The 72,089-nt window shown below is 41.8% G+C and overlaps 1 protein-coding gene and 1 non-coding gene across 2 annotated transcripts; both read right to left on the reverse strand.

The window, feature by feature from the left end:
• Positions 1-3,609: 3,609 nt before the first annotated feature.
• On the reverse strand, positions 3,610-22,904 carry LOC131254716 (protein CHLORORESPIRATORY REDUCTION 6, chloroplastic). Its single transcript, XM_058255427.1, has 4 exons — positions 22,541-22,904; positions 7,977-8,108; positions 7,350-7,570; positions 3,610-4,248 (listed from the first exon to the last, which is right to left on the reverse strand). The coding sequence occupies exons 1-4, from the start codon at positions 22,782-22,784 to the stop codon at positions 4,027-4,029; spliced, it is 819 nt and encodes a 272-aa protein (XP_058111410.1). The 5' UTR covers positions 22,785-22,904; the 3' UTR covers positions 3,610-4,026.
• A 14,609-nt stretch (positions 22,905-37,513) lies between these two features.
• LOC131257066 (small nucleolar RNA R71) lies at positions 37,514-37,620 on the reverse strand. The gene has a single exon (XR_009177088.1). It is a non-coding gene; the product is annotated as a small nucleolar RNA R71 (small nucleolar RNA).
• Positions 37,621-72,089: the final 34,469 nt, after the last annotated feature.

A 72,089-nucleotide genomic window follows, 5' to 3' on the forward strand; every position in this document is an offset into this window, starting at 1 on the left:
GTTCTCTTATTAGGAGAGAGTGTGATAATTCAATACACTTCACTCCGACCACATTTAAGATATATTAGAGTTTACTTCTAACAGAATTTCTCTAAGATAGAGACATATAATATATGTATGAGAATTTTGGTTTGAGACACTTTTCTTTCTCTTCTAAGCCCTAGTCCTAATGAGATAATTTCTTTACTAGAAATTTTAGCTTACTAAGTCTAGAGATCCCACAGTGGATTATAGTGTTTTCTTCGTTTATGTAAATTGAGAATCAACATCTCTAGTGGACGCTCTTCTTTCGTCTCTATACTCATTTTGTAGTTACATATTCAAAGTAATTTCGTTTATGAAAATTTTAAATTTACATATTTTTTTACATTTGCACATTTACCTCTCTCTCTCTCTCTCTCTCTCTCTCTCTCTATAGTTCTATTTAAACATCGTTCTTTTTTGGATATCTATGGATAATATCAAAACTGACCACCCTTACACAAATGACTCCTCGACGGTTATGTAGAAGGATTAAATGATCTTTTGTTTGTATTTGAATTCCTATAATTATTGTGTAACATCTCTATATGTATACTTCATGTATTTGTTTTTATGTGAAGGAAGCTAACGAAGCCTCTCATCTCACGGTGATGAGATCGAAGAATTGTTCATATTATTTTTGTAATGTTTTCATTGTATCAAAAGGAATGGTCAACCTATGATTCCTATTTCATCCAATTCATCTTAATTGAACATGCCATGGGGAAAACATTGTTTGGCTAGCATTTGAAAAATAGCTTTGACTTCTACTTAAGAACAACTTTCAGCTTCTAAGGCTTACTTCTTCTGCATATATTCATTGGACAACTGTTGGGCCCACATGATGGAGTCCAAGTATGGGCCACACCTTTGATCCATAATCATAGGTAAGCCCATAAGATGATTTGTCTAGTCTTTATCACTGATTGGTTAGACTGGGCCAACATTGACAATCAATGGTCCTGTAGGAACAATGTTGAAGTTGAATGGTTTGATTGAAACGATAGTAAAGAAAAATAGTATATTACATGTATATAAAAGATGAATAGTTGAATTAGTCTAAATTAGAAATCAATGACCCAATTAGACCGATATTGGAGATGAACGGTCCTATTGTGTTGAAATTGGAGATGAATGGTACGATTTGGTCCATATTGAAAGTTAATGGCCCAATTGGACTGTTTTTTAAGATAAATGGTCTAATTCAAAAGATACTAAAGATGAATAATTTGATTACACCCATACCAAAGGCAAATGATCTAATTTATCCGAAATAAAGATCAACATTTCCATTGAACTGATATTGAAGATAATTGTCTGATTTTGTTGAAATCGAATATGAATGGTCAAAATGGACCGATATTGAAAAAGAACTACGTGATTGGAAGATAGTCAAATTTGAATGGTCTGATTCGAATGAAAATAAAGATGGATAGTTAAATTGGATTTGTAAAAAAATTAATAATTATTGGTATGATTTGGCAGATATTGATGATCAACGGTCTGATTGTGTAGATATTGAAGATGAATTATCTAATTGGATCGAGTTAGATATGAATGGCCTAATTAGGTTGATGTTGATGATCAACAATCTAGTATTGAAAATGAACAGTTTGATTTGATCCATTCGTGTTCATCTTCAGTATTAAACTGTTGATAATAAATATCAGCCCAATTAAACCATTGATTATTGGACCGATTGGCTCATTCTCTAATTTCGGCCTCAGCATATCATTAGATCCAATCTAATTGTTAATCTTCAATATTGACCCTAATGGATTGTTGCTCTTCAATATCAATCGTTCTAATTTCATCTACAATTTTAGCCCAATCAAACAGTTCTTCTTTGATATTGATCATATCAAACTGTTGATCTTTAATATCATCCGAAGAGAACCGTTCTTTGATATTGAGCATATCAGACTATTAATCTTTAATATCCGCCGAGTAGAACCGTTCATCTTCAATATTGATCGAATCAAATAGTTGATATTCAATTTTACCATTCATCTCTGATGTTGGTCCAATCGGACCATTAATCTTTAGTATCACTTGAATTGGACCATTCGTCTTCGATGCTGGTCCAACCTGTCTATTGATTTTTAATCTTAAGCCCAATTGGACCATTTATATTTAATTTCAGCATAAATGGACCATATATATTAAATATCAGTCCAATTAGACGGTTGATTTTCAATATTCGCCTAATCAGTCCATTCATCTCTAATTTCATCACAATTGGGCTGTTCATCTTCAATATCGATCTAACTGGACCGTTGATATTCAGTTTTCAACTAATCGAATAGTTTATCTTTGATATTGGACAAATCAAAGCATTCATCTTAGTTAGGCTGTTCAGTTTCACATTGATCGGATTGAACAATTCATCTCCAATTTCATCATCAATGGATCGTTCATCTTCCATATCAATCTAATTGAACTGTTAAATTCATTTTGAACTAATTATATTGTTCATCTTTAATATCGTTCAAAGTAGACAGTTCATCTTTACCATCATTCAAATCAGACCATTAAACTTCCACGTTGATCTAACTAGGCTATTGATTTTCAATATCGGCATTGTCTAACAATCCATCTCCACTTAACTGCTGGCGTTACCAAAAGTACCCTTAGCCTTTGGATATGGTTTACCATCCAATGATCTAAATGCTTTATATGATGGGCCTCACTTTATATGGTGGATATTAATAAGTAAAATCTACTAACCCTTTGGTAATTTGGCTCTTTAGGCTTGAATATTGATGGCCATCATAACCAGATGATAATATTCGATCTAAGATTTTCTTTTAAGCGTCTCTAATCTAAGAAAAGAATGGTTTGGGTCATTGGAAATAATCCAAATCCAACGACGGATCATATTATAATATGTCCAAATGCATTCTAGCAAACCTCTGTTGCAAATTGTACACTACCTTTGTATGGATAAAAAATCAAAAAATAAAAAATCTAGAATAACTTCACACCTAGAAAACTTTTAGGCAGCCTCATCAGAGTATATTTCATCAGATCAATGGTTTGGATCACCTTAAAATAGCCCCACATGTATGGAATCTTGCATGTCAGAGAACTGTATGGTTGATCTTGCAATGGTTATGGACAAGCACATATCATATAAAAAAGTTGAAGAAAAACATTCTGAAATAATAGTGTTATGATCCTTGATTTGAGGACATGGACAGTGTATACTCATTCTTTCAATTTGCATAAGTGAGGCCATAGGTTCAGTGATGCAGAGCATTGGCCTGTTCGCCCTGCCATGGACAGACCATGCCCAAAAATCCCCTTCATGGGAAATTCCTAACCTTTCATTTTTTTATTTTTTTTTTCCCCTATGAATAGATGTACGTGAGAAATACAACAATGGTCTACATTCAACTGGAAAAAGGCCAAGATTGGTGGCTAGGTTCGTTCAATCTGAGATTATTTTGAGACAACAGTGGGGTACATTAGACGCATGATCTGAGATTCTGAATAGTTGAACATGTGAGCCATGCTTGTACAAACAGAAATGCAGAGTATACTGGTCATGCTCCTCCATACTTAAATGCCAAAACCAACTCAATAATCTCTACCTCATCGACTGCAGTCTTTTGCTTGTATGAATTTTATAACTTCATGTGACAATGTCGAAGAAACCAGATCCTAACATTACTGGGCTACTTCGAAATTACCTTGATCTCCGAACAACTATGAAATACAGTAATAAGAAACTTGATACTCTCACTGTGATCTGAATTAAATATAAGTTCATGTGGTCGCATATAGATGAAATGGAAATTAGATTCTTTCATGATCCAATTATCCTTGTTGGAGAAAATGTGTTTGATGACTACCTCCTGTTTCAGTGGGCCGCATGTCGCTTTCATGGAGCTTCTGGTGGACGTGAAATATGAACCCATGATCATATTAGGTCACACTCGACAGCTTAGATGAAGTTTGATGTTACACTTGCACTCTCATGCATGGGCCCCATGTATCAGAGTTCTATGAATCATTAATTTGTGGAGGAAGAAGAGGGTTTCCATCAATCAAATCGAAGAGTTCATCTCCTACACCGAACCCAAGCATCCTAGCCATGTCGCTCGTCTTTAGCCTAGGCTTTGGAATCTTGTGTTGCCTCAACCAAGAGTACACGATAAAAACCTTCTTCATGGCAAATAACTCCAAGGCCTCAGGATTGAACACAATGCCCAATCTCACACTCATCTGCAAAATAATTCAGCATCCGAAGGAAAGAATGGTTACTGAAGTGTATACAAAATATCCCAGTGCAAAGATGATGAACTGAAATAGCACACAGTCATTTTAATGCCTGTTTCGATGCACCAAAAAATGGGGTTGCAAGCCTGCTTTTTCTAGCGACTCACAAAAATCAATCTGGTTGGTTTTTCCCAAGTGGGCATCTCAGTGGGAGAGGAGATGGGGGTGCCCAAAGTGCAACCAAATGCACAGCAGCAATTGCCAAATGGATAAAAAAGGCATTTAGGCCTCAAACACCTTTTGGAGGGTGCATCCAAATGGGCCCTTGATCAAGTTGAATTTCGCTAGTATAATGAGGAACTCACCATCAAATTGCAAATTTTCCCTTTTCAAACTCCAACTTGAAGTAATGTATAACAATATGAATTTTGATGTTAGGATGGACAAGGGAGTTGAATTGCGAGCAATCAATTTAATCAAGAGGAACGGAAAAAACCAATAATGTTTCCCGATATTCATTACAGGAGAAATGTGGTAATATGACTTCCAAGTCCAGTTTGAAAGTTAAATGATTGCAATTTGGAGCCAGACAGCCAGTACCATGAACACTAAGGTAATTACAATTTGGTCTGCTCCACTTTATTGGGCTAGTTATTGCAAATCAATTCAATAGGGCATCCAAACACACCCAATGGGAACTATAGCTTGGCTATTTTCACTTTACTAGGTTAATCATTCAATTCCATAAGGCTATTACAGTTTGGTTAGCTCTATTATTAGACTAATTATTGCAATTCAATTCAATAGTGCATCCAAACACATCCTAAGGAGCAGAACTATAGCTTTTCTATTTCCACTATACTATGCTAATCCTTGCAATTCAATTTGATATTGCGTCCAAACACACCCTACAACTGTGTTTGGATTTACAATTAGCCTAGAATGAGAGAATTAAGCTACAACAAAGTGAAATTTCTAAGTTATGATAATCCAAACTACTGCATATGTTGCATTTGGATGCATGAGTGAACTGAATTGTGGACATCCAGTTTAATCTCAAAGATAATGATGTTTCCCAGTATTCTTAATGCAGAAAGTAGCCCTCAAATAGAAGCTGCATTTCTTTCGAGCCCAGCGTGAAAACAGTGGAATTGCCATTTGGGGCCATATCCTCTATTTGAATGCTAGGGAAATCACAATTTATTATCTCCACTCTATGATTGAGATGGTTTGGCCATGTGTTATGAAAACCAAAAACAGTGTAAGGGAACTTTTAACCAGGATTTTGTTAACCTATCCACCTGTTTCCAATATTGGGGGCCACATGCTGAGTGGACCAGATTTATTGTTGGGAAAGCATGTACAAGGTTGGACTAACCTGATGGATGGATTGGATATTCCAACTATCCGCCATGCTAGCAGGCGTGGTGTGTACATGAGCTTTATTGGACACGCTCACCTAGCAAAGCTCTGTAGGAATTTTCACTAACCAAAGATAACGGATTTTGGTGAAACATGACACTCCAAAAGCTGACCCCACATATCTGGGATGACAATGATGACGATGAATTTACCAAAAGAGGTAGGTACAGTAGGGAACAATTTCTGAAAATTCTATCCATCCATCCATAAAGAGGAAAGGAGAGAGGGACGAGCACATGCATTTCCTTCATTGTGACAATTGAGAAAAAATGAGGCGGACAACTTCTGGGTGCACGTTAATCATTGAAATGGTATTTGGCACCACGAGCAGAAGTCAATAGAGGAATGCAGCAGCCAAAAGTGACTTCTTTGAATCCTGATTGGGCATCAGGCGTAACGAGCAGAAGTCGATAGAGGAATGTGGTAGCCAAGATCTAGTCCTTTCAAATCCAGATGGGGAATTGGTTCAATCTGATCTTAGAACTTTTGTTTGAGGAAACCCACCAGACATGTATGGTTCGCAATTCGATTTGATAGTTCATAAATTGAAGTACAATTGTTAGTCTAATAAAGTGGAGATAAGTAGGTTGCACTTTCTTTCCTTAGGCCCTGTTTGGTGGACACCTAAAAATGAGTTCATCTCGTTCTAGTTAACAGTGATAATGTATTAGAGATCTTGATCTCTAATACATAACGAGTTCACGCTATCATTAATTATGACATAGAGATCAAGATCAGAGATTAAGTGCTGTTAACTAAAATCAGATGAACTCATATTTAGGCATCTGCAAAACAGGGCCTTAGTATTCATATTGAGGGTCTGGACTAACGATCCCATTACTTCCAAATTGCCATTATGAATACAAGTAAACATCATTAGTTTTTTTTTTTTTGTCACTTGATTCAACTGAATTTTTGTGATTCAATTCCCTTGTGCATCCAAATGAAGCCTTAGAGTGAATAACCAGACCCAAATCATGACTACATTCATTTTAAATTGGCATTCAGTCAGATACAGTTGCAATAATATTGAGATGCAATTGGCATTTCTGATTGGAAAAAGCATCATGAACGTTCACTACCACTATGCTGTAACTCTATTAAATTCAATTAAGTATCCAAATGACGGCCAAGTGCTGAGAATCATTAGATGGTCTTAATCAAGTTGAGCATCCTCAAAAATATCAATGCAACCTTTGCTAATCCGACAAACACCTCTGCATTCAACTATACTTTCCTATAGGGCTGTCATGGCCGGTCTTGGGCCATGCAAATTCAAAATTTTGAATATGGCTAACTTGACAGGCTGGCCCAACCAGTTCAGAATTTGGCCCCAACAAACCAGTCCTGGCCATACCTACACAACCCAGCAAGTGATTGGAAAATCCAAGCCATGCTGCAGGTGGGCCCCTATCTCTAGATGACCTGGAACAATATCAGGCTGGTCAACTCATCAATGGACAGTTTAGAAAGTGCCAAATATTTAATGCTTCTGAGTAACCCCCCTGACTGGTGAACCATCCTGATTTTAATTCTAGGTGCACTACATTGTGGTGCAAACCTAACACATACATTAGATGTCCCAAGCAAGTTTGGTATGCATGGTGAGGTCTAGCGGCATGCGTGAACTGTGGACAAGTGCTTTTTGGTCTTAGTAAAATTAATATGCATGCAACTAATACTACCTGATGAGGAACTAGCATTGCTGCATAGCGAGCGAGCTCTCCAGCTCTCCAATCCAACACCACAGGCAACCATGGATAAGAAGCATCGAGCCTCACAAACCATAATCTTATATCGGGGAATTCGGATAGTTCACAAAGATCATATTGATCTTCTCTTTCATAGTTTATGGTGAAGCCTATTGTCCGTTCCAGAAGCTCTTTTGGTTTGATTATGGAGCCATCTGCACACACTTATGGAAGTCATGAAATGGTGGCAGTATATACATAAGGGAGGGTTCAAACATCAGCTAGACTATGTGCCATACATGCATGCCAATCCAGACTGTCCAATTCGTGGGCTCGATTGTAAATGGTTACATGATGATCCTAATGTTCTATGGGTGCCTACCAATTGGATGATTAAAAAGAAAATGGTTAGTGGACCAAACCCAATGGCCGATATCGAATGGTTAAGCCTGCTCCATCAACAATGGCACTCACAAATTGGATGGTCTGGATTGATGTAGATATATGCCATGAGTACAGGCACCACAATTCAAGAAATTATGGAAAACAAACATAGCCCTTCAGACAACATATACAGAAGAATTTAGTTCTGTATCTGACGCTTGATAAACAAAGACTTGCCTTCTGGAAGTGAGCTATTTCCAATTGCTGCATGAACTGGCAATAGGTCAAGACGCCGAATTACATCGTTGTTGATTACAACTTCGAAACGCCCCTCTGTTGGTGGCATTGGAGGGGCAACTTTGGCAGCATCTATCAATCAAGGGATATCGAAATTAATGGAGTGCAAGTCGACTGAGAGACATCTGAAAATAGAAGATCCAACCAACCAAAGCTCTATTACTGTTGTTAGAAAACACCAAATGAAATCCAAGCTCTGCTGACTAATCATAACTAGAAGAGATACTTGTTGAATGTTCTTAAGACTTGAATAGTTCATTTTCGTGGCACAGATTTGGTAAACGTTTGGAGGCACGATTTGCTTGGAAAGTAAGTTGTTTGTGACTAAATCTAGGCCCAAATTTGTGAGTTTAAAGGGTTTAGTTTTTTTAATTTTAAATCGATTTTCTAAACAGTGGCTATAATAAATTTGGACGGATTGCAGATCTCATTTGATTTGCTCCATGAGGAGCATATGATGAAAGCCAGAGAGTTCCAAAACTATGATTGAACAATCTTATCCCTTGGATCAGCAACCTTTTAATAGATGGGTGTAAAAAAGCACAACAACGGCTCATATTCAACAGAGGAGAATGAAGATCCGATATTTGGAATCTTCTCATCATTGATGGTTTCAGGGCATGATCTGTTGGATCAATGTCCATGAGGCCCTCTTGATCCTAACCATTCATGGCAGTCCTGGCAGTGACCAGGGTTATCCCCACAATGGTCTGCTAATCCAAATGTTTAAACTCATTTTTAACCTATTATTAATATTATAAACAATATATTTATCTTATGAAATCTGTTCAAAATCAATGTCAATGTGAATCAGTGACTCCAAAGGATGAGGTGGGCGTTTCTCTTTGGGGTATTGAAGATTTGACTATTAGGATGATGGATTGGATTTCTATAAAAGGGGATTAGCAATCCCATTACACACACAAAACAAAAAGAGCAAGAAAACAAAAGAAAAATCCTAGAAAATCCCAATAGTCTGGAAGAGCATATCACCAAAGGGATTCCCAGTCTCAAAACACTTCACTCCTCATCTACTGGATGCTGATCATTGGTCATGATCTCTGTTTGTTTCATGATCCATTCATGGTGGTGCTTGAAATCAACTGTATGGATCACAAAACCATGCCCCCACTTATAGAAATGAAAGGCCCATCATATCTTGGAGCATAAGCATCATGTGCCAACTCTTTAAATTGTTACCCTCTAGATTAAAATTCCAGGTGAGTACTTGGTTGGAAGTTCCCTTCAGGCTTTTGATTTGCAAAAGTGGATCCCATTTTTCAACAATACAAACCATTGATATTATAGGCCCCATCATGAATGGCTCAAACACCAAAAATCTTGCAGATGGAGAGAATTCTAATATTTAATTGACAGCCACATAAATAGATGGTTAAAATGAAAATACAGATATAGTTCACATTTAACAAAGAAAATGCCAGAAATTATATAGCTAGATCTTTAAATATGGGAAGTTTACGTGCATGGCCATCCACAATAAGGCCCATCATGTCAATGGTTTGGATCATTGAAAAATGCAACCCAGTAACAGAAAAAATCTTGGCCAAGCATTCAATACTAACTCATATTCAAGTTGCCTTTACATTTTTTTTTTTCTGGATGTCTAGATTGATTTTTCTTAGATCTTCGATCCCTCTCCATTTTCTGTTTTGAATCACTTGATCTATATCATGGGTCATTTGTGAATTGCGAACTGGATCGCTTTTTGTACCAACTTGGAAGTTGTTTACTCCACTGTTGGTCAAGTTGTAATTTAAATTTATGTTTAGAATGCAGATATTTGTATTTGATTTATGCAACAGCAGCCACATCATAGAATACTATGCATGCAAGATCAATAACATTTACATTTCATTAATGATATCAATACACACCCACAACCACACATGCACACATTCACGAGCATGTATCATAAGTGAACCACCTGTTTATAAGGGCGGTTTGGTCCGCTTACCCATTTTGACCTAGAAATCTGCTTCATTTAGAACAAAAGAATAAAGAAAATTAATGGCTAATATGCTGTTAGCCTAGTGGTTGAAATGTTTGTTTGTTTATATATATATATATATATATATATATATATATATATATGTAGAAATAGTGGTTTTGAGCTTTGATGGATGTAGTTGTATACTTTTTACCAGAAAATTATCCTCATAACGACTGGGTTTTAAGGTGATACCACCCTTTTTGGTACTTGGGAATATTTTGAAGAAAGTAGTGTACCATATAACCTTCGTCTAGATTTAATGATGGTAGCGCAGAAAAGAGCAAATTTCTTTTCAAGAGGTTTGTTAGCAAGGCTCAGCTGCTAGGCACTTGCCCAAATCTCCATCTAGAAGCTCATATGGTACAAGTTGGTCGTAAGCAATTCAAACTCCATGCACAGCTATGAAAAGGCACAGATGACTGCAAAAACTGAGTCAAAACAGATAAGTGGTCTGGTGATCCACTATCCAACCACTACAGGAAGGAGAGTTGATCTTCACTCATTATACTTGGATGGTGAGCAAAGGGGGGATTAGTCTTGACCTATGCCGGAATTTATCATGCTCTCTTTGTCATCTACTCTTCTCTCATACTTTTTCTCTCCCTTGGGGTTGGGGTTTCCACCTTCAATAGGGCTAGGTGAGTGCTTGAGTGGGGGGTAGGCTATGATTAGGAATCTTTCCTATTAGTGCACTTATTTGTACACCTCGTTTGTCAATTACGTGAGTCCATGTGTCAGGGAGTCGGTTGAGCCGTTGGAAGTTGAAGACCGAAGACACAAGAGGACAATGAGCATCAAAGAGAGAAGAAAATGAGGTGCCTTGGTGACCCTAACCTTGACCCAGAACAACCTAGACCTCTAAATAATCATGGCTTAATAGGTAAACCTTTTGTTGATCAGCCATAGCCTTAGAAACCTAAATGGGAACACGATTAGATAGGCTATTAGAGGTGCAAAGCTGATATGAAATTGTAAGTCCAAACCAGCAGTTTTCGAGTGATTCTCGATCCCATCGACAGGCTGTTGATTAGTCTCGATGGAATCGAAGATCCGCTCAATGGGATCGATTAAGAAATCCAAATTTGTCCAGCAAGCATTGATTTATTTGTCTGGGTTTCTCGATGGGATCGTCAACCTGCTCGATCCTATCGAGATGCCTGTCGATCCTATTGAAGACTGCCTCGATCCCATCAACAGAGCCGCCACCACCCCCCCCCCCCCCCCCGGCTTTTTTTATCTGTGGAGCTCGATATCTTTAAAAGGGGCATTCGGATCTTGGGCATGATGATGGTTTTTTGTGCAATAGAAGCCTAAGTGATTACATGTTCAAATTCTTCATCCTAAGCCTCTAAACCAATGAGTTTCAAGTTATCTTCCTTGATATTATCACTCTAATGAAGATTCCTCTACCTTAAAGATGAACTTGAACTCTACTATTTTCTAAAGATTAGAACCAAACTTATAGTTAAATCCTTGCCTAAATCCTATAGAACACCCATTTAGGTGAATCTCCTATGAAATCAACTATCCCATTAGTTGTAGAAGATTCCATCATCCTCCATTCCCTTGGTCACGTCATTGACACAAAATATACAAGGCGAACGATTGTAGAAACTAAAGCATCGGCATCAACGATCGAGGGATCAGCTGATGAGTGGATTCAAGCAAGGAAGAGCTTTGAAGAAGCAACTTAAGCAGGGCGTTGCAAAGGGGCTCAATCCACAGGTAAGTTGTCAAGTATGAGTCCATATACTATTTGCTTGTGTAGGATTGAGTGTAAGAGTTTGTGACCTAAACTCGATAGGTTCTTGTGTAGGAGTTAGGCTCTTATGTAGGGCTGAATACACCCGATACGAATGTGTACGTGTTAGTCTCCATAGAAGCCTCCAGCGGGAGTAAACGTAGGTCCTTGGACTAGAACCGAAGTTTTTGGTTAGCGGATAGAAAATCAATTAAGTCTTTGAGGGAGCCTCCGATAGGAGTGTACGTTAGGTTCTTGTGTAGGACCTAGCTCTTTGTGTATGTCTGTAAAGGTTTGGGGTGAACCTGTTGAAAACCTTTGATAGTGAAATTTGGTACAGTCTAGGAGAGAGTGCATCCTCCAGGAGTGGAGTAGAAAAACCGAACCACTATGCATGCTTGTGTTTGAGATTATCATTTGAGCACATTTTCTAATTGTGCTGATGGATTTAATTTGTTGAATTATATGTATGCATGATTAGATAAATGTTAGAAATTGAATAGTTAGCACATCCCACACACACGTGTACACTATCTTATTTATAAACTAGTTGCTTGATTGACATATCTCTTGTAGTCTATGTGATTGAACTCAATTAGCTTAGAAGCCTTAGTGTTAATTTTCTTTTATTATTTAAGATTGGTAGATTAGTTTAATTAAGGCAATTAGTGTTTTAATTGGCAAAATGTTTAAGTGGTCCTATTCACCCCTTCTCTCTAGGACAAAGTCATTCATTCTCTAGATACGCCAAGTTCTGCGCATAACATATGGTAAAGTATTCCTCCCACATTTAATTTCAATTAGTGTCAAAGTGGGTAACTCTTGAAGGGCTTAACTGCCTTGAGTTAATCCAAGGAGCTTGAGAATGATGTCTACCCAAGAGGGTTGTGCCGTCACACAACCGCCTTATTTTGACGGGTCTTAACTACGCCTATTGGAATGCTAGGATGAGGGTCTTTCTAAAATCTCTTGACCTTATGGTTTTGACAATTATCGAACAAGGATGGACTATGCCCATAGAACAAGTCGTGATTGATGGTAAAACCATTAGTACTCCTAAAGATTAATCCAAATGGAGTGCAGATAAAAGAGCTCAGTATATTTATGATGTTAAAGCTCTCAATGCTATTTACTGTGCGATATTCCCCAATTATTCAAACCTATTTGTACTTGTGAAACGGGAAAGGAGCATGGAACACATTGGAAGCCACCTACGAGGGAACTTGCATGGTAAAAAGTTCGAATCTTCAACTCTTGATGACTAAATTTGAAAATATAAGAATGAAAGAGTCTGAAACTTTAATTGAGATCTATTCTAAATTGAACGATATTTTCAACTCCATGTTAGGCTTAGGAGAGAAAATTTTGGATAGCAATATATATAGGAAAATACTTAGGTCCCTGCTAGAAAGATTTAGCTCCAAAGTCACATTTATTAAGAGTGTAGAAACATAGACGGCATGAAAGTAAAAGAATTCTTTTGTTCCCTACAAACTTATGAACTACATTTTAAGCCCTCCTCTAGAAAGAAGAAACTAGCCGTCCTTAAAACATTACATAACCATAAGATTGTTGAATTAGAAAGTGATAGTGATGATGAGGAGGACGAGGAATTGAAAAGAAAATTTAAGAAATTCCTCAAATTGAATAAAAGGAAGAGTTGTGGCAAAGACAAATCGGTTGAGAGGCAAAAAAGTAAATTAGTTAAACAACCTAAACAAGTCTAATGTTACAACTAAGGGTTATGGACATGTTGCCTCCTAATGCACTAGCAAAATAAGATTTAAAGGTAAAGCTATGATGACAAGATGGGATGATACGGAGGAGTCCAAATCTAATTCAGGAGACGCCTTTAGTGATGAAGACCTTAGTAACTTACGTGAAGGGCCTCCACCACCATTTTCCTCCCTAGAGAATTGTGAGACCATAACACCTTACATAGGTGGACCTAAGAAGGTCTTTATGGGTGTAATTAGAAAATTAGAGGAGTTTAGCATTCGTGTGCGTAATTGGTAAATCTAAGGACTTGAGCCTCATTAGTGAGCACCATAGGTAAATTCGATATTTAGCCTCATTTTTTATAGTTTAGCTTTAAAGTTGTTTAATTTTAAGTATCACATGTTCGTTACTAGACTATCATTGGTCATTTCTATTTTGATTGATATATCTCTTTAAATTATCATAATAAACCTGCTAGATGTATTTAATATTGACATGCACCCTTTAATCCCTTGCTAGTATGTACTTATAGTAATATTTATCACTTATAGAGTTTCTTTCTATTTTATAGTTTTATTGGTATATTCATGGAATTAACACTTTGTCAAATACTGACAAAAAAGGAGGAGAAAGATCAAGTCTCACTAAAATAAGTTAAATTCTATTTTACAAGATTTGTTTGTTGTTGCAGGAATTAATGAAGATAGGAGGAGCAAATATGGGGGAGCATTGCAGTTTTGCATGTCTTGTTTGTATCGAGATGTAAATCATATGTAATTAGACATGTAATATTTTTGTTGTTTTGGCTTGTCATTGGTATGTACCATAACAAGGTCTAGGTTAAGTTTTTGTCATGTGATTGACAAATGAGAAGATTGTTAGTGCACTTTGTTTGTTAATCACTTGGGTCCATGTGTCAGGGAGTCGGTTGAGCCCTTGGAAGCTGAAGACTAAAGACACAAGAGGACATGGAGCATCAAGGAGAGAAGAACAAGTAAATGGGGTGACTTGGTGATCCTGACCTTGACCCAAAACAACCTAAATCTATAGATGATCATGGCTTAATAGGTAAACTTTTTTGTTGATCAACTATAGCCTTAAAAACCTCAATTGGAACATGATTACATAGGGCTATTGGTGGTGCAAAGCCGATGTGAAATTGTATGCCCAAAACAACACTTTTCGAGTGATTCTCGATCCTATTGATGGGTTGTTGATGGGTCTTGATGGAATAAAAAAACCACTCGATGAGATTGATTAGAAAATCCAAATCTATCTAGCAAGCATTGAACTATTTGTCTGGGCTTCTCAATGGGATTGACAACTTGTTCGATCCTATCGAAGGGTCCGTCGATCCCATCAAAGACTGCTTTGATCCCATTAATAGAGCCATTTTTTGACCGTTTTTTCACCATTGAAGCTCAATCTCTTTAAAAGAGGCATTTGGTTCTTAGGCATAATTATGTGTTTTTGGTGCAATAGAAGCCTAAGTGATTCTATGTTCATATCCATCATCCTAAGCCTTTAAAACAATTAGTTCTAAGTCATATTCCTTGAAATTATCATCCTAATGAGGATTCCAACCTACACCATAAAGACGAACTTGAAATCCACCAATTTCTAGAGATTAGACCCAAACTTACAGTCAAATCCTTATATAAATCTTGAAGAACACCCATCTAGGTGAATCCCATGGGAATTCAACCATCCCATTAGTTGTAAGAGATTCATTGAAGAGTGAATTCAAGCATGGGAGATCTTTAAAGAAGCAACTCAAGAAAGGCGCTACAAAGAGGCTCAATCCATAAGTTGTCAAGTGTGAATCCATACACTTTTTCCTTGTGTAGAATTAAGTGTAAGAGTTTGTGACCTAAACTCGATCAGTTCTTGTATAGGACTTAGGCTCTTGTGCAGGGCCGAATACACCGAACATTGGCATGTACATTTTAGTCTCCGTGGGAGCCTCCAGCGGGAGTAAGCGTAGGTCATTAGAATAGGACCGAGGTCGTTGGTTAGTCAATAGAAAACCTAATAAGTCTCACAGGGAGCCTCCGACAGGAGTGTACGTTAGGTTCTTGTGTAGGTCTATAAAGGTTTGGAGCGGACCTGCTGAAAACCTCCGATAGTGAAATCCGGTACATTCTAGGAGAGAGTGCGTCCACTGGGAGTAGAGTAAGAAAACATGTAACGTCTCGGAAAAATCCTTACAAAGACCTGACTATCACCTCAGGCAGAAATCACTCAGGACCAAATCCTTTAGAAATTAGACGAGAATTAGCTAGTGCTACGCTAGAGTACCTGTAAAATTAGCACTACCCACTTTATATATGATCTGCAAGACTCAAGACGTGCAAAATCATTGGCACTAGATTACCCTAAAATCTTGGATCAATCTCTAAACCCGGTTGCTCTCGGGAGCACCTTGAGACTCCGTATCGGACCTGGACCGCGCGTCGAAAGTCCGATTACTGTAAAACCATACGGTTAGGACTGCATTCCTGGACTTGACAACTACCTCGGAAATCAAGTCCTAACGGTACCCAGAAACGCACAACTTGAGCCCGGAGCGAAGTGTGTGAGAAACGCGAATACCTTTAGAAAGTGAACTGAAACTTAAGTGAATTGAGTCGTTTCACTTGCAGGCCAAATCTAAGGATTCAGACCATCGAAATCTGACCCAATTACACTCTCGGATCAGGAAAAATTTCCAACACATGTCAGTACACTTGTGGCCCTGATCGAACACCGGTGACCGTTGAACTGAAACGGGTCCACCACGGTCGATCTGAAAATCCGATCGGACCAAAAACTTAACTCAACCTAGATCCAATGTCTGGGAGCTTAACGCCGACCGCATGTAGAAAAGGGGCCTTTAGAAGTGCTCCGATGGTTCGTTTCAGATGCTATTTGGCTGTAACCTAAGTATACCTTGGCCCTGGGGCCATTTCCATCAATCATGGGCCTATGGAAGGGTCTTAAACCCTCTCTCTCTCTCTCTCATTCCATACGAATTTGGAAAACCCTAAGAGAGAGAAGAGAGAGAAGAGAAGGAAAGAGAGAGAGAGTCGGCGTTTCTTCCTGGGATTCAATCCCGCCGCTCCACGTGCTTAACCACCACATCTGTATCGCTATATCGGCGATTTTGTCACCTTTTTGGGTAAGTAAACCTAACCCTAATCTGTTTTAGGGTTTCAAATAGAGTGAATGATGAAATAGCTAACCTAATTCATACTGTAGGTTGCCATTCTGCTGTTAACAAAGACTTAGTGTCTAAACTGAACTCCTTATCCGTTTACCGGCGTAAAGTGTGGACTATAAACGTGTAGGTTATGGTTTTCAAGGCTTTCAATGCCGGTTAATGATTTATAATTGACGTGGGCGTCATTTCACATGCTAAATGCGATGCTTGATTCGCTTTATAGTTATATATGAACTATGTTGAATATATCGTATTTCACGCGTTTGTTGAAATGTTTGAATGCGTATGGAATTTGGATTTGCACTTGCCATGATTATTAACCCTAAATATATGCTCGTTGTGTAAGTGGCAACTCCTTTGCAAAAAGGGCTGCCAGGATATACGTTATAACTAGTCTAATACGCGTATGCTGAAATGTGTAGTCTAAGTGTTTAACAAAATGTCTGAATGAGAAAATGCTCATTTTAAGGTATGATATAAGGGCGTTGAGACAAGACTCTCAATCCCCTTATCCATACTTATGGTTTCCTTTATGTAACCTATCTTAGTATTATGTGATTCGTGATGAAATGCCTGTGTGTGTTAACATGTACACTATGTATTTGTTAAAAATATTTCAAATAAGATCTTTATGAGGATTGACTGTCACATGCTGTTTCTTGACTATCACATGTGAAATAAATTGTTTGGAGTGTGTTTGAGACTATGGTATAGTCCAAGCAATCGGTAATAGGTCCTGGATTGGTGGCTGAGATTGTTTCGACACACCGGACGTGTTCGATGAATCCGAGTCGTACGCTGCTAGTCGACAGTGGTTAGGCCACGCGGAGTGCTTACGCACTCCATGTCGATTGGCTCGACGTACGCTCGTACTAGTTAGGCTCGTCAAGTAACCCGATTGACCTGATGTATGTTCACCATGTATGGACGCTATTGTTGAACCTAAGGTACCAAACTGACCAGTGAAAACCCCGTTAACCTTGATACCTCGATCTACTAAGACTCATGAGCCGGACATGGTGCTATGGGACACCGTGGTCGAGCTGTCGGCCTACGCTGGGGCGACGAGCCTCCCCGTAGTGACCAGTGAGCAACGCCGCCTCATGAGCCGAATACGATGGTATGGGACACTGACGACCCTAGAATGGATCATTGTTTAGGAATTGATATAAGGGAGGTACCTTAGCTTCTCAATCCTGCTGTATGAAAAGGTCTAATAAGAACTCGGTAATCATGTTCATGCACCGCATTGCATGTGCCTTTGGCGTTGGAGTTAAGCACAGTGGAAGGGATGCATGCCGCGACCGTGAAATGAAGTTCGCAGAGAGAGTGCAGGCGAGGGCATACATCATTAATGCATAACATCCTTACACTAACCAGAGTACTCAGGAATGCTTGTTGTATTGCCTTATTATTACTGCTTGATTGAATTGATAACATGTTAACCTTTGCTTTATAGTTCCACTGAGTTAATCACTCACTCCCACGTTCCGGAACGGTGTTGTACACACCAACCAGACTCTGTCTTAGCTGCAGGTGGTAGCGATGCCTACGAGGTGGAGCCAGACTTCGAGGATGATGAGGAGGCATTCTCCTACATGCAGCTATCGGGCGGGTTCATGTGAGCCATCTCCTAATCGCCAGGGCTACAAGGACACTGACTAGATGCCCTTACACTGTTATTCTGTATTTTTGAGCACATATGTATATTCATTTTGTACATTTTAGGAGTATACATGTATATAGTTAACCTGGTAACATGATCACACTTCGGAGACATACTACAGTTCATATATCTTATACATGTATTACAGTCTTCCGCTTGCAAAACTCACTTGTCTCTGGAGTATGATATGTTGTTTTGGTATAATCTCATTCATGTTTAATGCACTAATACGGACAACATTTAATCATCATTATCTATGTTGCATAAGTGATGTGTTGAAACTCGGGAGTTGGGCCTATGCTCGACTCCCGATTTTCAGGACGTTACAAAACCGAACCACTATACATTCTTGTGTTTTGGATTATTATTTGCACACATTTTCTAATTATACTTGTGGATTTAATTTGTTGAATTATATGTATACATGATTAGATGAATACTAAGAATTGAATAGTTAGCACATCCTACACACACATGTCCATTATCTTGTTTATAGACTAGTTACTTTATTGACATATTTCTTGTAGTCTATGTGATTGGACCAACTTGGGTTGGAAGCATGGTGTGCCAAAACGGTTACGTAACGGCCGATACGTAACAGTAACGGTGGGAACTGTTACACGTTTCGGGGTCGTATCGGCCGTTACCCGAGCGTAATGGCTGTTACGGGCCCGTAACAGGCCCGTATCGGCCGAATAACGGTAACTTTTTTTTTTCATTTTAAGCTCTATTTTTGTTGTTTTTTTGAAACCTCTTGCTTCCAAACTGTTTCTCACTCCTTCTACTACTCATTTCGACCAACCTTGGCTAGGTATTTGAGATAAAAATACATTATATTACGGATTTTCTTGAATCAAAGCTCGGTGGGCCATTTTTCAGAAATTCATCAAAAATAGGTATTTATACTTTTTTTAATATGTTTTGCTATTTTAATCATGCCAAATGATGTGTTCATCATAGTAGAACATGTTCATGTGCATTTTACAGATTTGGGGTGCTATTTAATAATTTTTTTATATTTTTTTCTATTTACGCATGAATTTTGGCCCCTTTTTTTAAAATTCGAGAAATCAATTTTTAATGGTTGTTTTACTGTTTTAATCATGCCATTTGATGTGTTAATTATTGTAGAACATGTTAATGTGCATTTTACAGATTTGGGGTGCCATTTTATTTTATTTTTTTCATATTTTTTTCTATTTACGCATTTATTTTGGCCCTTTTTTTGAAAATTCGAAAAATCATTTTTTAATGATTCTTTTGCTGTTTTAATGATGTCATATGATGTGTTAATCATAGTAGAACATGTTAATGTGCATTTTACAGATTTGGAGTGCCATTTTATATTTTTTTTTATATTTTTTTCTATTTACACATTTATTTCGGCCCTTTTTTTGAAAATTCGAAAAATCATTTTTTAATGATTCTTTTGCTGTTTTAATGATGCCATATGATGTGTTAATCATAGTAAAATATTTTAATGTGCATTTTACATATTTGGGGTGCCATTTTATATATTTTTTTAATATTTTTTTCTATTTACGCATTTATTTCGGCCCTTTTTTTGAAAATTCGAAAAATCATTATTTAATGATTCTTTTGCTGTTTTAATGATGCCATATGATATGTTAATCATAGTAGAACATGTTAACGTACATTTTACATATTTGGGGTGCCATTTTATATTTTTTAAAAAAATATTTTTTCTATTTACGCATGAATTTTGGCCCTCAAAAATAATTGCAAACACCTAAATGTAAGATATTTTCATATTAAATTCATTCTAATATATCTATCATTGATAGTAGATAGTTTGAAAATTAAATATATGAATTTTGTAGTCAAATTCAGGTCATTTGGTTCATAAATTCATCAGACAGTTCGATACAACTTCTCACCAAACAGTGGACCGTTACACCACTATAAACATGTTCCAATTTATAAATGAATGCATATTTGGAATGCTTAGAATATTCCGGATTTAATTCATATTTTTTTGGAAAAAAAAAATTGCGCCGTTACGGGCCGTTACGCCCTCGTATCGCCGTTACGCTCCCATATCTGTATCGGTTTCAGAGAGCACCGTTACACCAACTAATACCGATACGGGACACCTTGGTTGGAAGCCTTAGTGTTAATTTGCCTTAAATGTTTAAGATTGGTATATTAGTTTAATGAAGGCAATTAGTATTTTAATTGACAAAAATTTTAAGTGGTCCTATTCACTCCCCCCCTCCAGGACAAAGCCATTCATTCTCTAGCTTCACCAAGCTTCCGCGTATAGCATGTGGTGACCATTCCACCCATGTGCAATTTTATTTCCTAATAGGGAAAGTTCCTTAAGTAAAGTAAAGAAGGGGGAGACAGATTAAAATTCCTTTTCCAAAAGAAGATGCCCTTTGCAGGGCTATCAATGGGTTGGGTCCTAGTGTTCCCAAAACTAAGTTGATCAGGTTTGAGTCTTGCCTCATCCGAGTCCTTTCAGTTTTGGTCATTTTGGACCCAAACCCAGATCTGATCAAGCTCAGGTACCTATTTGGTTCCATCAGGCTTCTAGACCTTGGTTTTGAATTAGGTTCATATCAAATAGGGACATTGACATGATTGGGCCCACTTGAATGGATGGATTAGATCACACACACATGTGCTGCTTGTACACGTTCAAGGTGTAAATGGGCCATCTTACACGTGCATGGCTTAATAAACGTAATTTCATTGCTAGAATAAATAATGCATACATACATACAGGGGGTGATTAATGCGGGTGCATTTTTATACCGGGCTTGGGTAGGGGTTGCCTGTGGGATGCAGGGACACACTCAGGATAAGTGGCCCGTGTCAAGCAGGTGGCTCGTGTCAGGCGGTACCTATGTGATTTGGGGCCCACCAGGGGGAGTGTTTCGGCTGAGATCCTAACTCATGAGATGTGGGGCCTGGGCTATGAGATAAAGGAATTAATTTTTCATGCTCTATTAGTTCGAACTTTTAGAGCAAGTGGTTAATTGTCCTACACCAAATGTACATACTTACATGTTTGTAATTGTATTCAAAATGGTGGATCCGAACCTGACCCAATTTCTGAGCGGGTCCAATAAATTGGACCTGGACCCATTAAACTTGGGTTAAGTCCATCTAGTACCCATGGGTCCAGGTACCCCATTGACAGCTTAACCCTTTTGAGTATACGAGTTTTGTAGCTATCAAGTGGGGCCCACCCACCAGGGGTCACACAAATGGGCCCCATGGTGTCCCATGTCCTACAATGCAGTCATCAAAAGAAGCATCTCACTGATTTGCGATCAGCATCCTTCATCCTCGTTAAGTCAGCTTGTATGGATGGTTGATCTCATTTGTTCAGCATGAACAATCTATGGGGCGTGGACAAGAATTGTCTGGATAATTACATGGTGGGGCAGAAGGGATGAGAAGAGTGGCGAACCTCTAAGCAAAAACCTTGCTAGCAACAGTCTACTTTCGGCACAATATTTAAATTAATCATCATCAGATTGTCAGGGTTTATGATAAAAACCAGTGGCAGAAGTTTAACACCGGCTGCCAACCGTAAACAATCCTCCTCGTTTATTTGGGCTTGGGACAACAGTGACAGCACATAACTCCCACTGGTAGATTTTTCAACAATTAAGTTACTATTTTATTTTTATTTTTTGTGAATCATCTGGTGGATTCATGTAGCCGACCCGAATTTGTTGGTATAAGGCTGAGATAATGATGGTGATTTTGTAATTCATCCAAGCAAATGGGTGTTTCTTCCAACCAAATTCATTCATAACCATTCATCAGGTGGGCCCACCAGGGATGAGTGATGGACCAAAAACCCACCATCCACTGGACAACCCAGCCATACAATCGGTGGACAATTTCCTGCAGTGTAAAAAATGATGCCTACAGAATTTCAACCATCAATTTGTAGGCCAGCAATCGACTGGTAGGGATACCTGAAAAGGGATTTTTTTTTCAGCTTCACCCATCCAAGGGAGGGTCGACCAGACAAGTGCTCCGGTCAATAGAATGTAATTCCCACCTCTAACCATTGCAATTAAAGCTAATAAAGAACTTCAATTACAATTGCAATTAAAGCTAATAAAGAACTTCAATTACCAAAACAAAAAACTATAAATAGAAGAAGTAAGAAAGAAAGATGATTTACCATCTTGTTCTTCTGCATCGGTAAGAGAGAGATCGAAATTCCCAGATGGATTGAAGGCTACGGAGACTGCGACGTCTCGACTGCTCCGACAGGGGTGTGATGGAATGGTGAGAAGGGAAGAGCCTGAAATTGAGATGGATTTGCAAGAAATGGGAGAAGAGGAGTTTGAAGAGGAGAAAGGAGTTCTTGGTGAGAGGGAGAGAAAAGAGGAGAAGAGATTGGTCGGGGTGGCAGCAGCTGCCATGAGAGGAGTGAGTTTTGGAATTTTTACTCAAAACTATGCTGAAGCTGCCTTTTTTTTTTTTTTTTTTTTCTGGTTCTGTTTATCTTTGTTTTGTTTGGGTTTTCATGTGGCCTTGGCTTCAAATTCTCCTATCCGTTATCACTTCTCTCAACTTGACAAAAATACCCCTTGCCTGGCACGTGTATGATGTCGTGCATTTGAGCCGTTCAGCTGCGGTCCCCACCTTGGAAATGCAATGGCTCAAGTACCGTGCTGGTCTGATGGTCAACTGGGCAGGTCACACATTTATGAAGAGACAGATGGATGGGGTTGAGTGATCTAAGCCGCCCATCGGACGGATCCCACGGTGAGGATGGCAATATTAAAAATCAGGTCCATTTGATCACCTGGGTGGCCTCACGAGTATGTCGAATGTGCACCGTTGGTTAATATCTACTGACCATCCGTTATTTCGCACCCTGGCCTCTCATTTAATGATCAGCTCGGCTTGATATCCGAACAACGCATATACACTGTCGGACGCAGATGGCCAACCGACGCTGTCAGTAGCCAATATCTACTGAACGGTGCTCCATGGGCTCCACCCCACTGTGTTTTATCCACGTGGTTCATCCGTTTCTTTTCCGAGCCAGAAAATGATGCAGATCCAAATCTCATGTGAACCACATCATTGAAAACAGTTGTGATTTACCACTCACTATTAAGAACTCTGGGGCTATCAAGTACCTGGAAACGGATTGGCTACTCCCCTGCCATCAGCCAATGACTGATGGTCGGTGCTCTGTGGACCCCATAATGATGTATGTGTCTCATCCATGCCGTCCATCTATTTTTATAGATCATTTCATGGTATAAGACAAAAAATGAGATATATCTCAATCTCAAGTGGAACACATTAAAGAAGAAAGTGTTGAATAAACGTGACCATTAAAAGCTTTTTGGGGCCCATAAAAGTTTTGGATCAAGCTGATCTTTGTTTTTTCCCTTCATCTAGGTGTGTATGACCTAATCAACAGATTGGATGTCAGATAAACAGTACAGTGGGCCTTAGGAGGATTTTAATGGTGGATATCCAATCATTATTGTTTTCCAATGGTGTGGTCCACCTGAGATTTATACCCCTCTCGTTTTTTTGGTCATGCCTGAAATGATCTGTAAAAATGGATGAAAGACATGGATGAAACATATAGATCATGGTGGGGCCAATAGAGCACCAACTACCGGCCACCGAGCTAGTGGCAAGGCTCCGAACTATGAACGTATAGCCTACCCGCTCACGCAGCTGAGCAAACTCAGCACGTGCCGTCAGCATGCGTGGAGCGAGCAACAAGATAAAGAAGAGTCAGACGAAGTTGAGCAACCGGAAACAACAGATAACCGAATCATGGAAGACATACTTACCCCAAGGAGGCTGGTTGTCGCAGACGCAAGGGCCGACTCCATTAAGGAGTCGAATAGAATAGCAAATTCCGCCTTGGGCATGTGGCGGTCCGCCCAAGGGAGGATCCCCTTGATTGCCTGGCAGAAACCCCCACCTCGTTCCTCCCGAGCTTCAAAAGGACCACTTAAACGGTAGGTGACCTCTTCTGCCCTTGAAGAACGAGCCTATACGGGAAGCTCGAAAACTCCATGTGCCTCCGCATAGTGGGCATCTTCCTGAACGGTCGCCCCAACCGTCGCAGCAGCATCAAGGGCGGGCTCCATTCCCTCTCCTTTCATTTTCACCACGAGTAGAGATCTTTTGCTTCTTCTTCTTCGGCCCGCTAGCTCCCCCGAGGGGGAACCTGGAGCTTGGAAGGCCTTAGTAGAGGACAAGCTTTAAGCATCTTTACATTAAAACACGAAGAAACTATGTTAGAGAAGTTCGCAAAAAAAAAAAAAAATCCCAAGTCCTAGAGCTCGGCTAAGGGTCTTATTAAAGGTCTTACCGGTGAGTGCGAGGTCCAAGCCCGATTTGAGAAGTAGTTCGGCTTATAAAAGTACTCTCCAATATCTCAACTCCTCCTCTAGCGCTTTCACGTCCCTAATCCGAACAAGCGACCCGCTGTCAAGCAAGGGGACATGTTTAGGGATAATCGCAGCAAAAGATACATGCGAATGAGGTCAAATGAATTTGAAAACGGACCAACCAAAGACTAGCTAACAAACAACTACTTCCGCGAAATACTAACCTAGATCAAAAAAAGCTCGGGGGACCAAGGGCTGATCTAAATCTAGGCTAGCTACCTCCCAGCACCCAGAGGCCCAGAACCACTTGTCCCTCTAATTTTTGTTAGACGACAGAGGGTCAGTAATAAGGGCCCCTCCAATTCCTCGCCAAGCGGAAAAGTAATACTAGCTTGGCTACAGCTTGTTCAGCTTCAACTGATACAGATGCAGCAACTCATCAACAGTGAGCTCAGGTTGATTTAGCTCGGACCACAAAACTGTGCAACCGATCAGAGCCCTCCATCCGTTGGGAATCATATGTCCTAGGGCCAAATTCAATCGGGTGAGCAAATGCCTCACCAGACCTTGCAAAGGAAGCCTCAAGCCTCGTTGAAGAGCGACCCAGAAGACTACAATAGATCCCTCTGGAGGTCAATCGAGAAGCTCGTTCGACGAGGGGATCCAGAGGATTACAGACTTGGGAATATGATATCCCAGTCTGATCCGAGCTAACTCCCCCTCAGTAAGGGTCGAGGGTACAGGATCCCTTGGACCCTCCTCGTTGGCAAACTCTTCCGATTCTTCCTCACCGGATTGGTCGCGCCTACACTCATCGGCCACTTTGCTAGAGATCTCTCCAATGCCCGTGATGTCGAGAAACCGACATCTGTAATCATCACCAATGACGACGGTGGGTTCGACATTACCCAGAGACTACTTGCCCCACTGTCGCCGCCGAAGGCCCCCTCCCATGAACTCGAAGAGCTAGACATGGCAATTTTTTGGGTATTGAGAATCGCTGTAAAAGGAAAAATAGAGGAGGCAAGGGCAAACGGAGCTCACTAGGGAGGAACGGGCAAGTCTCAGCTTAGTCGCTAGTGAAAATGGTTGTCGAAGACGATTGGGAAAAGCAATAGTAAAAACAAGGGTTGTGAATGGAAAGGGCGAATGGAAAAACTTAAGGGTTAGGGCTTCCCTTATATAGAGTTGCCACGTGTCAGTCATTAAAGGCACCCATCAATGTCTACTCGTATAAGCGTCGTCTCGACACGTGGCGCGACCTGATACCCTGCTCGACCCCAATATTGAGTAAAAGCCACGCGTCATGACTTCGTTGGCCCGTCGCCGAAACGGCAGCTTGGCGCCCCACGTGACCTCGAACTATGAAATTCCACGACGTGTTCAAGTACTGACACGCCTCAACTGTAGTGTTGGCCGCCATACATGGCATTTATGACAATACGACCCGACTTAAGCTACACATAACTCAACCTAGCTACAACCGGCTTACTTTCCAAGCCCCAGTAGATCATCTCGAAAAGTAAGGGAAGCTCGCTATAGGGGGGAAAATAGATAGGTCGATACGTCGACTTATGGAATGGACCAACTTTACAAAACCAGCACGGACCCAATAAGATTCAAGCCTTAAGAGGCACCTGTGTCCAAAGACAGGTTGACCTTCACAGAGGTCGACACAACTATAAAGACGCTCAAAGAAAATACAACTATAGGTCCACTCAAATGGCCTGTTACCGACCTAACCCATAGTTCGGCCATAACTCTGTTATAGGTCAGTTGTAGATTGGTTATAGGATGGCCATAGCTCAGCTATAGGTCGGTCATAGCTCGATCATAGCTTGGCTATAGATCGGGATAACCCTTAAAGCAAGGCAGAAGTTAGTTTCGTGGAAAGTTCAATATAGCTCGCGGCTGCTATAACAAATACAACCTCCTCCCAGATCAAGAGTCTGGGAATCTCTCCAACGGCCCGAAGATCTCTTCTAAGATCTTCGGAGGATCAAGCTGTGAGACCTGACCCGAGTTCACATGTGTGCATGTGTGTGTGTGAGTATGCATCTCGTTTGTTTTGGTCTCGCGGTCCTATCGATTAAATTTCGGCGACCCGTGACCTTCGGATAGTGTTTGCAGTTATCCTTAAGTTCGGTCATGTAGACCCGACTCGGATTGATCCAAGACCTATGCCATTGCGACCGCATCATCGCCGCAGTTCCAATGCCGCGTCTCGTGCATAAATCCGATTTGTACATCAAAAGATATAGGCCACGCTCTTTTTGGACCGTTAATTGCATTTTAATGGGACCCACCTGGCTTGCATAATTTTTCATTTACAATTTCTTATGCAATCTATGACATCATCACCTAGAAAACCTAGCTCCTATAGCTAGCCTAAGCTCTAGCTCCTAGACCCCTAGCACATTGGTTTCTCCTCCCAAATTCATCATGAGTTTCTCTTGCCAAGGCAAGCATGCCTTCTCTTTCCTAGGAAACTCATAATTTCCCTCTTGCTACATTTCTCTCTCTTCTCTCTTTTCTTTTCATTTTCTCTCCTTCTCCTTGTTAGAACACCCCAAAAACGTCCCAACTTGGTAGAAATTTCTGCACCTTCTCCTTCATCTCCCTCCTCATCTAACCCTTTACTTTCAATCTTAACCCTACATCCATGATCCTTGGAGCCTAAAGAGTCCAATGCTATAAGAATCTTGAAGATCCTTTAAGGTGGGTGCACTTAGCTTAAGATTTTCTGATTTTTTTATGGTAGATTCTCCTTCATCTCATCCTTAGGAACTTGTGGGGCCCATTAAGTGATGATGGAGGTACCCCATGTCTCTATGATCGAGGCCAATGGTTCATTTCTTTGCATGCAAGTTCTATGGATGGGGTCATTCTCTATTGTTGAGGGTCAAATATTGCATATCAGACCCTAGTCATTGCCTGGATTTACGAACATGGTACTATTTAACGGCCTGATTTAATCGTGTTTGTGATGCAGGGCGTATTTACGAGCCTGGACTAGAAAAGGGTACTAAAAGCATGGATTTAACGCTCTGAAGTCACCAAGGCAAGCAACAGACCCCAGGAGACCAAGATCGACAGATTTGCACGCCAGGGATCCAAGAAAATCGAGAAACTGAAGCTCAAGTGGCCCGAAAGACATCCAGAATGCAAGATCATAGGGTTCCTACCATCCGTTCAGCTCGAAAATTCATACATCGCCTGAGGACCATAAATTAACCGTACACATCAAATTTAATCCGTTCAATCCTTGTGAAAGTGTCCCAACGGACAGATCAACCTATAAACCCTTGATTTGGGGCCCACCTGATCTCTGGATATGCTTCAATTTTGGACTCAACATCTTAAATTAAATGGGGAAATGGATAGACGGTACGGATTTCTTAAGAATGTCATAGTGGACCGCACCTGCACTTGAGTGTGCACAGTGCGTAGGCGCGCTGGACGCGCACCAGACGGTCAGCCCGGTCAAAGACGAGCTGACCCGTCTTCTTCTTGCGAAGTAACAACGGACGGATGCTGTCCATCCGTTTTTCAGTAGTAGGGCCCACTCATCATCCAAATGGATGATCCAGACCGTCCATTGAATCTCTTGGGTAGACGTAACCCTCACCTAGGTGTCCTTTTCGACCCATGAACGTACGGATAGGCAGATTACCGTTCAAACACAAGATGGACAATGGAGTAGATAATCTCATGGGCCACACTGAATTCAATCCAAAAACGACCATATCCAAATGGTTTTTCGAGTAGACCTCAATCGACGACGTGGATTTTCCACCTGACATCGATCGTGAGCTCTACCAAACACGACAGCGACTTGCGGCGGCTCTGTTTCGCAATTAGACGCTGGTTTGGTGCGGTGGGGCCCACCCCTCACCCATCAGGGCCCATAGGTCTAATCTAGACCGTCCATCAGGAGCCCACGGGTTCTCTCTCCCTAACCTAGGTAACTCATTTTAGGAAACCACAGAGATCAGTCCCCATTCATCCAAACAGAGACTGACGGTACAACGAACAAGGCGGGTGGGACACACCAAATTCGGTCTAGAAATCATCCAATTCTACTGAATTTTCAAGGGCAATCCAATGAATGGACTGGATTTCTTGATGTTCGTCAGGAATGGGGTCCACCAAACAACCAAAGGAAGCGCTGTTACACGTTTTGTTACAGTGTGTGAAACTTTCGCACCTTTGTCTGCTATGCGTAAGGGGTACGCACGCAAGCTGCCACCGACTCCTTGCTCTATAAAAGGAAAAGAAAAAGAGAGAGAAAGGCATCGAATTTTGTGCTGAGCGTGGAGCAGAGAAGCCTGGACGTGAAGCAGTTTCTACGGAGTTTTGTTTTCTTAGTTTTCTGTTTAATTTCTTTATGATATTTGAGGATAGCCTAATCATGTTGGGCTAAACCTCTTAGCTAGAGCTAAGAGGTGAAGCTTGTGGTGTGATGGGAACGATTCTATGGTTTGGATTCATGTTATGGCTTTGATTCATGTTAATCTAAATTGTTGTTGATTTAGTTGATTAATAGGAATGCTTCCAGTTTTTAATGGTTTGTTGTGACTAAAATTACAATAGATCTGCGACAGCTTTGAGCATGTTCTTAGCCTTATAGGGTTTATGAGTTTGGGAACCCTGTTGTTCACCGTCATCTCCTAGGCATGGTTGGATGACGGAACTCTTCCTGACATTCATACATCACTCAGATTGGCTGTGAATTGGTTTAATTCTGTTGTTTGCTTTGTCTCATGGGCATGGTTTTGTGATGGAATCCACTCTAATTTACACCCGTCTGATCTCTTGAAAACTAGATTAAATAAAGTTAAGAATTGATTTTCAGGCTATATCTTCCAACTGGATGAAGATGGGACTCGAAGTCTAGTTGAATTCATGAATCGACCGTAGATCTCCCTGATCTCTACAAGTGGATCCTCTGAATCCCTAGTTTCCTTCCTCTGAATTTCTTAAAGTTTTAGATCAGTATTTTACTATTATTCCTCAAAATCATTCGATTTAGATTTCATCTTAATCTAGTTCTAGTTCTAGTGAGTTTCAGATTACGTACAGGTTTCAGTCCCTTGGGATTCGACCTCGGTCTTACCGAGTTTATTACTACATCACAACCCTATACTTGGGGAATGAACATCTATGGACCCCATCATGACATTTTTCCTTTGATGCATGTCCTTTAGGGGTCATCTAGACCATAGATTTAGATGGGAAAGATATTCTCACCATTTAATTGATTCCTAACTTCATGCATGTGCTAGATCTAGATTGTATATGATCTAATGGATGACATGAATGTGTTGTGATGAAGGGAGTGCCTCAATAGTGGCAAAGATCCTCTCTTGTGGCCGGACTTTCATTTTTCCCTCATTTTATCTTTCATTTCTGATGTGTGTGGCCAACTTGGGGGCCCTGGAATATCCAGACCGTCCAACCAAGGTGGACACCCATGGTTGTCCATTCCTTGGATGTTGGCACCCTAATTGCTCCATATCGGATGCATGCAATGGGTTTTATGGAGGGGAATCGGTCTAGATGTTTGTTGGGCCCACATAGGTGGACCACAACATTGATTTCATGGGGTGATTCTCCTTATTTTGGTTCCCATGCTCAGTTCATTTCATGTATATGTTGCTGTCCAGAAATTTTCTGGACAGTTGCTGGATAGTTTTTAGGTCAGGATTATGGACTGATAAGAGGGATTTTTCACCCCCATTGATAGATGATTCTTCGAGGTATGGACCCTACCTTGATGTATGTTGAATCCCACCTCCATCCGCCCTTAATTGATCACCCAAAAAGGTGGGCCAAGAAAGTTGGTCAGTCCAGATTTATTTTTTTTGTACTGTCCAGCCACTCTGCATGTTGTAAAAACATAAATATCAACTTGTTTCTGAAATGGTGGACCACCTTTGTGGACCCCACCTTATATTTTACTTATACAAGGATGTTGGCCCTATATTTTTTCAAATTTTAGCAGACCTGGGCCCACTCTAATGGGGTGCACAAATCAGGGGCAGTAGCATTGTTTCAACATGAATTATTTCTGGACCTTGCTGTCCATAAATTGCATGAGTTAAATAAAATACTTTCACTATCTTAAAAATTCTAAAATTTTTCAAAGAGGTGTCCCACCCATGTTAGGACCTACCTGCAAAATTGCAGGGCCAATAGATCCCATTTGGGCATCTAAAAAGGTGGACCAACATAATGGACTGCCAAAAATTTCTGCTGTGCAGTCCAGCAGCATAGTCTCATAAAACCAAAAATTTAAAAATATTTTCTCAAAATGTGGGCCTTATTTTTGGGTCCCACCTTATTGTAGGCTTGATGAGGGACCTTGGGTCCAAATTTCAAGAATTTTGGAGGCCCAGAACCCACCCATTTGGATGTCCCAAATTCATGACAGTTATCTTTCCAGCAATATTTTACCCTGGATAGATTGTAATTACGAAATTTATTAACATACTTTAGAGTATTCAAAAATTCTTAAAATTTACAAGAAGGTGGCTCACCTATGTTGAGACTTACCTACAAATTTTTGGGGCCAATGGACCCCTGTGCACACTGTGGAAAGGGCCGGACTGGTCCACCACGTTGGGACGTCCAGGATGATCAGAATTATTTTGGCAGACTGTATTTCGTAAATAAATTAAAATATTTATGAGTCTCCAAAAATTCTGAAATTTTGTAAGAGTCTGACCCACCCATGGAAGTATAACCTTGCAAAATTTCAGAGCCATCGGGCCCTTATACTGCCCGCGGTAAGGCCTAGAGCGGCCCACCAGGTAGGGATGCCCAGGCTGGGGCGTCCAGCCTTGGCTGGCCGTCTAACCTGCTTTGTGGGCCCGCCTAGATGTGTTGTATATCCCATCATCCATCCATGTGGGGTCCTTAGGTGACTTGATTATCTTCCTCATCGGTGGTTTCCAATTGGGGCCCATTTGGATGAGATTTGGGCTAAATACCCAGGCCCATAGGGCTGCCTACATATGAGGCATCCTGTCTTGGGCCGCTGCTGGGTCTGCACTCCAACAGCATGGCCCACTTGATATATAAGTTGTATGTCCCCCTCTCATCTAGTGGGACCCACTGTTATGTATGTGGGCCATCAGAAATTTCATATACTATAAAATAATTTTTGGATTCCAACCAACCCAGAAATTGGGTGGGCTAGAATTTGGCAATAAGCCTAATAATTGTTGCCTATAAATGTTTGTTTTGAGGCAGTATGACCCACTAGATTTGAGGAGGATTTAAATCAGTTATCTTACCATTTTTCTATAGTATTATTAAGTGTACTTAGGACCCATATGAGGCCCACCCAAGTTGAGTTTTAATGAAATGTTGCATGTGATTGAAAGACTAGTTCCTTAGGCCTTGTGGACTAAATCCTTTTAGATAGGCCCATTGATCTTGGGCCTATACTCTCCTATCTATTGTGATGGGTTTAAGGACTATAATATGTAAGTAGTTGGGCCCTTGGCTGCCCACTAAGTTGACCTTGTACTTGGGCCAAAAAGTGGGTCTCAACTCACTTGTGTAAAATATGAAATTTGCCCATGAGGATGAACTACTGGGCTGCCCATGAAGCCCACCACAATATATGGATTTATGACCTTTATGGTTGGGCCCAAACCTTACTTGAGGGCCAACCATATTGCCTATGAGTTTGGCTTTATGTATAGCCCATTAGGCCACGCATTGCTTGGGCCTTATTTCATGCTCGAGTAGTGGCGGGCTACCTCTTGGAAACCAATTGAGGTTGGATGTCCTCCTAAGTGATCATAAGGTAGGCCCATGGGTTTCTCTATGGATGGTTAAAGGCCCACCATAGACCCTAGACTATTTATTTGAGGCTAAATATGGATGTATGTGGAGCCTACCTCAACGTATGTTGGTCCAGGTCATTCAAGCCTTGGATCGCCCGATCATGGAAGCAGTCTCTGCCTTGGGTTGCTGCTGGACTCACAATCCAGTATCAGGCCCACTTGATCTTTTCATGATTTATACACACTCTCCATCTGGTGGGGTCCCCCAGTGAGTATAGTTAGCTTTCATGAGATTATTTCCACATAGTTAACTAGTTTCTAGACCTTAACAGGTCCAGGAAGTCAAACGGTCCAAAAGTTTATCAAAGGGCCTAAAATGTACAATTTTATGGTTAAAACTTTATTTGACTGTGGGGCCCACCATATTGAGAACTTGTGTTCGTGTTACATGCTTATGTTTTCTTATAATCTTTGGGCTTAATCAGTGTATTCTTTTGGGTCACCTTCAGTGATCACATTAGGACCCTATCTTAGATCAGATTTTTAGGGCATCCCATGGGCCCAGAGTGGGTTGGGACATCCTAGCTTGGCCTAGCCATATATTGGGCCGACTTCTATCATTTGGATGGACTTGTGGGCTGAGATAAGGATAGTATTGGGCCCTTTGTTGCCCATAACCGGGTGGAATATATGAGCGCATGAGGGCCTTATACCGTTAGGCTGCGACTCTCACTGTCGTGTAGTCGGTTAGATAGGGGTGTGGCCTTACTCGCCTGATGTACGGAGGCATTGCTAGACTGAATCTGACCAGCTCATAAATGGGTCAGCTACCATCAGGCCTTGCTAGTGATTGGTTGTCCACAAGCGGGTAGTGAGGTCTCTTATGCTCGTTTGACTGTGCGGGGTCTGTAGAGCGGCAATCATCCAGCAGTATAATGGACCCCGGTGATTTCCTTATAATGGAAATGTTCTTGATATATGGATTGGATATGAGCACTGACATTACTTCGTATTGCATTTGCATCAGCTGTGTAAGCCTCATATTGCATAGTATTCATGTTAAGCCTTAGCATGGCGCTCAGCACTCATTGCATTACAGTACTTATTGCATTATATAGCCTTGGTATGGCTTCTTGCATTAATGTACTGCCTTGATATAGCTTCTTGCGTTCATGACAGACCTGGTAAAGTGTTGTGGGTCAAATATTGCATATCAAGACCCAGTTATTGCATGGATTTACAAGCATGATACCATCTAATAGCCCGATTTAATTGTGTTTGTGATGCAGAGTGTATTTACGAGCATGGATTGGAAAAGGTGCTAAAAGTATGGATTTGACGCTCCAAAGTCACCAGAGCAAGAGACGGACTCTAGAGGACCAAGATTGAAGAATTTACACGCCAGGGATTCGAGGAAATCAAGCCGTTCACGTTAAAGAGGCCCGAAATTGGTCCAGAATGCAAGATCACAGGGTTCCCACCATCTGTTTAGTTCAAAACTTAATACATGGCCTGAGGACCATAATTTAACCGTACACGTCAAATCTTAGCTCCCAAATCTCTGGGGAAGTGGCCCAATGGACAAATCAGCCCATAAATCGACCATCTAGGGCCCACTTAATATCTGAATGTGCTTCAAATTCGGTCGTAACCCCTTAAATAAGGTGGTAAAACTAACAGTCGGATCAGATTTCTCACACACATTAAGGTGAGGCCCACTTTACATGAGTGAAGTGCACAGGAAGCTGTGCACTCATAGTGCACTGTACCGCATACAGCAGTCACTGCGTTTGACTGCGCAATTCCAAACAGAGCAGGAGACTCTATTTTTCTCCAGCGCCTGGCCGTCTACGGGATGATTGGTGGGCCATCAAAACAACCCCAGATGTATAATCTAAACCGTCCATCAGGAGCGGGCCCCAAGTTCGAACAAACCTTGGTTTATTTCACGCAAATCCTAGTCCACTCGAAGACACAAATCTCGCTGCAATTCGGCTGAGTGCAACGCTTTCGTCCGCAGATGACGTCAAGAAATCAAACAGAGGTGGGCCAGGAGCATTGGATGATGATCTTGGAGCGTCCATTGAACGCAGCACACATCCATGACTAGAGAACACAAGATTTCCGGTCAAGGAAGGAAGATTCGCATAGCAGCGCCGTTGGATGAAGATCCAAATGGGATTAACAGTAGGAAAAATAGGAGCCCAGAACAGAGTAATCAGATCGATTATGGCATTCAAAATCCTACCCTGGGGCAACTGACCACCACCAAGAAATTTGGATGGATCAAATAGCCGAAACGAATCTACTATTGTGCCAAACGCGGGTTGATCGCGGGTCCTCCACCAGTTGTTGCATACTGACTGCGTAAAGCTTGATACGCAAGCCCCAGCCGAACTGGCTGCTGCGTGAAACTTCCGCATGGAGTGCGGAAACCCTTCTCCGACTACAGTTCTATAAAGGGAGAGAGAAAGTGAAAGGCCAGGGGGACGTGATGGGAAGGTGATCAACAGGGAGAGCACGGCTTAGGCTTGGACATGGCTGGAGTGAGCTGGACGAGGCTGGAATAGGAATTGATATCTGGTTTTTCTTTCCTTCTTGTTCTTTTCTTTTTCTTTTTATTTTTATTTTTATTTGCTTTGTTTAAAGGGGCCAGCCCATTCATGTGTGGCTAAACCCCTTAGCTAGGGCTAAGGGGTAAAGCTTGTAGCGTGATGGGAAGAATTTTATGCCTTTAATTCTTATTTAAACTGAATGGATTTGGTATTGGGTTGATTGTAAGGGAATGTTTTCAGTTTTTAATGGTCTGTTGTGACTAAAATTACAATAGGTCTGCGATGGCTTTGAGCATGTTTCTTCATTTTTTTTCATGTTTATGACGTTAGGAAACCTTGTTGTTCACCATAGTCTCATGGGCATGGTCGAATGACGGTGCCCTTCCTAACCCTCATAACATGTTGATTGGTTGGTAATTAGTTTAATTCTGTTGTTTACTTTGTCTCCTGGGCATGGTTTGGTGATGGAATCCATTCTAATTCCTATACCTTTCATCTCTTGAAACTTATATCAGGTAAGTTCAGTTAAGTTCCATGATTCTTGAAGCAGGCGTAAGATCTCCTTGATCTCTACAAGTGGATCCTCTGAATCTCTAGTTTCCTATCTTTGATTTCTCTTAAGTTTTAGATTAATCTCTCACCATTATTCATCAATTTATATTAGATTTAGATTCCATCTTAAGCTAGTTCTATTTCTACCTAGTTTCAGATAACGTACAAGTATCAGTCCCTTGGGATTCGACCTCGGTCTCACCGAGTTTATTACTACATCACAACCCTATACTTGGGGAGTGAACAAGTTTTTGGCGCCGTTGCCGGGGACTGACGGTTACGTTTTTCTAAAATTAACTAGTTTTAGGATTAGTTTAAGATTATGATTTTTTCTAACTTTAGGTTTAGATTTTCTATTTTAGAAACTAACCTGTTTTCCTGTTTTGTAGGATCCTGACACAAACTTCTAAATTAGTAATCCCTTTCTAATTCCTCTACTTTTTCTATTTTTAGAATTAGGGTTTGAATTTTAGAAATTTCTAATTCTAGTATTTTTCTATTTTTAGGAAATAGTTTATGTTTAGAAACTTTCCTCTTTTGTTTTTAGAAACTAGGTTAGTTATTTCTCTTTTTAGAAATTCTTTCTAATTTTATAAACTAACTCATCTTTCCTTTATTTTATTTTTAGAAACTTTCTAATTCTAACTCTTTCCTTTTTAGAAACCAATCTTTTTTGTTTTCTTTTACAGGATCTTAACATAGGAACTTCTCATTTGGTACCATCTTTAACTTCTCCTCTTACTTTCTGTACTTTTCTAATTTTAGATTTAGATTCTTCTTTTAAGTAACTTTCTATTTTCTAGTTTTAGAAATTTTTCCTTTTTTTTTAAGAAACTAACTTTCTATTTTTATTTTTAGTAACTTTCTAATTCTAACTCTTTTAGAATCTAACTTTGTTTCCTAATTTATTTTTAGAAATTTTCTACTTGTAGACTTTATGTTTAAAAACTAACTTTCCTATTTTGTAGGCTTTTAAAATAGAAATTTCTAATTCGGTAAGCTCTTTCTCTCCTTTCTATTTTTCAGATCTCTTTTAGTAACTTACTTTCTAAGTTTAGGACTTTCCTAATTTATTTTAGAAATTTTCACTTTCCTTTAGGAATTTCTTCTTTTAGAAACTAGTTACTTCTATCTTTCTTTTTAAGGATTTTCTAATTCTAGACATTCTCTTTAGAAACTGACTTATTTTGTTTTCTTTTACATGTTTTTAACTTAGGGACTCCAATTTGGTAACTTCTTTCCAACCCTCTCTTTCTTTCTAGATTTTCTTTTCCTTCCTTAGGATTAGGTTTCAAATTTGATTGAGGGTTGCGAGTGTTTCATGCCTAAGTGGGCCTGTGACAATACTCGACGTCACTTGACTGAAGGAGGATTGGTTGAGGGGTTAACTATCCATCGCAGGACTAGACACCACTCAAAATCCCCTGAGTTAATTGAAGTGATGGCTGAAAACCAACCTCTTTTACCCCAACCTAGGGTGGAGGACATTCAGGATGAGAATGAGGTGTATTAAGCACCCCCGCCACGTACTTTACGAGATTATTTACAACCAGTGGGGGTGAGTACGCCCTCATGCATGATTTTTCCTGAAAATACGGGACATATGGACATCAAGCCAGGGGTTATCCAACTCCTTCCTAAGCTCCATGGGCTTGAATCTTAAGAACCATATCTACATTTGAAAGAGTTTGATGAGATCATAGCCACTTTATATTTTCAAAATGTGTCTGAGGACACAGTCAGGCTGAGACTCTTTCCTTTTTCCTTAAAAGAGAAGGCTAAGACGTGGTTACATTCACTGCGTCCTAAATCCATTGGCACATGGAATGATATGCAAAGGGAATTTATAAAAAAATTCTTCCCACATCATAAAACGATTACCCTCAGAAAAGCAATCATGAACTTTGCCCAAAAGGAAGATGAAACATTCTTCCAATGTTGGGAAAGGTTCAAAGATTTGGTAAGTTCATGCCCACAACACGGATTTGAAACGTGACGCATTACAAATTTTTTCTATGATGGACTGACATCTTCCATGCGCCAAATGGTCGAGACAAGGTGTAATGGAGAATTCATTAATAAAAATGTTGACGAGGTATGGGATTACCTCGATAGTCTTGCTGAAAAAACACAATCATGAGACTATTACCCAAAGTCGAACACCACGTCTAGGCCGACTCAATTAAAGGAGAAAGGTGGATTATATCTCTTGAAAGAAGAGGATGATCTCAAGTGTAAAGTGACTATGCTTATAAGGAAAGTTGAGGCTATGTAAGGAAAGAAGGATAAGGTTAATGAAATTGTTTGCGGCATCTGTGATTGCAACATTCATACAACTGAAAATTGTCCTACAATACCCGCCTTTCGAGGAGTGTTAAATGAACAAGCTAATGCCGTAAACAATTATCAAAGACCTTTTACTGGACCTAACTCCAATACGTATAATCCTGGTTGGAAAAATCATTCAAACTTTAGTTGGAGGAATGGACAAACGGCTACCCCTCAAGGTTTCTTCAATCAAAATCCAAACCAAGTGAAACCTCAAGAGGAACCGGTTCAAAATTCCATATAAGAGCTGGCTCAGGTAATGCGGGGAATTACAGATTTTATGCAAAAGATAGATTCTCGTATGACGGTTATAGAAAAGGGGATGCTTCCTGCACAACCTCTCCCCAATCCTAAACCGCAGTACGAGATTAATGATCCCAGTTCTTCAAATCAGATGGGGCACGCTAAATCCATCACCACTCTTAGGAGTGGAAAGATCATTGATAAAACTCTTCCAATTAGGCCCGAAAAGCCTCAAGAACCAGAAGAGGACAACAAAGATGGATCTAGTGATGCCCCACAAAAATTAAAACCGGAACTTCTAGAGAAGCCAGTTGCTCCGTTCCCCCAACGGTTGGTTTCACCAAAACCTCTCTCTAACTCTCAGGATATTCTGGAGGTGTTGAAACAAGTGAAAGTTAACATTCCTCTACTTGATGTCGTGAAACAGATTCCTTCATATGCCAAATTTCTGAAAGACTTATGCACGACCAAAAGACAGCAAAGTATTCAAAAGAAAATCTCTTGACTGAGAAAGTGAGTGCCATCCTAAAGTAAGACGTGCCGTAGAAATTCAAGGATCCTGGTAGCCCAACTATATCATGTGTAATCGGGAACCATCGAATTGATCACGCACTTCTTGACTTAGGAGCGAGCGTAAATCTGATTCCCTACTCTGTATACAAACAGTTAGATTTGGGTGAGATAAAACCCACCCTGACCACACTACAACTTGCTGATCGCTCTGTTCGTGTACCAAGAGGGATGATTGAGGATGTGTTAGTCCAGGTCGATAGATTTTACTACCCTGTAGATTTTATCATCTTGGACACTGAACCCATCAATAACATGAGCACTCAGATTTCCGTCATTCTTGGTCGCCCATTCCTTGCCACGTCAAATGCAATTATCAATTGCAGGAATGGTGTCATGACTATGTCTTTTAGAAATTTGACATTAGAGTCAAACATCTTTTTCAATAACGGCAGCAACTCAGAGGATGATGACAATTTCCACGACATTAACATGATTGACTCTTTCGTGAAAGATACGACACCTCTAACCTTATCCTCCGACCATCTAGAGACGTGCCTGGCCCACTCCCATGATTTTGATGATGACATGATTAGGAAAACGTGCGCCTTGCTTGATACTGCACCGGTACTTGAAGTTAACCGGTGGAGGCCACAATTTGAAGAATTGCCACAAACCGATGTAGTGCCTCTACCGTCTAACCTCAAGCCACCGAAGCTTGACCTAAAACCTTTGCCCTCTGATTTGAAATATGCCTATTTAGGTCAAGATGAGACATACCCGGTGGTGATCTCTGCTCACCTGGAGAAAGAACAGGAGAGTATGCTCATATCTACTCTCATTGAGCATAAAGGAGCCCTGGGATGGGCGATAGCGGACCTCAAGGGAATCGATCCCTCGATTTGTACTCACCGCATATATCTTGAGGATAATGCAAAAACCGCTAGGCAACCACAACGTAGATTAAATCCAAACATGAAGGAAGTGGTTAAGGCCGAGGTTCTTAAACTATTGGACATGGGTATCATATATCCTATATCTAATAGTCAGTGGGTGAGTCCAACTCAAGTGGTCCCTAAGAAGTCTGGAATCACCATCGTAGCCAATGCTAATAATGAACTCATGCCAACTAGAGTCACTACTGGTTGGAGAATGTGCATTGACTACAGGAAGTTGAATACCGTCACGAGGAAAGACCACTTTCCTTTACCATTCATTGATCAGATCCTGGAAAGGTTAGCTGGTCATTCCTATTACTGTTTCCTTGACGGGTATTCGGGCTACAACCAAATAGAGATAGCCCCTAAAGACCAGGAAAAGACCACATTTACATGTCCCTACGGCACCTTTGCCTACCGAAGGATGCCATTCGGACTATGTAATGCCCCTGCCACCTTTCAGCAATGTATGCTTAGTATCTTTTCTGATATGGTGGGGCAATATTTAGAGGTCTTCATGGACGATTTCTCTATTTACGGTCCATCTTTCAGCAAGTGCTTGGAAAGTCTTAAATGTGTGCTGAAAAGATGTGAAGAAAAGAACTTGGTACTTAATTGGGAGAAGTGTCATTTTATGGTTCAGAAGGGAATTGTCCTTGGGCATATCATCTCGTCCAAGGGAATCGAGGTAGATAAGGTAAAAATTGACCTTATCTCTAACCTATCTCCACCCAAGAACATCAGAGACGTGCGATCCTTCTTAGGACACGCAGAATTTTACAGGCGATTCATAAAGGACTTTAGTCTCCTCTCTCATCCTTTAAGTATTCTTCTTCAAAAGGATGCTCTGTACGAGTGGACTAAGCAATGCCAGGAAGCTTTCACCAAGCTTAAGGGTACGTTAACCACTGCACCTATCATGAAGCCACCCGACTGGAGCCTTCCTTTTGAGCTTATGTGCTACGCTTCTGATTATGCTCTTGGAGCGGTTCTAGGCCAGAGAAAAGATAAGAGACCCTACGTCATCCATTACGCGAGTAGGACTTTAAATCCGGCCCAAGTGAACTACTCAACTATGGAAAAAGAACTCTTAGCTGTAGTATTCACCTTGGATAAATTTAGGTCCTACCTGATCGGATCCAAGATCATTATCTATACAGATCATGCGGCACTGAAGTATCTTTTTTCTAAGAATGATTCTTAGCCCCTCCTGATACGATGGATCCTTCTACTCCAAGAATTTGATTTGGAAATTAAAGATAAAAAGGGAGTAGAAAATGTTGTGGCCGATCACCTTTCTCGCCTTAATACCTCTGATTCCCTTGAGACGACCTATATCAACGACATTTTCCCTGATGAACAACTGTTCAGAGTCTCCTATTCACCTTGGTTCGCTGATATTGCTAATTATCTTGCTACAGGTGCCATACCGACACAGTGGACTGCGCAAGATAAGAAGAAATTCTTCACCGAGGTGCGCAACTTTTTCTGGGATGATCCTTATTTATTTAAATATTGTCCAGACCAAATCCTAAGGAAATGTGTACCAGACGATGAGCATCAGAGCGTCATCTCCTTCTATCACTCACAGGCCTGTGGTGGTCACTTTTCTGCTAAAAAGACCACGGCCAAGATTCTGCAGTGTGGCTTTTACTGGCCCACTACTCATGAGTTTTGCAAAGCTTGTGAGCGTTGTCAGAAATTGGGAGCATTGTCCCATCGAAATATGATGCCTTTGAATCCCATCCTTATCATTGAAGCATTCGATTACTGGGGCATCGATTTCATGGGACCATTCCCCCAATCATTTGGAAATTTGTATATTTTGCTCGCCGTGGATTATGTCACTAAATGGGTTGAAGCGATTCCGTGTCGAACTAATGACCATCGCACGGTCATTAAATTCCTAAAAGAAAACATCCTTTCTCGATTCGGAACGCCTCGAGCCATCATTAGTGATGGGGGCTCACACTTTTGTAATAAATCATTTGAGAGCTTAATGAAGAAATACGGTATCTCTCATAGGGTGAGCACCCCGTACCACCCACAGACAAGTGGGCAAGCTGAGATTTCTAATAGGAAAATTAAACACATTTTGGAGAAAATGGTTAACCCTGATCGTAAGAATTGGTCAATCCGATTGACCGATGCCTTATGGGCATACCGTACTGCCTTTAAAACCCCTATTGGAATGTCTCCCTTTAGACTTGTCTATGAGAAAGCTTGTCACTTGCCTGTGGAGCTGGAACATAAAGCGTACTGGGCGATCAAAAATCTTAATTTCAATCTGGACAACGCTGGCTCACTACGCAAACTTCAATTGAATGAACTTGAGGAAATCCGGAATGATGCGTACGATAATTCAAGAATTTACAAGGACAAGATGAAAGCATTTCATGACCAACACATTTTGCGAAAATCATTCACGCCCGGTCAGAAGGTCCTTTTGTACAATTCTCGATTATATCTCTTTTCGGGTAAGCTTCGATCTCGTTGGACCGGCCCTTACATTGTTGTTACTATTTTTCCTCATGGGGCCGTTGAGCTAAGAGATCCCGACAATGGCAAGGATTTTAAAGTCAATGGACATCGATTGAAACCGTTTGTCGAGAAATTTGATTCAGAGGACATGTCTATGCCCCTGATTGCTCCTGTTTACCAGGATTGATCTCCTAGTCTGATGGAGGTATAGGTAGGTTTATCGCTTTCATAGGACTAGGGTAGTTGCTTTATAAACTTAGCGCTCCTGGGAGGCAACCCAGCTCTTCATTTCATTTCATTTTTATCATTAGTTAGTTCAATATTTGTGGGTAACATTACTGCAAACCCTCGCGAGACTACAACTCACTAAGGGCAACCTAGGGGTTTAAAGGCTTGTTGCATACGCTAAATGCAATCGAGAGCACCTACGAAAGTGGTATAGGTAGGATTTTATTTTTGTTATTTTTATGTTGCCTTCTCTCTCGTGCTGACCGACGCCCATGCTGCGATCTCTTGGAAAGTGTCTCTCGATTCATCATCCAGGTACTATCTTCCCATCACTTCATATTTACTTTTCGTTGTCCCAAGTGCATTGCACGCTCATATCTTTTACATTGAGGACAATGTAGATTTTAGGTTGGGGGTGGGAGATTAGGTGACCTAATTAGCATTTTCTTGGTCTTGAACAAAAATTATGAAAATTCGAAAGGGTTTTGACAGCCATCTAGGGCACTTGGAATTTCAAGATACATGATGTTGGAAATTTAAGACGCTTGGATTCAGTATCTGTTGGATTACATAATTAAGTTTGAATTGTTAATCCAGAATTAGAAGTTGTAAACATTGATTGAGTTATGATCTCACATGTCACATATCGCTTTCACATTAAGGTTTCAGTTTGATATTGAAGGATTTACTTGGTACTCACTAAGCATGAAAGGAACCGGCCTGAGAAAATTGAAAGGATTGGGTGAATAATCTTCACCATAGGTTTGCTCCCTATAGGTGAAGGTTCAATTTCCCAAAGTAGCCGTCGGATAGGGGTGGGCAATGGTTTTCATCATAGGTTTGCTCCCTATAGGTGAAGATTTGATTCCTCCCCTTGGCGGTATTTTAATGAAAAAATAAATAAATATATAAATATATATATATATATATATATATATATTAAAGGTCAATTAATGAAAAGATGATCCGTGAGGAAAGTTTAGTTATTATGAATTATCTTAGTGTTTACCGATAATATCATGAAATTAAGAAGTGAACCTTAATGATAAGCCGAGATTATACGATACACCCATGAAACTCAATGTTTAGAATTTTCTGATTGTGGGATTAATACTTTGAACGTAACTATGAAGTTTACCGTGTGCTTGAGACCAGGAGAAAATAATGCCCAACATTCATGAATCTTAGAATTCTCGTATCTGGATTATTCTGCAAAAATCACTCGAGTTTATAGAAATTGTCCTATAATTCTCAACTTATTTTCGCATGCTTTGCTCGGGACTAGCAAAATGCTGGTTGAGGGTTGTGTTGTGGGTCAAATATTGCATATCAAGACCCAGTTATTGCATGGATTTACAAGCATGATACCGTCTAATGGCCCGATTTAATTGTGTTTGTGATGCAGAGTGTATTTACGAGCATGGATTGGAAAAGGTACTAAAAGCATGGATTTGACGCTCCAAAGTCACCAGAGCAAGAGACGGACTCTAGAGGACCAAGACTGAAGAATTTACACGCCAGGGATTCGAGGAAATCAAGCCGTTCACGTTAAAGAGGCCCAAAATTGGTCCAGAATGCAAGGTCACAGGGTTCCCACCATCTGTTTAGTTCAAAACTTCATACATGGCCTGAGGACCATAATTTAACCGTACACGTCAAATCTTAGCTCCCAAATCTCTGGGGAAGTGGCCCAAAAGACAAATCAGCCCACAAATCGACCATCTAGGGCCCACTTAATATCTGAATGTGCTTCAAATTCGGTCGTAACCCCTTAAATAAGGTGGTAAAACTAACAGTCGGATCAGATTTCTCACACACATTAAGGTGAGGCCCACTTTACATGAGTGAAGTGCACAGGAAGCTGTGCACTCATAGTGCACTGTACCGCATACAGCGGTCACTGTGTTTGACTACGCAATTCCAAACAGAGCAGGAGACTCTCTGTTTTTCTCCAACACCTGGCCGTCTATGGGATGATTGGTGGGCCATCAAAACAACCCCAGATGTATAATCTAAACCGTCCATTAGGAGCGGGCCGCAAGTTCGAACGAACCCTGGTTTATTTCACGCAAATCCTAGTCCACTCAAAGAGACAAATCTCATTGCAATTCGGCTGAGTGCAACGCTTCCGTCCGCAGATGACGTCAAGAAATCAAACAGAGGTGGGCCAGGAGCATTGGATGATGATCTTGGAGCGTCCATTGAACGCAGCACACATCCATGACCAGAGAACACAAGATTTCCGGTAAAGGAAGGAAGATTCGCATAGCAGCGCCGTTGGATGAAGATCCAAATGGGATTAATAGTAGGAAAAATAGGAACCCAGAACAGAGTAATCAGATCGATTATGGCATTCAAAATCCTCCCCTGAGGCAACTGACCACCACCAAGAAGTTCGAATGGATCAGATAGCCGAAACGGATCTGCTATTGTGCCAAACGCGGGTTGATTGCGGGTCCTCCACCGGTTGTTGCGTACTGACTGCATAAAGCTTGATACGCAAGCCCCAGCTGAACTGGCTGCTGCGTGAAACTTCCGCATGGAGTGCAGAAACCCTTCTCCGACTACAGTTCTATAAAGGGAGAGAGAAAGTGAAAGGCCAGGGGGACGTGATGGGAAGGTGATCAACAGGGAGAGCACGACTGAGGCTTGGACGTGGCTGGAGTGAGCTGGAAGAGGCTGGACGTGAGGCTGGAATAGGAATTGATATCTAGTTTTTCTTTCCTTCTTGTTCTTTTCTTTTTCTTTTTCTTTTTATTTTCATTTGCTTTGTTTAAAGGGGCCAGCCCATTCATGTGTGGCTAAACCCCTTAGCTAGGGCTAAGGGGTGAAGCTTGTAGCGTGATGGGAAGAATTTTATGCCTTTAATTCTTGTTTAAACTGAATGGATTTGGTATTGGGTTGATTGTAAGGGAATGTTTTCAGTTTTTAATGGTCTGTTGTGACTAAAATTACAATAGGTCTGCGATGGCTTTGAGCATGTTTCTTCATTTTTTTCATGTTTATGACGTCAGGAAACCCTGTTGTTCACCATAGTCTCATGGGCATGGTCGGATGACGGTACCCTTCCTAACCCTCATAACATGTTGATTGGTTGGTAATTAGTTTAATTCTGTTGTTTACTTTGTCTCCTGGGCATGGTTTGGTGATGGAATCCATTCTAATTCCTATACCTTTCATCTCTTGAAACTTATATCAGGTAAGTTCAGTTAAGTTCCATGATTCTTGAAGCAGGCGTAAGATCTCCCTGATCTCTACAAGTGGATCCTCTGAATCCCTAGTTTCCTATCTTTGATTTCTCTTAAGTTTTAGATTAATCTCTCACCATTATTCATTACTTTATATTGGATTTAGATTCTATCTTAAGCTAGTTCTATTTCTACCTAGTTTCAGATAACGTACAAGTATCAGTCCCTTGGGATTCGACCTCGGTCTCACAGAGTTTATTACTACATCACAACCCTGTACTTGGGGAGTGAACATAAAGCTGGTGGTGTTGGCCTTGATCATATTTCCTTCCTGTATCCGCTATTATTCTTCTATACATTATTATCACACACCTTCACTACCCTCTAAGCTTCTATAAGCTTATGCATGATTGATGCGTGCAGGAGATCCTACGCAGGCGCCGTAGTGGCAGAGCTTGAAGTAGCGCTGAGCTTGAGTACCCAGTGTTATAGACCTTCCTTTCTTTTTTCTATTATCTGATGTATGTTCTTTTGGACCTTATGGATGATTTTAAAAGTTTAAATTCATAGTGAATTTTGTGATGTGTGTCTTTTTTATTCTTAGATTTAATTATTGTAATCTTGGGTATGCTCATATTGGAAATGATTATATTATTATGAAAATCCTCCTTGTAGGAATCCCAGGATCAGAACTTACCTCAGGAGCCGAAAATGGGGTAATACGGAGGCTATTGCGACCAAAACCAGCCATCGGGTTCCTTGAGAATCTGGTTACCGAGTCTGTGGTGTGACACAAGCCATATCCCAAGAACTTCAGACGACGAAGATCTCGGAAGATCTCAAACGAATCTAGAAGTCTCCTTTACAGCACTACCTTTCTTCTCCTATAAATAGAGGCACCCTCAGCCAATGTGAGGTACGTTCACTAATCCTAAAACATGATTGATGACTCTTTTCCTTAAGATCCTACCCCAGAAAGGACCCCATAACCTGACTTAGGCATCGAAGGGTCCCCTGTACAAGCTAGGGTCTCCTTCGTTTATTCTTCTTCATCTATGCAGGTCCAAAAGGGTTAACCTAGGGGGGTCTATTGGAAAACGGCATCAATGGGGCCACGTAGAATATAATATGGAAGGTTTTTAGTGTTGGGAGTCTTCATCATAAGTGTTCCCTGTGGTTTGGTCCACTTAAGTTCTGAAAATTTCTAAATTTTCTTTGTCACGGAGGATACAAGGGTTCTTACATGATAGGCAGATTGGATGTCAAGAAAAAATCACAGCAGGTGCCACACATTGTGCTGTGCGTTACGATTAACCTGCACAGTTTTGTAACAGATACAGCCTCGTCAGGATATGTACTCACATACATGGTGCCTGTAGCCATTCTATTTTTTCTGGAGAAATTTGCGACTGTACGACCCATTGATGGCCCATTTACGAGACCAAGCCCACCTTATTTTACATTTGAAAAATGAGTCCGGATCCTCTATTATCAGGTCAACAGAGAAATCCTGATACCCTAATTCTCATTGGTCCACGTCACCACTCACTAAAAAAATATTAAAAATAAAAAATAGCTTCGGACGCCAAACCATTAGGGTAACAGGAATTCTCTGTTGACCTGATAACAGAGGATCCCGACTCAAAATGAGCCCCAGCTGTACGGATGGCTTGCCAAAGGTCAAAAATGCCCCTGCTTTTTCCTTCAAAGTGGATCGGTGGTGCTCGAAGACGAGCGCTGACACTCCTCGAACTCCGAGTTGTACGAACGGTTCAAAAGATATCAAAGTTACATGGGCCCCACAGTTACGTATTTATTATATCCACAACGTTCATCCATATTTCGAGATCATTTGGGAGCATTATTAAAAAAAAAAAAATCATATCCACAGATCAACTGGACCACACCACAAAGATCAATTTTCCCGTTAAAAATTTTGTAGGGCCCACCATAACATTTATTTTCCATCCAATCTATTCATAAGGTCACAAAGACCTGGATGAAGAGAAAAAACAAATTTCATAATAATCCAAAACTTCTTTAACCCCTGGAAGGGTTTCAATGGTAGACGTTCAATCCTCCATGACCTTTTACAGTGTGGTCCACTTGATAGCTAGATCTGTCTTATTTTTTGTCTCATGCCTTAATACGAGTTCGTCGAATATATGGACGGTTTGGATATAACACATACCTCATAATAGGACCCACAAAAAGTGATGGGGATTACAATAGTAAAAAATAAAATAATAATAAATAAATAGGCCAGGAACTTATGGCTACGGTGTTTTCTATAGCTACGGATTATAACTGTAGCAATAGCCATAGCCCCCACCGTTTTGATACGTCCTTTTATATGTATCGAAGGTCTTTCGATTAATCGAAAAAGGTCCAAAACTGTCCAGTGAGTTTGCCTTAAAAATCCTGTAATTTTCGATACATATCAAATACTCTTCGATATGTATCGAAGGTGATATGACCAATAGTATGTATCGAAGGTGATATGACCAATAGCTACGAGTTATAACCGTAGCCATAACTGTAGTCTGTGCCACTTTATGAATTTTTTTTAATTTTTTAATTTTTTAATTTTTAATTTTTTAATTTTTTTACATGGATAAATTTATTCTACATACAATTTTCTCTAATACATATTTATATAAATATGTATATATAAGCATATAAAAAAAATTTTCTCTTTTTTTTCATTTATTTCTTTATTCATTTAACAAGAATATCTTCTAAACCAAAATTAGTTACTTGACGTACCCTATATGATTTTGGGGTAGGAGAAGCTACTTTAGCCAACCAACCAGGTTATTTTTCAAGATTCCATTAGATCTATGGTTGAAAATCCATTTCCTTCACTTCGCGGTCAATTTCAATCAGTTCATGGTCAATTTCATTCATTTCATTTACTTCGCGATCAATTCCATGCATTTCACGATCAATCCCCGCGATTCCGTTTTGATTCACGGTCATTTCCATGCATTTCACAGTCAATTCCCTTCACTTCACGGTCATTTCCATGCATTTCACGGTCAAGCGCTTCACTTCACGGTCATTTCCATGCATACCACGGTCATTCCCGCCTATTCCGTGTTAATTCACGGTCATTTCAGCGCATTTCACGGTCATGCCCCTTCACTTCACGGTCATTTTCGCGCATTTTACGGTCTAATCGCCTCACTTCACGGTCATTTTCATTCATATCACATTCATTCCCGCCTATTCTGTGTTGATCCACGGTCATTTCGATGCATTTCACAGTCATGCCCCTTCACTTCATGGTCATTTCCGCACATTTCACCGTCCAATTGCTTCACTTCACGGTCATTTCCATGCATATCACGGTCATTCCCGCCTATTCCATATTGATTCACGGTCCTTTCGGCGCATTTCACGGTCATTTTCGCGCATTTCGTGGTACAATCGCCTTCACGGTCATTTCCATGCTTATCACGGTCATTCCCGCCTATTCCGTGTTGATTCACGGTCATTTCGGTGCATTTCACGGTCATGCTCCTTTACTTCACGGTCATTTCCGTGCATTTCGCAGTACAATCACCTCACTTCACGGTCATTTCCATGCATATCACGATCATTCCCGCCTATTCCGTGTTGATTCATGGTCATTTCGACGCATTTCACGGTCATGCCCTTCACTTCACGGTCATTTCCGCGCATTTCACGGTCCAATCGCTTCACTTCACGGTCATTTCCATGCATACCACGGTCATTCCCGCCTATTCCATGTTGATTCACGGTCCTTTCAGCGCATTTCACGGTCATGCCCCTTCACTTCACGGTCATTTCTGCGCATTTCACGGTCCAATCGCTACACTTCACGGTCATTTCCATGCATATCACGGTCATTCCCGCCTATTCCGTGTTGATTCACGGTCCTTTCGGCGCATTTCACTATCATGCCCCTTCACTTCACGGTCATTTTCGCGCATTTTGCGGTATAATCGCCTCACTTCACGGTCATTTCGATGCATATCACGGTCATTCCCGCCTATTCCGTGTTGATTCATGGTCATTTCAGCGCATTTCACGGTCATGCCCCTTCACTTCACGGTCATTTCCGCTCATTTCACGGTCCAATCGCCTCACTTCACGGTCATTTCCATGCATACCATGGTCATTCCTGCCTATTCCGTGTTGATTCACAGTCATTTCGGCGCATTTCACAGTCATGCCCCTTCACTTTACGGTTATATTCGTGCATTTCGCGGTCCAATCGCTACACTTCACAGTCATTTCCATGCATACCACGGTCATTCCCTCCTATTCCGTGTTGATTCACTGTCATTTAGGCGCATTTCACGGTCATGCCCCTTCACTTCACGGCCATTTCTGCGCATTTCACAGTTCAATCGCCTCACTTCACGGTCATTTCCATGCATACCACGGTCATTCCCGCCTATTCATGTTGATTCATGGTCATTTTGGCGCATTTCACGATCATGCCCCTTCACTTCACGGACATTTCTGCGCATTTCACGGTCCAATCGCTACACTTCACGGTCATTTCCATGCATACATGGTCATTCCTGCCTATTCCGTGTTGATTCACGGTCATTTCGGTGCATTTCACGGTCATGCCCCTTCACTTCACGGTCATTTTCGAGAATTTCACGGTCCAATCGCCTCACTTCACGGTCATTTCCATGCATACCACGGTCATTCCCGCTTATTCCGTGTTGATTCACGGTCATTTCGGTGCATTTCACAGTCATGCCCCTTCACTTCACGGTCATTTCGACTCATTTCGTGGTCCAATCGCTTCACTTCACGGTTAGTTCCATGCATATCACGGTCATTCCTGCGTATTCCGTGTTGATACACAGTCATGCCCCTTCACTTCGCCGTCATTTCCGCACATTTCACGGTCCATTCGCTTCACTTCACAGTCAGTTCCATGCATATCACGGTCATTTCCGCCTATTCCGTGTTGATACATGGTCATGCCCCTTCACTTCACCGTCATTTCCGCACATTTCACGGTCAATTCGCTTTACTTCACGGTCAGTTCCAAGCATATCACGCTCATTCCCGCCTATTCCGTGTTGATACACTGTCATGCCCCTTCACTTCACGGTCATTTCCGTGCATTTCACGGTCCGTTCGCCTCACTTCATGGTCATTTACATGCATATCACGGTCATTCCCACCTATTCTGTGTTGATTCACGGTCATTTCGGCGCATATCATGTTCAATCCAAATGCAAGGAGGATTTGTATGTTAGTGATGCATGTTAAGGAAAGACTATACACTCCCCCTTTTTGGGCTATAATGCTGCTTCTACGAGTGAAATCAACAAGTTGCTACTGAATAGAAAAGAATATGATATTTCAAGATTAACATCGGATAGAATATGATTATCTTTGATGTCCGAGGACATGGTCCTTGATAGATTAGAATGGTAGAACATGATTAGAGTAGCCGACCTCAATTAATTGGGATAAATTTCAGATGATGATGATCATTATCATCCATGTAGTCTTAATGAACAGCTTGTATGTCCCACATACGTGCAAGATTGGGCATGTGGTTGTGTATAGAGGTACTCATAGAGAAGTCCCTTCTCTTTAGTTGCTTCTATACTGTTTGTGTGTGGATTGGATGAAAACCAAAGAACTCAAAGGTGGTTCTAAAATCTCGTTAGTACAATTAAATCAGGAAAAAATAAAACAGTTTGTTCCCACTGCTATTCTTGTGAAATAAGCAAAAAAACATTGTAGCAAGGAAATCAAAAGATACATTCGGCCACCATCAACAATCAAAATTAACATTGAACTTTATTTCAAGCAAACAACTCCAATAGAGTGAGCAGGGAACAAATCATATACATGGCTTCTTCTAAGTAGGGAACAAATCTCATCTCAAAAACATGCAACACCATTAAGTCATAATTTTGATAACTCATATCGCATCTCAAGCATATCAATCATATCAACTTTCAGAAATATTCATACAAATGCAAATAAAAAACAGATAGAAAAGTTCATAACCTATAAGAAGCTGCACTTTTGGTGCGGTTATGATGAGGACATAATTAATCCAACACACATAATGCAATACTACACAAGGTAAACTTAAGTAGAAACAATTTCATTTATAATCTGAGATTGTACATTGTTCCCATTCACTCCTTTCACTAGGAGATTATGAAAGATATATATGCACATACAAATCGAAGTTTAATCGATATATCGAATCTTCGATATATCGACGGAGTATCAATATTATTGATAATTCGTTTCAGAAGAGCAGTGTGTCTATGAAAAATTGAGGAACATTTTCGATATATCGAAATTTAGTCGATATATTGTCTCTTCGATATATCGAAATGTTCTCGATATTATCAATAATTCCTTTTAAAAAGGCATTTTGTCACTAGACATTTTCTGACCATTTTCGATAAATCGAAATATAGTCGATATATCGACATATGACATCGATTTCAAGGCGATGTATTGTTTCGTTGTAACGATTACTTAGTTCAATAGCATCAACTAGAGTTCGATGTTATCGACAACTTACACCCGATGTCATCGATTAGAGTTCGATAACATCGAAGCGTACTTTTATTTTTTCCTTACAAAAATTTAGTGGATTCTGTTTTTATAATCGAGCGTCTTTCGATTAATATTGAAATTTCTTCCTTCGATTTATCGAAACTATCTCGATATAATCAGAAAATTGTTTTAAAACATCATTTCGTCTCTGGACAGTTTTGGAATAATTTCGATATATCGTCTGACATTCGATATATCGAAATGCAGCAAATGTCGATATATCTTGTACTGTTCGATATATCGAAGGGTAATTTTTACCCTTTTTTTTTAAAGGTTAGCTTGTTAGTACACACCCATGTCAGTACACACTCCATGTTATCCACCCCCACTACGAATCGATACGAAGACCTCAAATCGTGTAAATGAACATAAGTTCTTTAGAGACTTGTGGACCTTTTTCGATATATCTAATCCTACCTTGTCGCACTCTCTCGTCCATTAACATCTCCTGCATCCCCCATCTGTATGTAAACCAGGCTCCTTACTAGGCAGATGGTGGCCCACCTCCTCCACCTGGAATCCTTCACTAGAACATGATGGCGACCCTTTATCTTTGAATCGATGGAGTAACATAGCCTCCAATACATTACCATTTCCTTCTGCCCATTCACAAAAATCAAGACTCTTGATTGGTGGAATAACATACCCTCTAAATCACTATCGTCTCCTCCCCCTTCATGCAAACAGAGATTCTCAATTGGAAGATGGTGGCCCACCTCCTCCACTTCAGATCCTCCACCAGATGATATTGAAAAATGACGATCGATGAGTTCCATCGTGCTTTTAAGATATCGAATGGTTTCTGAATTAGGCAATTCTGGTCCCATTTGGAAACTTGACAAGTTACCATTCCATGACCTGAAATAGTCTAAATTGACTGTGAAGTGAAGGGAATTGACCGTGAAATGTATGGAATTGACCATGAATTAACACAATTGTTTGGAATGACCGTGAAATGCATGGAAATGACCGTGAATTAACATGGAATTGTTTGGAATGACCGTGAAATGCATAGAAGTGACCGTGAATTGGAGCAAATTGACCGTGAAATGCATGGAAATGACTATGAAGTGAAGGGAATTGACCGTGAAATGCATGGAAATGACCGTGAATCAACATGGAATTGTTTGGAATGATCGTGAAATGCATGGAAATGACCGTAAAGTGAAGAGATTGGACCGCGAAATGACCGTAAATCAACATGGAATAGGCGGGAATGACCGTGGTATGCATGGAAATGACTGTGAAGTGAGGTGAATGGACCGTGAAATGTGCAGAAATGACTGTGAAGTGAAGGGGCATTACCGTGAAATGCACCAAAATGACCGTGAATCAACACGGAATAGGCGGGAATGACCGTGATATGCATGGAAATGACCGTGAAGTGCGCGCAAATGATCGTGAAGTGAAGGGGCATGACCGTGAAATGCGCCGAAATGACCGTAAATCAACACGGAATAGGCGGGAATGACCGTGGTATGCATGGAAATGACCGTGAAGTGAGGCAATTGGACCGTGAAATGCGCGAAATGTCCGTGAAGTGAAGGGGCCTGACCGTGAAATGCGCCGAAATGACCATGAATCAGCACGGAATAGGCGGGAATGATCGTGGTATGCATGGAAATGACCGTGAAGTGAGGCGATTGGGCTGTGAAATGCGCGAAAATGTCTGTAAAGTAAATGGGCATGACCGTGAAATACGCCGAAATGACCGTGAATAAACACAGAATAGGCGTGAATGACCGTGGTATGCATGGAAATGACCATGAAGTGAGGCGATTGGACCGTGAAATGCGCGGAAATGACCGTGAAGTGAAGGGGCATGACCGTGAAATGCGCCGAAATGACCATGAATCAACACGGAATAGGCGGGAATGACCGTGGTATGCATGGAAATGACCGTGAAGTATAACGATTGGTCCGTGAAATGTGTGGAAATGACCGTGAAGTGAAGGGGCACGACCATGAAATGCGCCGAAATGACCGTGAATCAACACGGAATAGGTGGGAATGACCATGGTATGCATGGAAATGACCGTGAAGTGAGGCGATTGGACCGTGAAATGCGCGAAAATGACCGTGAAGTGAAGGGGCATGACCGTGAAATGCGCCGAAATGACCGTGAATCAACACGGAATAAGCGGGAATGACCGTGATTTCAATGCATATCACGGTTATTCCCGCCTATTCCATGTTGATTCACGGTCATTTCGACGCATTTCACGGTCAATTCCCTTCACTTTACGGTTATTTCCACCCATTTTACGGTCAATTCGCTTCACTTCATGGTCATTTCCATGCATTTCACGGTCATTCCCGCCTATTCCGTGTTGATTCACGGTCATTTCAACGTATTTCAGGGTCATGCCCCTTCACTTCACAGTCATTTCCGCGCATTTCATGGTCCAATCGCTACACTTCAACGTGAAATGCGTCAAAATGACCGTGAATCAACACGGAATAGGTGAGAATGACCGTGAAATGCATGGAAATGATCGTGAAGTGAAGCGAATTAACCGTGAAATGCACGGAAATGACTGTGAAGTGAAGGGGCATGACCGTGAAATGTGTCGAAATGACCGTGAATCAACACGGAATAGGCGGGAATGACCATGATATGCATGGAAATGACTGTGAAGTGAGGCAATTGGACCGTGAAATGCCCGGAAATGACCGTAAAGTGAAGGGGCATGACCGTGAAATGCGCTGAAATGACCATGAATTAACAAGGAATAGGCGGGAATGACTGTGATTTCCATGCATATCACGGTCATTCCCGCCTATTCCATGTTGATTCACGGTCATTTCGACGCATTTCATGGTCATGGCCCTTCACTTCATGGTCATTTTCACACATTTCACGGTCAATTCGCTTCACTTCACGATCATTTCCATGCATTTCATGATCATTCCCACCTATTCCGTGTTGATTCACAGTCATTTCGATGCATTTCACGGTGAAGTGTAGCGATTGGACCATGAAATGCGCGGAAATGACTGTGAAGTGAAGGGGCATGACCGTGAAATGCGTCGAAATAACCGTGAATCAACACGGAATAGGTGGGAATGACCGTGTAATGCATGGAAATGACCGTGAAGTGAAGCGAATTGACCGTGAAATGCGCGGAAATGACCATGAAGTGAAGGGGCATGACCGTGAAATGCGTCGAAATGACCGTGAATCAACACGGAGTAGGCAGGAATGACCATGATATGCATGGGAATCACGGTCATTCCCGCCTATTCCGTGTTGATTCACTGTCATTTCAGCGCATTTCACGGTCATGCCCCTTCACTTCACGGTCATTTTCACGCATTTCACGGTCCAATCGCCTCACTTCACGGTCATTTCCATGCATATGACGGTCATTCCCGCTTATTTCGTGTTAATTCACGGTCATTCCGGCGCATTTCACGGTCATGCCCATTCACTTCACGGTCCAATTGCTACACTTCACTGTGAAATGCATCGAAATGACCGTGAATTAAGACGGAATAGGCGGGAATGATCGTGAAATGCATGGAAATGATCGTGAAGTGAAGCGAATTGACCGTGAAATGCATGGAAATGATCGTGAAGTGAAGGGAATTGACTGTGAAATGCGTGGAAATGACCGTGAATCAAAACGGAATCGCCGATATTGACTGTGAAATGCATGAAAATGACCGTGAAGTAAAGTAAATTGACCGTGAAATGCATGGAAATGACCGTGAAGTGAAGGGAATTGACCGTGAAATGCATGGAAATGACCGTGAAGTGAAGCGAATTGACCATGAAATGCATGGAAATGATCGTGAAGTGAAGGGAATTGACCGTGAAATGCATGGAAATGAATGTGAGTCAAAACGGAATAGCCGGGATTGACCGTGAAATGCATGAAAATGACTGTGAAGTAAATGAAATGAATGAAATTGACCGCGAACTGATTGAAATTGACCATAAAGTGAATGAAATGGATTTTCGACCATCAACCTGATGGAATCTTGAAAAATAACTCGGTTAGTTGGCTAAAGTAGCTTCTCCTACCCCAAAATCATATAGGGTACATCAAGTAACTAATTTTGTTAGTAGAAGATATTCTTGTTAAATGAATAAAGAAAGAAATGAAAAAAAGAGAGAAATTTTTTTTATATGCTTATATATACATGTTTATTTAAATATGTATTAGAGAAAATTGTAGGTAGAATAAAGTTCTCCATGTAAAAAATAATAAAAAATAAAAAATTGCATAGACTTTTATGGACTGCAGTTATGGCTACGGCTATAATCCGTAGCTATAGCTTTGATAATATCGAGTACACTTCGATATTTATCGAAAATTGCAGGATTTTTTATGCAAAGTCACTAGACAGTTTTGTACCTTTTTCGATATATCGAAGTACATATCGAAAGTCCTTCGATACATAGTAAAGGACATATTGAAAAAGCATGGGCCTTAGTTATGGCTACGGTTATAATCCGTAGCCATAGATTCCAGGCTTCTTCCCCACCGCCTTTGTGGGTCCTTTTATGAGGTATGTGTTATATCCAAACCGTCCATCTATTTGGCGAACTCGTACTTAGTCTTGAGAAGAAAAATACGAAAGATTCAGCTATCAAGTGGACCACGCTGTAAAAGGCAGTGGAGGATTGAACATCTACCATTAAAACCCTTTTAGGGGTCGCAGAAGTTTTGGATCATTACGAAATTTGTTTTTCCTCTTCATCTAGGTCTTTGTGACCTTATGAATAGATTGGATGGAAAATAAATGCTATGGTGGGCCCTACAAAAGTTTCAACGGTGAAAATCAATTTTCTGTTGCTCTTTGTGGTGTGGTCCAGTTGATCTTTGGATATGATTTTTTTTTTTGGATAATGCTGCGAAATGATCTCCAAATATGGATGAATGTTGTGGATATAATAAATGCATAACGGTGGGGACGTTGATCTCTTTTGAACGGTTCGTACAACTCGGAGTTCGAGGAGCGTCACCGCTCGTCTTCGAGCAGCGGCCGATCCGCTTGAAGGAAAAAGCAGGGGCATTTTCGACCTTTGGGAAGGAGTCCGTACAGCTGGGCTTATTCTTGCAAAGTAAAATGAGGTGGGCTTGGTCTCGTAAATGGGCCATAAATGGGTCGTACAGTCGTAAATTTCTCTTTTTTTTCTGTGAAGCAACCTTAAAAGATCCGTACATTGCGAGGCACCGGATCCATGGAGGGAGACAGGCCTCCCATAGCCATGGTAGCGTTGCAAGTATCGTATGCAGCCGTGAATCTGACCTTAAGAGCAGCTCTTACGCAAGGGATGAGCCAAGGGTCGTTGTTGTCAACAGGCAAGCCATTGCTACTATTGCCATGGCACCCATTGCTTATTTTGTTGAGAGGTTCTCTCTCTCTCCTCAAGTTTTGACAGGTGGGCCATGGTAGAATAATCCAGACCGTTGACAAGATTGGGTTCCATCTTGCATACACATTGGGTGGACCATAGTTCAAAAACTGAAAAACTCGATTCGACTCAATAAGTTATGAATGGTCATGAATGACGTGTGCATGGCTTCTCAATAGAGCCAGTTGATGGAACCTTCATCAAGTGACTCAGTTCGAGCCGTGCTGGGTTGCATCAAATCGACTGAGTCAGAAAGCCAAGTCGTGACTGAGTCCAGCTCACCAGCGAGTTACATGGTGACTCAGCTTAAAATCCCGTAGAGTTGACTCAGCAGAATTTTGGGTCGAGTCATAGAGTTGTCTTTAAAACTATGGTGTGGGGAAACGGATTGGCTACTCCCCCTAACACCAGCCCGGTGGCTGATGGTGGGTGCTTTGCGGGCCCCAACAAGATGTATGTGTTTCATTCATTCAGTTCATCCATTTTTACAGATCATTTTAGGGCTTGATCCAAAAAAATGAGAGGGATTTAAATCTCAGGTTGACTACAACACAGGAAAACAATAATGATTGGATATCCACCATTAAAATCCTCCTAGGCCCACTGTATTGCTTATTTGACATCCAATCTGTTGAATAGGTCATACACGCCCAGATGAATGGAAAAAGAAAAATCAGCTTGATCCAAATTTTTTATAGCCCTCAAAAGGTTTTTAATGGTCGATGCTCATTCAATACTGTTTCCTGTATTTGGTCCACTTGAGATTGGGATATACCTCATTTTTGGTCTCATACCATAAAATGATCTGAAAAAATAGATGGATGGCATGGATGAAACACATACATCATTGTGGGGCCCACAGATCACTGACCACTAGCCATTGGCTGGTGGCAGGGGGAGCAGCCAATCCGTTTCCATGGTGTGGACCATGGGCAGGCACATGTGAGAGAAAATGACCACTGTAGACAAAACCTTTTATCCAGCAGTTTTTAAGAAGCAAAACAAACTTAAGTGACCAACTTAGACTAGCACGTGCGGACAGCCAATTTGAGGACGAAACTACCCCTCCTCACCGCTGTTGCATTTCCTCTCCTCCCCTCGCTCCATTTTCGAAAAAAAAATAATAATAATAGACGAAAAATCCTGCACTACTTCTGTTGCTTGGATCGCACCATCCTCTCTCTAGCTGGATCCCACCCTCTCTCATCCTCCACGGAAGAAAGCACGCACCACAGGTATAATGTAGTGCATTTACCTAAACGGTGTAAATTTTTTGTGGGTCATTGAACTGCTGGATGAAGCTCGCATCTTGGTTTTCGGTTCATCCATGCAAAAATCATCCTATGAATATGATGGATTACAAATAGAGCATCATTGTGGGGGCATAACAACGTTTCTACGGTGGAAGCGTTGTTTCATGTGGTATGAACCACTTGATATTTCGATATGCCACCATTTTGGGCTGAAACCCTTACTTTAGATGGAAAAACGGATGAACGTCGTGGATAGTCCACATACATTCAAGGTGGGCCCAACTCTGTTTTTTTTTTTTTTTTTGGGTTAGCTTGTTAGTACACACCCATGTCAATACACACACTCCATGTTAGCAACCCGCGCTAGGGATCGATACGAAGACCGCAAGTGTTGAAACGAGGTATCTCCACTCTAGCTGCCAATTGAGCTATGGATCTGGGTGTGCCCAACTCAGTTAACTCAGTACTATAAGAGCGTATTGAGCAAACTATAAATCCAATTTGCGAGAGGTTTTGGTCCATTTGACCTACTTCTCGGTTCATGATTGGTGAAATCCCTCGAGCAATTCATAAATTTGACAAAGATATCATAAAAATATGATGGGGAACTTCCACGGATTCATGTAATGTAATGAAAAATTTTATGAACTGCTCAGTCAATTTCATTAATTGCTTGGTCAAATTCACTGAAGAGAATTTCATGGAAAGCTCGATCAATTTCATTAACTGCTCGGTCAATGTAACGCCCCAGTTTTTAGAATCCGAGTACGCGACTCGCATTCCAAAAATTCAGGAGTTAACTAATGATAATGATAACCAACAAGTGAATCAAAGTGCAAATAACAGCAATGAAAACATAGCATAAATGTGATCCAAAGATGGGACCAATATTTTGGCCTACTCAGTTGGGGGCCAATTACATAACCTTAAGTTTCTCAAATTGTAAATGTACTGAAATGAAAATAAAGGGGCTAATCTACTAGTTCAGCCCAAAATAGGCAGCTACCTCCTGCTGCGGTTCCTTGTCATAGAGCTCCTCCTCGACCGCCACTGCCTCCAAGTCAGCCGCATACTCATCGGCTCCTATACCTACGTTCTTTGTACGGTTGAACATTGATGAATGAGTGGCCAGCTCAATATGATCTCCCCTCAAAATTACACACTACCGCTTTAAACAAGGAATAACATATACATATACAGACAATCCAAAATACAGTAGATGCAGTCTTATTAAGTGCATGGATGCATGGGATGCAATCATCGCCCCGGGGATGCTCATCCGTGCGGACAGTGGGCTCGTCACTCATGCAATCATCGACCTGAAAAATCTCATCCAGTCGGACAAAATACGTACATCACGTACGATAGTAATAGATGCTGGTTTATGCCATGTATGCATGATTTGCCAATCCATTATTAGTCCGGTTACACTCAGCAAAATTAGTTAAGCTCACAGTAACTACGGGGAGCTTGTGGCCCAGCGTAAGCTGACGGCTTGTGCATAGTATCCCATGACCATCATCCCCGGCCCATGAGGATACCGCCTTAGGGTGTATGTAGTAGCCACCAACATGTGGTCAATCAATTCAATGTAAAGGGGCCATCGCCAATGCCGACTGGAATGGAATGTTGAAAATTACTAAACAAGGCGATAAAATATGATGTCATGAATGGTTCAAGACGAGTAAACAGCGGTGTTAGAAAGGTTGTGAAGTTCATCCCAAGTCAGTTGGGTGAAACCCCACATGGATGGTAAACCCCATGGTCAGATGCCAACAACCAAAACCTCCATGTCAGGGGCCTACTCATATCAAGTTAGTTCAATTTCACCCTAAGCACGGACTCTCCTTTGCTAGAACTTTTGTGCACGGATTTCATCATTCGTGTGTGTCATAACAATATAACAATAACATGGATCTTGTCATAAATAAGGAACAACACATGTATTTCTACCAATACGTACTAACTAAGCTTAATATAAGATACACGAAATGAACAGTTAGTTTAATTATCTAGGAAATTTAAGATGTAAGTCCAAGGGTCTAAACGATAATAAGCATGGTAGTCTTTATGCTAAATAGATGGTCAAGAACATGCAGTCTATTTCCACACACGATTTACATTAGTCTAACAAACTATTAAACCGCTAAATTAACTATTTCTAGTCTAGTTTGGGATGGAAAACTTAAGGGGACGAAAATCATCACCAGGAATGTTGCAGGTTCTTCCTTGGTTCAAGTGATCCTGAGTACTCTGTTGCCCAGTGTCACGTGAGTAGCTCTCTGGATTCATTCCCAATCACCACAACTCATATTAGAAGGCATTCCCAACCTTGAAACGAATAGGATTGTAAGGTCTTGATGCGTGAGGAGGGGGCATGGGCCTGATTCATGGTGACTAGGCTCACCAATCTCATGCCCAATGAGGAGGTCCACTTGGGCCCGCTTTAGCCCAATTACTGGATCCAAGAATAGGCCCAATGGGACAGGTCTATAGTCACACAGTGGGTGGCCCACCCTTTCAAATGGTGAGGCCCATGGTGATTTTCACGGTGCGGCCCATAGTGATTTTTATGGTGCGGCCCACGTGACGGGTGGCGTGGACCACTTGAAATGGTCCTGGCCCATCCAAGCTTGCAGCACTGGACATAGGTTTTTACGTGCAGCCTATAAAAATACATGGTGAGGCCTGCTGGCATCTATCCAAGTGCGGCCCATCAGATGGTTTACATGGTGCAGCCCACTGAGCTACAAGCCCATTCCGTCTGAAGGCTGCCCCAGGTGGAGGTGCAGCCCACCTGCAGATCTAGGTGCGGCTCACCAAGGATCCATGTGAGGCCCACTATTATACATGGTGAGGCCCACCCATTTTGGTTGTGTGGTGCGGCCCTCTTGAGCTTCCCACCTGGTGTGGCCCATTGAGTTGTTTGCTCAGGTGTGGCCCACTGAGCTGTTTGCTCAGGTGCGGCCCACCAGCAGTAAGGCCTGCTCATAGGCCTGCCTTAAGCCATTTCTTTTTGGAGCCCAGCTTAGGGCTTGCTTTGGATGGGTTTTAAGGCCTATTTAAGGGTCGTTTTAAGCCCATATCAGGGCCCAGATAAGGGACATCAGCAGCACCATTCATCGGCTGGTGGGTGCCCGATTCTAGGTTAATTTCATGGCCCACCACCGTCCTGTACATAGGCCAATAAGGGACGTGGATTCCCTACCTGAACCAGGGCCTGTTATTGGTGAAACAGGGCCCACTTACAGGCCATTTTTGGGCCTGGTTAAGATGTCCATGGAGGGCCCTCCACAGCACGCAGTGTGGCTGATCACCGCCCTTGATTGAAGGCTCGATCAGGGACAATCTGCAGGCCCAAAACCGGCACCACAAGCCAACAGTCTCTAGCACTCAACACGTCTCGGTTTGGGCTAGGACCAGTCACCTCATACCCTCTGTTTCGGTTGGAATCACAGCCATTGATTGTCTCTGTTCTAGACTGAAATGCTGCAACCATTTCAACTTAATAGGGCCCAAAATTTGGCCATTATTTGGCCTGATGTGAGTCTGAAACATGGCCATTGTTTGGCCTGCTTCGGACGCCACCCATGGTCTGTTAATGGCTCTGGAAATGCCTCAGTCTGGTGGCTGGGTTTCAGTGAAGTGACGGCCAGAAGTGGCCCTGCTAAGTAGTCGAACCTTGCTGAGATTTAAGCTAACCAGGTGAAAGAGGTGCCGGAAATTACCTGGACTCCTTCTCCTTAGGAATGGAATTTCCCTGACCTGAACTGACCCAACTTGACTTGAGTTTGGTCGGGTTGAGCTGGTGCAATGCGGGCGTCGAGTGCTCATGCCTACAGCCTTTACTTCCCCACCTACCTCTATCACTCTCATTCGCCCTCTCCTAACTTGACTCGACCGGACTGCATTGACCCGTCTCAACCTGCATAGGTCGGGTTGACTCAGTGCGGCACCGAGTTAGCCTCTCTTACTCTCTCATACTCTCACCTTAGTTCACTGTTTCTCTCTTACCCAACTTATGGTCCAAATCACGAGGCCAACGGTTGGTTTTATAGCCATGGGATGGGAAGTTCCAGGAGAGGGAGAGAGTGTCGCCCTAGAGGGGAGGGTGAGGATCACCCCACGTGGCCGATGAAGGGCTTAGAATGAGCCAGCTAACAATTTTCTAAACGGGAATTGTCTCCCCTACCAGCCGCTATTACAGGCAAATGCTTGTTCATTTCGGGCAATGAATGGAGAGGGCATAATTTCAACCCAAGGAAGGGCTAGGATCGAAGGGAAGCTTTGAGCACGAATCGCTAACGTGGAGGGCCTCCCAACAGTCTTATTTTTTAGAGGGATCTGACGTCCGTCCGCTGTGCATTTTCATGCACGAGCGCAAGGGATGATTCAAATGTCTTGGCCCTGGCCGTTCGGACCTCTTCTGTTTGATAGGCTATTCAGATTGGTTGGAGAATGGCTCTATGTGGCCCACAACATAGATCTCAGCCTCATACAAGCCTTTGGACGGTCCTATCCTAAAATCTCTCGCCCCTTTTCATGAGCAGAAAGGCCTATACAGTTTTGATGGGGTAGGACCCAAGAGCTTAATGGATGGTTCAAATTACTCAGAAAATGCCCAGGGTGGGCCACTTTGGTGATCAAAGATCACTAGATTTAAACCTCTGTTTTTTTGCGGGAGAGACCCCCATTTTCCCATTTCCTTTGTAAGGAGCTCGGTCAAAGTTCATTTGACTAAGCCCATTGTTCTAGCGTATATCGTGTACTAGTGCATAAGATGCACACGCACATGATGTGGGGTCCACCATGACGGTTGTGATAAATCCAGTCCATCCATCCCCCTTAGGATTCTTACTTAAGGGTTCCTGCCCAGTTTGGGGCAGGAGCGAGGCTTAGGTGGACCGTATCATGTTCTTTAGGCCTTCTCACGGTCCGTGTTGTCAATCTGGTGGCCGGATCGACTTGATTTTCGATTTTGACGGCCCAAAGTAGTGTCAAGGCGCAGTGGTGGTTTGGTTTGTCGCCTTCTATCTAGCTAGTAGGTCGTTTGTTTATTACTTCCCTACTAATTAATTTAAGATTATTTTAATCTAAAGAAATTAGTTAATTGTCACCTTTTCTATTGTCATGGGATTCTGCCTCAGCTCTTAGGGTCCTCAGGTTTGACGTTGGTTGGAGTTCACATCCTGCATGCACCGTGTGCAACTCACTAATTAATAGTTTTATTTTCTATTAACGCGGGTTTAAAAAGTAACGCCCGTGCACCAGAGGTGCAGGGTGTTACAGTCTACCCCCTAAAAAAATTCGTCCTCAAAATTACCTGTGGTGTGTTGCTAAATAGGTGAGTGTATTTCTCCTTAACCTCAACTTCTCGTTCCCACGTTATCTCTTCTTCTCCATGATGTGACTAAAGAACCTTGACTAATGGTATCGTTTTTGTCCGTAGGGCCTGCTGCTTGTGGTCCAAGTTACGGATAGGTTCCTCAGTATAAGAGGCGTTATCTGTTAGTTCGATCTTCTCCCAGCTAACGATATGCGACGCATCTGGCGTATACTTCTTCAGCATGGATACATGAAAGACGTTGTGAATGCTGGCTAGTGCAGTAGGTAGTACAAGGCGGTATGCTATGGCTCCCACACGATCCAGAATCTTGAAAGGCTCGATGAAACGCGGTGATAACTTCCCTTTCTATCCGAACCTCATTAGACCCTTCATAGGTGACACCTTCACGAGTACATGGTCACCAGCTGCAAACTCCAGGTCATGACGTCGATTATCTGTATAGCTCTTCTATCTGCTCCGGGCGTTACACAGATGTTTTCTGACCATGTCAATGACCTGGGTAGTAGCCTGAACTAGCTCGGGACGTAACAAGCTTCTTTCTCTTATTTCTGCCCAGCACTGAGGGGCTCGGCAAGGGCGACCATAGAGAGCCTCATACGGTGCCATGCCTATGCTAGACTGGAAACTGTTATTGTACTCGAATTCTGCTAGGGCCAGGTGTTCGTCCCAGTTGCCCTGAAAGTCCAGGACACGTGCTCTCAGCATATCTTCTAAGATCTGGTTCACCCTCTCAGTCTGCCCGTGTGTCTGAGGATGAAATGTCATACTGAACTTGAGTTCCGTACCCATCTCTTCTTGCAACGTCTTCCAAAAGGCAGAAGTAAATCTGGAGTCTCGATCAGATATAATTTCTCACGGAACTCCGTAGGATCGCACGACTTCCTGGATGTATAGCTTTGCCAAATTATCGGTGGAATCTGTCATGTGGATTGGGAGGAATCTGGCAGCTTTTGTCAACCTGTCGACAATGACCCAGATAGAGTCGTGTTTCCTCTGTGTCTTAGGGAGACCAGATATGAAGTCCATAGAAATGCTGTCCCATTTCCATTCGACTAGAGGTAGCGGCTGAAGGAGGCCAGCAGGCTTGCGATGCTCGGCCTTTATTTTTTGGCACACCATGCATTTCGCCACAAAGTCTGCGATGTCCCTCTTCATATTGCTCAACCAGTACTGTCTTTTAACATTGTTGTACATCTTAATGCTTCCAGGATGGATAGCTAAATTAGAATGGTGGGCTTCTACCATTACTCCCTTCCTTAATTCGGCGTCGTTTGGAATGCACACTCGCCGCTGATACCGAAGACCGCCGTTGCTACCAACCCTCCAGTCAGGCATTTCTTCATTCTTACACCCTCTTTCAACTTGACAAACCATTCATCTTGGTCTTGTGCGGAGATCATGTGTCAGACCAGGGTTGGCTTCGTAGTCAATAGAGCCACATAAGCATCAAGTTCATCGAGGGTGAGCTGGATATCGAAGTCCTATACGAATTCCATCATCTCCCACTCCTTGATAATCAAGGTGGTTACCAGCTCATGCTTCTTCTTCTGACTTAGAGCATCAGCCACGGAGTTTGCTTTGCTAGGGTGGTATGAGATATCGAAGTGGAAGTCCTTAAGTGTCTCCATCCACCGACGCTGGCGCATATTCAAATCTTTCTGTGTGAATATGTATTCAGGCTCTTATGATCGCAGAATAGCTGAAAATCCTCACTGTATAAGTAATGCCACCATATCTTTAAGGCGAAAACCACGGCTGCTAATTCCAGGTCGTGGGTCAAGTAATTCTCCTCATGTTTCTTCAATTGGCGAAAGGCGTAAGCAATCACTTTGTCGTTCTGCATCAGCACGCAGCCGAGGCCCAACTTCGAGGCATCGCTATTGTCACGCCCCAAACTCGGAAACTGGGCCCACAAAATTTTCGATCTCCTAATTCGGTGCCGAAAGCCTCTATAGCACCCCATTCTCGGCTCCCAGCGCCTATACTCCAGTTTCCGATCCTGGGATCCTACAAGGAGGATTTTCAATATGAATTTGTCTCATAACAAGCATAACCACAAGTATACCAAATCACAAGAACAACATCATCACCACATATCCACTAATATAATCATTTGAGTACAATGCTGAAAGGAAAAAAATACATACATATAATAAAAATCTTCACAAGGCTCAGCTGCACGCTCCTGCTCCTCCTTAGCTACGACTATGTCCTAGCATCACCAGCACACATCTATCATGCATAAGCTTATAGAAAGCTTAGAGGGTGGTGTAAGTGTGCAAGCAGCATGTGCATGCTCAGAATGTAATATCAGAGTAAACGAAAATACCGGTAAGTCCACGAACTATACAATATCAGAGTAAGCAGAAGTATTAACAAATCCTGTGAAAACATTATCAACCTAATCTAGGATATGCGATGAAAAGACATAACAAGCCAATGTCATATACTGAGAAATTAATGTAGTCAATTAAGCAATGCGGAGACATAATGAGTCAAATATCAAATACTGATGATACAATACCATATGCAATTCTGAAGAGCTATGAATACCATCAGCCTCATTTAGTCATATGAATGTAAAAACATAACAACCCAAAATGCCATATGCCGAGGATGTAATGCAATATGCAATATGTGGTGCGAATAAAATGACCAAGTTGCAGTGTGAAGTCGGGATGATAGTACATGGTATCACAGGCTATGGAGCCTATCATAAAGGACTTCTATCCAAACCAGTCCCATACCTAAATTTGGATAGATAGACTCAATGTGGTAAGCTCCTGATCTCAAGTTTGTCGCGCGCCCCAACAGAAATCCTAGCCATTATGGAAGTACACATAATAATTAGTTGCGCACTACCAGCCCTAGTGGATAGTGAATGAATGAATGAATGACTATAATGTTGAGTATACAACTCCTGCCCAGTTAGTTCACAAATCAGTACGGTACATTTACGGGATCATCACCGGGGTCTAGTACAATCTACATGCAATCGCCGCCCACTGATGTACGACCATGCAAGTAGAAGAGACCTCACCATCCGCCTGATTAGTAGTCAGCCAATACCTACCTGGCACATCGATGGCGGACCCAATCACGAGCTGGTCAAACTCAGCCTAGCTATGCCTCCTTCTCTCGGGCGGGTAAGGCCACACCTCCTCCCAACTGACCACGACACAGTGGGAGACGCGGCCTACTGGTATTCGGCACTTGGGCACTCATGTATCCACTCGGTTTCAACGTTGGGGCGTCTCTTGGCCACGGAGGTTTAGGGACTTTAACCCACGGACATCCAAAGTGCTCAGATGCTCGAACTAAATATTTTCGGTGTCCCATCTAGCCATCCATGACATGCCTATGGAGGTCACGGCCGTTGATGTCGCTAGGGCGTACAGTAATCATAATCACACAATATAAGATGCATGAGTCATGTAGTCCAATCACGCATCAATCCTGCGCATACCGTGCGCTCATGTGAGACAATCTCCGCCTATCAGGGAGTCTCATAACAACCTGCCCCATGACATATGCAATGGTCAACCATATCTCATAATAAACATGCAGATGATGCGTATGGGCATGTATCATGATGTTATGCTGTCACATACTCATAATTGGTATCAATAACCGGCATCAACAATCGACCTCGACAATGTGGACATTGAACCAACATTGCCCACATAGAACCTAACATTAGTGGACCCATGGCCTCACACAAGGGCCAAAAATACAACACCATGGGCCTCACTCAAGAGCTTAACACACATCACGATGAGCCTTTCATATGGGCCTAACATACATCACAATAGGCTCCATAGCCTAGCCCTCAAATGCACCACAATGGGCCTCATACAATCATAATGGGCCGCGTCACATGGGCCTAATACACATCATATGGGCCTATATACATCAGATGGGCCACTTCCTATGGGCTCTGAATACATCACAATGGGCGACAACCCATGGGCCCCAAACACATCGCAATGAGCCTCTCACACGAGTTCATTATGCATCACATCAAGGTGGGCCTCAATGGATGGCAATAAATACGTCACATTGGCCTCGTATACATCAAGTGGGCCACATCACATGGACCACATATTCATCACAATGAGTCTCTAACATGGGCCTAATATACATCACAAAGGGCCACATCTCATGGGCCTTATATGCATTACATTAGGCCTTGACAATCGGAATCGACCTCAACAATTGGAGTCGGCCTTGACAAACAGAATCGGCCTCGACCAAGCAGAATCGGCCTCGACCAAATGGAATCGACCTCATCAAACGGAATCGGCCTCGACCAAATGAAATCGGCCTTGACCAAACAGAATCGACCTCGACCAAGTGGAATCAGCCTCGACCAAACAGAATCGGCCTCGATAAACGAAATCGACGTCATCAAATAGAATTGGCCTCGATAATCGGGATTGATCTCGACCAAACGGAATCAGCCTCGATAATCAGGATCGAACTCGTCAAACGGAATCGGCCTTGACCAAATAGAATTGGCCTCGACCAAGCGGAATCGGCCTAAACCAAACGGAATCATCCTTGATAATCAAAATCAGCCTCGACAAATGGAATCGGCCTCTACCAAACGGAATCGGCCTCGATAATCGGGATCAGCCTCAACAAACGGAATCGACATCGACCAAACAGAATCAACCTCGATAATCAGAATCGGCCTCGACCAAACGGAATCAGTCTCGACCAAACGGAATCATCCTCGATAATCAGAATCGGCGTCGACAAACGAAATCGGCCTCGATAATAAAGATCGCCTCGACCAAACGGCATTGGCCTCGATAATCGAAATCGGCCTCATTAAACAGAATTGGCCTCGATAATTGAGATCGACCTCGACAAATGGAATCGGCCTTGACCAAACGGAATTGACCTCGATAATCAGAATTGACCTCGACCAAACGGAATCAGCCTCGATAATCAGGATCGAACTCGTCAAACGGAATCGGCCTTGACCAAATAGAATTGGCCTCGACCAAGCGGAATCGGCCTAAACCAAACGGAATCATCCTCGATAATCAAAATCAGCCTAGACAAATGGAATCGGCCTCATTAAACAGAATCGGCCTCTACCAAACGGAATCGGCCTCGATAATCGGGATCAGCCTCAACAAACGGAATCGACATCGACCAAACAGAATCAACCTCGATAATCAGAATCGGCCTCGACCAAACGGAATCAGTCTCGACCAAACGGAATCATCCTCGATAATCAGAATCGGCGTCGACAAACGAAATCGGCCTCGATAATAAAGATCGCCTCGACCAAACGGCATTGGCCTCGATAATCGAAATCGGCCTCATTAAACAGAATTGGCCTCGATAATTGAGATCGACCTCGACAAATGGAATCGGCCTTGACCAAACGGAATTGACCTCGATAATCAGAATTGACCTCGACCAAACGGAATCAGCCTCGATAATCAGGATCGAACTCGTCAAACGGAATCGGCCTTGACCAAATAGAATTGGCCTCGACCAAGCGGAATCGGCCTAAACCAAACGGAATCATCCTCGATAATCAAAATCAGCCTAGACAAATGGAATCGGCCTCATTAAACAGAATCGGCCTCTACCAAACGGAATCGGCCTCGATAATCGGGATCAGCCTCAACAAACGGAATCGACATCGACCAAACAGAATCAACCTCGATAATCAGAATCGGCCTCGACCAAACGGAATCAGTCTCGACCAAATGGAATCATCCTCGATAATCAGAATCGGCGTCGACAAATGGAATCGGCCGCGATAATAAAGATGGCCTCGACCAAACGGTATTGGCCTCGATAATCGAAATCGGCCTCATTAAACAGAATTGGCCTCGATAATTGAGATCAGCCTCGACAAATGGAATCGGCCTTGACCAAACGGAATTGACCTCGATAATCAGAATTGACCTCGACCAAATGGAATCAGCCTCGACCAAACGGAATCGAGGATCGGCCTAACAAATGGGTTAAGGGAAGGTCACAATGTGGACATTAAACCATCATTGCCCATCAATGTGGCCATTAAACCATCATTACTCCCAAGGCATGACCCGCCATAATCATCATTACATACATCATGGTGTAATCACACATCATAATGGACCTCATATATATCACGTTCAGCCCCATACAAAGGCCCCACATACGTCTCATTGGGCTTCACTCGTGGCCCTTATATACATCACATTGGGCCTTAACCCATGGGCCATCAAATACATCAAGTGGATCGCATCCAGGGGCCGCACCAATGGGCCTCATATATATCAAGTTGGCCATATCACATGGGTCGCACTAGTGGGCCTCATATACATCAAGTGGACTGCGTCCACGGGCCGCACCAATGGGCCTCATATGCAGTCAAGTGGGCTGCATCAATGGGCCACACTAATGGGCCTCAAATACATCAAATGGGACACATCAACGGGCCGCACCAATGGGCCTTAACAAATGGGTCACAAATACAACTTATTGGGCCTCTCAAATACAATAAGTGGGCTGCAATACTTGGGCTGCACTAGCTACACCGTTCGTCTATTTTTAGAGATCATTATAGAGTATTAACCAAAAATGAATCATATCCAAAGATCATCTGGACCATACTACAGATAATAGTTGAGATAATGATTTGCACTGCTTAAAATTTCCAGGGCCCACCATAACGTTTATTTTCCACCCAATCTATTTCATAAGGTCACAATGACCTGGATTAAGAGGAAAATAAATTTCATAATGATCTAGAACTCCTGTGACCCAAATGGCTTTCAATGGTGGACGTTCAATCCTTCACTGATCTACAGTGTGGTCCACCTGATAGATGATGCAGATAAAATACGCATACCATGGTGGGGTCCACTGCACAGACGGTGCAGATAAAATACTTATACCATGGTGGGGTCCACTGCATAGATGTACGGCTTGGAATAGAACACATATATCATGGTAGGCCCCACATAACACCATGGATGCCTGAGTGGATACAATACTACATCCAGGTGGGCATCACTCGCCCCGTGCAGATGGATAGCATGGATACAAGACACATGCATTAGAGAGGGTCCCACATGGACGGTGTGTATAAGACATACACTGCAGTGGAGTCCATATAATGTTATATGGACGCTGTGGATATAAACTAAACGCATCAAGGTGGGTCCCACCTACCCACACGTGTGGGGCAAGTCCCACATCCACAATAGATGTACGAGGTGGCTATAAAACACATTCATTAAGGTGGGTCCTACCTGTTCAAAATGTTGGATGGTCTGGATCAGACCTAAACATTAAGTGCGTCCCACCATTGGACGAACAACTAGGATATATACACATGCCTCGAGCTGGGACCCACAAAACTTGCTGACATCAGTGGCAGCATTGGGTCCCACCATCTCCAAATGGACAGATGGTTTGGACATATAACAAATACATCTAATTGGGTCCCATCCCACAAGTGCACCACGTGTGGGGGTGGGCCCACACATGTCAAATGGCTGGATGGCATGGGTATAAAAGATACCTCGTGATGGGGCTCACAGAGCTTGCTGCGTCAATGGAGCAGCTTGCTGCTGCATGGGATGGATAGTATAGATAAGGTACATGCATTGTAGGTGGGTCCACACATGTGGGACCCACCATCTTCAATCAGCTGACATTTATTTTTCCTTTTCATCTGGGCCTGTCTAGACGGGCAATAAAGTGGGCCCTATTATGGGGACGGCATGGATATAACATGTCATGGTGGACCACACACACACACATCAAGTGGGCCACACACCTCATCATCATCATTATCAAAGGAAAGGGAAAGAGAGAGAGAGAGAGAGAGAGAGAGAAGAAGAGAGAGACGGTGGAGGTGGGAGGGACCCTGCCACTATGGGTCCCTCTAAATACAATGCATACATCAAGATGGGTCCCACCAATGTGGGCCCTTAAATCACAAAAAGACAAATATCAGATCACCCACCTTTGATC

This window comes from Magnolia sinica, chromosome 9 (genome assembly GCF_029962835.1).
Source record: "Magnolia sinica isolate HGM2019 chromosome 9, MsV1, whole genome shotgun sequence".
Classification (NCBI taxonomy): Eukaryota; Viridiplantae; Streptophyta; class Magnoliopsida; order Magnoliales; family Magnoliaceae; genus Magnolia; species Magnolia sinica.

Bases quoted from the DNA above. Each gene is read 5' to 3' on its own strand.
- LOC131254716 (XM_058255427.1), bottom strand. From the start codon at position 22,784: ATGGCAGCTGCTGCCACCCCGACCAATCTCTTCTCCTCTTTTCTCTCC. The intron at 7,571-7,976 runs GCAAGTCTTTGT...AAGTGTGTGCAG, and splicing joins AAATAGCTCACTTCCAGAAG to ATGGCTCCATAATCAAACCA. The intron at 4,249-7,349 runs GTAGTATTAGTT...ATTATTTTGCAG, and splicing joins CAATGCTAGTTCCTCATCAG to ATGAGTGTGAGATTGGGCAT.